This window comes from Triticum urartu, chromosome 1A, assembly GCF_056163025.1.
Source record: "Triticum urartu cultivar PI428250 chromosome 1A, HENAU_Tu73, whole genome shotgun sequence".
NCBI classification, from domain to species: Eukaryota; Viridiplantae; Streptophyta; class Magnoliopsida; order Poales; family Poaceae; genus Triticum; species Triticum urartu.
In genome coordinates, this window is record NC_141873.1 from 564,158,210 (window position 1) to 564,229,909 (window position 71,700).

The following is a 71,700-nucleotide window of genomic DNA, read 5'->3' on the forward strand; positions in this document are numbered from 1 at the left end:
ATAATGGGTATGATCAGCTCAGTTTCTTTCTCGGTTTCTTTTAATGGAGAGAAGTTGGAAGCTTTTACACCTTCATGTGGTATTCGACAGGGAGATCCGATTTCCCCTTATCTATTCTTGATTGCAGCAGAGGGCCTCTCGTGCCTCCTAGAACGCAGTTCTCAGTCGTCTTTGCTCAGTGGGATTAAGGTGGCTCCGACAGCTCTGGCTGTGAACCATCTCCTGTTTGCGGATGATAGCCTGCTGCTTTTCAAGGCTAGTAGTGAGGGGGCGACGGTGGTGTCAAACTTATTGAATACCTATTGTGATGCATCAGGCCAGAGAGTCAATCACAGTAAGTCATCTATTTTTTCAGCAAGGGGTGCCCACAACAGAGGAGAGATAGTATCAAGCACATCCTCAATGTTTAGAATGAGACCCTCAGTGATCGCTATTTGGGAGTGCCAACTAATGTTGGTAAATCAAAAATGGGAACCTTCCGCTATCTCCGAGATCGTGTTTGGGATAAGGTGAAGGGGTGGCTGCAAAAACTCTTGTCTTATGCGGGGAAGGAGATTTTAATTAAAGCAGTGGCACAAGCGCTCCCGGTCTTCTCCATGGCTTGTTTCAGACTACCCAGAGGACTATGTGACAATATCACATCGATCATCCGGCAATTTTGGTGGGGTAGTAAGGCGGGGAGGCGCAAGCCCAGTTGGGTGGCTTGGGATGACATGGTTAGACCGAAACACCTTGGGGGTTTGGGCTTCAGAGACATGGAAATTTTCAATCTAGCATTACTCGCCAGGCAAGCTTGGAGAATCTTAAGCGACCCATCTTCTCTTAGTGCGAGGATTTTGAAGGCAGCTTACTTCCCAGAGACTTCCTTGCTTGATGCAGAATTAGGGAGTAAGCCCTCGCAAATTTGGCGGGCAGTCTTGGATGGACGAGACATGTTGAAGCAGGGAATTATAAGGAGAATTGGCAATGGACAGACTACAGAAATATGGAGACACAACTGGCTACCGCGCCCGGGTATGTTGAGACCGATCGCGTCTTTGGTTAATAACCCACCAGAGCTTGTGGTTAATAACCCACCAGAGCTTGTGGCAGATCTGATAATCCCAGCTACAGCATCTTAGAATGAGCCGTTGGTACGCCAGGTATTTTTTCCTATCGATGTTGAAGCAATTTTGTCGATTCCCCGGTGTACCAGAACATCGATGACTTCTGGTCGTGGAGTGCTGACAATCGAGGCATGTTCACTGTCAAATCAGCCTACAAGATGATACTTCACACAAAAATCTCAAGGGAGAATTGGTTAGAGGAGGCCGAGGGCGCGTCGGGCGATAACAAAGAGACAAATGACTGGTCGAAGCTTTGGAATATTGATGTTCCATAGAAACTGAAAATGTTCTTGTGGCGGCTGGCTAGATCATCGATGCCAACTACGGATATTCTTCATCATCGGAACATGGCTACATCGGCGGCATGCGGGTTATGCGGCGCAAGAGATTCTTGGTGACATGCGTTGATAAACTGCTCGATGGCTCGGAGTGTGTGGGCGTTAGCTGATGAAGAAATTGTGGAGGTGATGTGTCAGAATGAAAGAGACAACGCGAAGGACTAGATCTTCCAAATGAACAGCAAATTATCGCATGACCAGCTAGTTCGCATGGTGATCACGTTATGGGCTATATGGGGAGCGAGAAGGAAAGCAGTTTATGAGGACATCTTTCAAAGCCCAATGTCAACACACTTATATATTCAGTCCTATTGGAGTGATCTCCAAGTTTTAAAGAAGCCACACATCCAGCATTCACAGGCCAGGCCGGCGAGGCCGTCCAACTGGATCCAACCGCCGGAAAATTTGATGAAGGTGAATGTAGATGCTGCGGTGAGGGGACGTCGAGGAGTCGGTTCAGTGGCAGCGATATGCAGGAACAGGCAAGGACTCTATCTAGGTGCTTCATCTATGGTATTCAGAGGTATAGTTGATCCCACGACTCTGGAAGCTCTAGCGGTGAGGGAGGCCATGGCATTGGCGGAGGATCTAAACCTACAAGCTATTCAGGTGGCTTCGGATTGCTCAATGGTGATAGATGACATCAAGAGGAGAAGTGGGGCTGGCTATGGGGCTATTATACATGAAATACTAGAGTACTCTACTAGTTTTACTTTGTGTAATTTTGTTCATGAATTTAGGAGCTCGAATGTCGAAGCTCACAATCTAGCAAAGCATGCACTAAAACTGGGGCTTGGTCGCCATGTTTGGTTGGGCCACCCTGGGGATCTTCATTTCGTCCATGTAAATTGTGTGGCGGATCAATAAAGCTTTGCTGATTGTCTCAAAAAAATTGTCCCAATGATGAGCCGACACGTGTTTCCTCTAGCCAATGATGATTTTACACGTGGAAAATCCCCATTGGTCGGGGCTGTTAACGGGTTATCGGATCCAAAACCCGACCCGATAGCTTAACGGTGTTCCGCTACGGTGGATGCCACGTGTCGGTCACCCTTGATGAAAGCACTTCTGTGACGCGCGATTTATCGTCATGGAAGTGGACACTTCCGTGATGATAATTTTGGTAATGTCATGGAACACTTCTACGACAGCACAGGTATGACTATCTTGATTCTGTCATAAATTTTTCATGGATGTACATGCATGACAAAAAAATGCGACCTACTGTGACAAACACGTATCATCACGGAAGTGTATTTTTTTATAGTGCAAAGATGACAATACCTAGATCTATTTTTGTTTTTATGCCTAGCTAGGGGCGTTAAACGATGGCGCTTGTTGGGAGGCAACCCAATTGTATTTTTGTTTCTTGCTTTTTGGTTCTGTTTAGTAATAAATAATTCATATAGATTCTGTTTAGATGTGGTTTTATGCTTTTAATTAGTGTTTGTGCCAAGTAGAACCTTTGGGAAGACTTGGGGGAAGTCTTTGTGATCTTGCTGTAAAAAACAGAAACTTTAGCGCTCCTGAGATTTGCTGCCATTTTTTACTGGAGAGTGCGATTAGGTTGATTCTTTTTGAAGATGATTAATAGAAAAATTCCTCACGTCCACCAATTTATTTCAGAATTTTTGAGGTTATAGAAGTATTCGAAACCTACAGATTACTACAGACTATTCTGTTTTTGACAGATTCTGTTTTTCATGTGTTGTTTGCTTATTTTGATGAATCTATGGCCAGTATCGGGGGGTGTGAACCATAGAGAAGTTGGAATACAGTAGGTTTAACCCCAATATAAATAAAGAATGAGTTCATTACAGTACCTTGAAGTGGTGGTTTGTTTTATTATACTAACGGAGCTCATGAGATTTTCTGTTGAGTTTTGTGTTGTGAAGTTCTCAAGTTTTGGGTAAAGATTTGGTGGATTTTGGAACAAGGAGTGGAAAGAGCCTAAGCTTGGGGATGCCCAAGGCACCCCAAGGTAAAATTCAAGGACAACCAAAAGCCTAAGATTGGGGATGCCCCGGAAGGCATCCCCTCTTTCGTCTTCGTCCATCGGTAACTTTACTCGAGACTATATTTTTATTCACCACATGATATGTGTTTTGCTTGGAGCGTCTTGTATGATTTGAGTCTTTGCTTTTTATTTTACCACAATCATCCTTTTTGTACACACCTTTTGGAGAGACACACATGAATCGGAATTTATTAGAATACTCTATGCGCTTCACTTATATCTTTTGAGCTAGATAATTTTGCTCTAGTGCTTCACTTATATCTTTTTAGAGCACGGTGGTGGTTTTATTTTATAGAAATTATTGATCTCTCATGCTTCACTTATATCATTTTGAGAGTCCTCTAGAACAGCATGGTAATTTGCTTTGGCAATAAAATTAGTCCTAATATAATAGGCATCCAAGATGGGTATAATAAAAACTATCATAAAAAGTGCATTGAATACTATGAGAAGTTTGATACTTGATGATTGTTTTGAGATATGAAGATGGTGATATTAGAGTCATGCTAGTTGAGTAGTTGTGAATTTGAGAAATACTTGTGTTAAAGTTTGTGATTCCCGTAGCATGCACGTATGGTGAACCATTATGTGATGAAGTCGGAGCATGATTTATTTATTGATTGTCTTCCTTATAAGTGGCAGTCGGGGACGAGCGATGGTCTTTTCCTACCAATCTACCCCCCTAGGAGCATGCGCATAGTACTTTATTTCGATAAATAATAGATTTTTGCAATAAGTATGTGAGTTCTTTATGACTAATGTTGAGTCCATGGGTTATACGCACTCTCACCCTTCCACCATTGCTAGCCTCTCTAGTACCGCGCAAATTTCGTCGGTACCATAAACCCACCATATACCTTCCTCAAAACAGCCACCATACCTACCTATTATGGCATTTCCATAGCCATTCTGAGATATATTGCCATGCAACTTACCACCGTTCCGTTTATTATGACACGCTTCATCATTGTCATATTGCTTTGCATGATCATGTAGTTGACATTGTATTTGTGGCAAAGCCACCGTTCATAATTCTTTCATACATGTCACTCATGAGTGATTGCACATCCTGGTACACCGCTGGAGGCATTCACATAGAGTCATATTTTGTTCTAAGTATCGAGTTGTAATTTTTTCGAGTTGTAAGTAAATAAAAGTGTGATGATCATCATTATTAGAGCATTGTCCCATGTGAGGAAAGGATGATGGAGACTATGATTCCCCCACAAGTCGGGATGAGACTCCGGACGAAAATAAAAAAGGGGAGAAAGGCCACAAAAAAGAAAAGGCCCAAAAAAAGAGAAAGAAAAAATGAGAGAAAAAGAGAGAAGGGACAATGCTACTATCCTTTTACCACACTTGTGCTTCAAAATAGCACCATGATCTTCATGATAAAGAGAGTCTGCTATGTTGTCACTTTTATATAGTAGTGGGAATTTTACATTATACAACTTGGCTTGTATATTCCAATGATGGGCTTCCTCAAAATGCCCTAGGTCTTCGTGAGCAAGCAAGTTGGATGCACACCCACTTAGTTTCTTTTGTTGAGCTTTCATACACTTATAGCTCTAGTGCATCCGTTGCATGGCAATCCCTACTCACTCACATTGACATCTATTGATGGGCATCTCCATAGCCCGTTGATACACCTAGTTGATGTGAGACTATCTTCTCCTTTTTGTCTTCTCCACAGCCACCATTCTATTCCACCTATAGTGTTATATCCATGGCTCACGCTCATGTATTGCGTGAAGATTGAAAAAGTTTGAGAACATCAAAAGTATGAAACAATTGCTTGGCTTGTCATCGGGGTTGTGCATGATTTAAATATTTTGTGTGGTGAAGATGGAGCATAGCCAGACTATATGATTTTGTAGGGATAACTCTCTTTGGCCATGTTATTTTAAGAAAACATGATTGCTTTGTTAGTATGCTTGAAGTATTATTATTTTTATGTCAATATTAAACTTTTATCTTGAATCTTTCGGATCTGAACATTCATGCCACAATAAATAAAATTACATTGAGAATTATGCTTGGTAGCATTCCACATCAAAAATTCTGTTTTTATCATTTACCTACTCGAGGACGAGCATGAATTAAGCTTGGGGATGCTTGATATGCCTCCAACGTATCTATAATTTTTTATTGTTCCATGCTATTATATTACCAGTTTTGGATGTTTAATGGGCTTTAATATACCTTTTTATACTATTTTTGGGACTAACCTACTTACCAAAGGCCTAGTGCAAATTTTTGTTTTTTTGCCTATTTCAGTGTTCCACAGAAAAGGAATATCAAACGGAATCCAAACAGAATGAAACCTTCGGGAGAGTTATTTTTGGAACAAAAATGATCCAGCAGACTTGGAGTCTAGTCAAGAAAGAAGCGAGGAGGCCACGAGGCAGGGAGGCGCGCCCCCCACCCTCGTGGGCCCCTCACAGCTCCACCGACGTACTTCTTCCTCCTATATATACCCATATACCCCGAAAACATCCAGGAGCACCATGAAACCCTATTTCCACCGCAACAACCTTCTGTACCCGTGAGATCCCATCTTGGGGCCTTTTCCGACGCTCCGCCGAAGGGGGAATCGATCACGGAGGGCTTCTACATCAACACCATAGCCTCTCCGATGATGTGTGAGTAGTTTACCGCAGACCTTCGGGTCCATAGTTATTAGCTAGATGGCTTCTTCTCTCTCTTTGGACCTCAATACAAAGTTCTCCTCGATTCTCTTGGAGATCTATTCGATGTAATTCTTTTTGTGGTGTGTTTGTCGAGATCCGATGAATTGTGGGTTTATGATCAAGATTATCTATGAACAATATTTGATTCTTCTCTAAAATCTCTTATGCATGATTTAAATATCTTTGCAAGTCTCTTCGAATTATCGGTTTGGTTTGGCCTACTAGATTGATCGTTCTTGCAATGGGAGAAGTGCTTAGCTTTGGGTTCAATCTTGCGGTGTCCTTTCCCAGTGACAGCAGGGGCAGCAAGGCATGTATTGTATTGTTGCCATCGAGGATAAAAAGATGGGGTTTATATCATATTGCTTGAGTTTATCCCTCTACATTATGTCATCTTGCCTAATGTGTTACTCTGTTCTTATGAACTTAATACTCTAGATGCATGCTGGATAGCGGTCGATGTGTGGAGTAATAGTAGTAGATGCAGAATTGTTTCGGTCTACTTGTCACGGGCATGATGCCTATATACATGATCATGCCTAGATATTCTCATAACTATGCGTTTTTCTATCAATTGCTTGACAGTAATTAGTTCACCCACCGTAGAATTTGCTATCTTGAGATAAGCCACTAGTGAAACCTATGGCCCTCGAGTCTATCTTCCATCATATTATTTTCTTATCAACTTGCTATTTCTATTACCGTTTATTTTACAAATCTTTATTTTCCAATCTATACAACAAAAATACCAAGAATATTTATCTTATTATCTCTATCAGATCTCACTTTCGTAAGTGACCGTGAAGGGATTGACAACCCCTTTATCGTGTTGGTTGCGAGGTTCTTGTTTGTTTGTGCAGGTACTATGGGACTTGTGTGTTACCTCCTACTGGATTGATACCTTGGTTCTCAAAACTGAGGGAAATACTTACGCTACTGTGCTGCATCACCCTTTCCTCTTCAAGGGAAAACCAATGCAAGCTCAAGAGGTAGCAGCTCACAAGGCTTATGCCGTCCTACCTGGCCAAGGTAGCGCCCGCGCATAACCTTCCCTCGTTGGAGGCACCGGCGAGAGGCACAACAGTAGATGCAGTTAGGACCCTCCCAAAAAGGCAAGTGTGGTTGCACTGGTCAGCTTGATATGGTGGCACCATGACTCAGCCAATAGTTGTTCAAGTTTAATTTAATCCGGTTAAACTTGAATGCAATATGCTGAGTCATGATAAAATAACATGATGCAATTACAATGCATGAACATGATATCAACATGAGCATGAGGGTACAACATAACTATCCACCATATCAACAATGAATCATATCCAACTGAGCATGGCATAATGACGAGCATGAATATCACAAGTACAACACTACTCATTGTATAACATGACCACTAACATCAACAATAAATACCATGCAATAACACATCAATAATATTACCGAGTAAACACTTAACCAATTAACAGCAAAGGAACAATGCATATCAACGGTACTCGGTAACCGACGTTAGTCATGCACCGAAGAACATGACCAACCCAACATGTACTACTATCAAGAATGGCAATATGAAAGTAATACTAGCAAGTAAAACATGATAACTGAGTGCAAGAAAACATAGCATGACGGTAATCACCGATCCATAAGCATCACTGAAATAATGATAGCAGTAGCAAAACAAACCTACAGTTATTAAAGATTCAAGTTGAAAACCAAAGCTACTGCATGGCTATCATGCAAATGGTGGTTGTGGCTTGCCTAGGGATGAAGAAGGCTCTGGGAAGATGTGCGGAAACATCGGAGAAAGATTCGTCGGAAACACTTCTATCTCGAAAAGGGGCTGGTTAACGGCAAGGGAAATAAGGTCATTTCCAGTATGTCAAACCATAGTGAAAATGATACCAACAGAACGGGCTCGACGAGACAAAGATGTGGTCGTTGGATTCACCTTAATCGGAGTCTCGAGCAAAAAGTTATAGCCCGACAAAGTTCAGGGACCAATCTGTAAAAATAATCTCTACAAACAGGTCCCTGACTGGAAAACAGAAAACGTATTCTCAGAAAATACGTCTTCAGGACGGATAAAGCAGACGCACAATACACTTACTTCACGCAAAAACGTACTTTCTGAAGTACGCTTCCACTTATCCACGTGGACAGTGGCGGGGCCGGGCTCCTGGGTCGCGTACAGGTGGGGCCTGCCGTTGACTCTTTCTCCTCCCTTCTCTTCTCTTCTTCCTCCCGACGACGCCCGCGGGGCAGAGAGAGGGTGCCGGCGCCGGCTCTCGCCTGGCCGACTGCGGTCATCCCCCGAGGTGCTCCGGCCACCGACGTGCTCAGGGGGAGTACGGCGTCTCCGTCCCACCTGAGCATGGACGGCGACGAGGCCCTGAATGGCGGCGGCGTGGGCTCCCGCGGAAGAGGCCTCCGGCCGATCTTGGCTCTGGATAAGGGGTTGCCCCGAGGAAGAAAGGAAGATGGGGGAGGCTTCGCCAGTATCCTGGGCTTCTACTAGTGAAGAAAGGAGGAGCGGAGGGGCTAGGCAGGGCTCCAATTTAGGAGGAGGCCGAGGATAGATACGGCGGCCAGGGGCGATGAGGAGGGGCTCTTGAGCTCGGGCTAGAGGTGGGGAGGGCCTAGATGAGTGCAGTGGAGGCGATGGTGTGCTCGGAGTGGCTCGGGGTGGCCTTTATATAGGCGTGGCCGAGGAGGGGAGGCCGTGGATGCGTGGCCGTGGCTCGGGTGCCGCCTCTCGTGTCCGGCCACGCTCTGGCGATGACCAGCGATCACGGGAGGGCACATGAAGGCGACAAGGGAGGGAACGGATGAGCTACGGAGGCGCATAGGGAAGGAGGGGCCGAGGGGCGCAGGGGAGAAGGATCCGAACGCCATTAATTCCTTGTCAGCTATAGCTCGCTCGTGGGCATGCGCCGATGAGCACCAACGGAGAAGCAGACGGAGGGGGAAATGGCTCCAAGAGGACGACGATGACGCGGGGAACACGGTAGACAGGCCCGTGCTCGCTGAGACGCCGAGCAGAGAAGGGGCCCGAGTAAGAAGACGCTCTGGACGCGGCCAGTGCGTGCCAAAACGGTGGTCACCGCGTGCACTGGTGCACACAGTGCCACACTATCTCCCAAATGGTGTCTAGGGTTTAGTCCTTCCTGGGTAGGTTCCAACTGCGGTGGTAGCTCGGTCAAAGACTCCGTGGTGAAATGGTAAGTGAACTCTGAAGTTTACTGCAGTAAACTTGATCATGAAACAGTGATCAACTGAGGTGAGATTAGAGGCAAATGAGTTGTCTGGTAGGTTTAGGATAGGAAGGACTATAGTCCTGGTAATTATGAGATGATTAGGACAAGCATTTAATATAGTTGCTTAACAACCACATAAATTTGTCTAGAAACAAAATCAGGAAGAACCACTCACATAGAGTGATGGATTGAGCTGAAAATGAACATGGCAGGGTTATTTGGTCATGTGAGAGTGCCACAAAAATTTCATACCATTTGGCCAAGCCAAAATGGTACTTCCTTCATACAGCACCTCTTTGGACAGAAACTTACGAAAAATCCTGAGGAAATATGGCTAGATGAAATATGCCAAAATTTGGTAGAGATAGGTTATATATGTAGGGTAAGGCCTAGGAAAAATTTCAGACACAATGGAGCAATATAGAATATACTTGCTTCACTAACTGAAAATTTGGACAGAAACAAAGAATTGATGCTCATCTCACAAGGATGTATTTAATGAGCTCAAATCTTGAGGAGGGCTTTGATTTGATAAAATGAAGGACCATGCAAAATTTCAACTCATTTGGGTTAACCTAGCTAGTACTTCCTTCACAACCAATTCCCTTAGACAGGAACTTTGAAAAATTGCTCAAGAATATTCACTAGGAAAATTAAGTTTAATTTTGGCATGAGGCAATTATTTGGACCATAAAAGATGTCCAAAAAGTTTGGGGTCAATTGGGAAAAGGTAAATTGCACTTGCTTCACAATCTGCCATTCAAGACAGAATAGGAAAAGAATTAATTGAGCATGATGAGGAACAAGGAAAATGAAATATTTTGCCATGTTTGAGGAAGATATGACCCAAACAATTTATGAGAATTATTTGGGAATTTTAGGACTGATGGAAATATAGGTTGCTTCACAACCTAGGGCAAATTGGGTTATTCCTTTAAAAGGAATATGCCCAATAAAAAGAATATTGGGATTGGTCCAAGATGGAAATGGCAAGGTCTAGGAATGGATATGGGTATGAGAAGCCACTCTGGAAAAAAAAGAAGAGGGCATCTTCTTCAGTTTCAGACCACACAACCACGGAAAAAGAAAACTCACGCAAAAACTCAGAAAAACAAAAGAAAAAGAAAGGGCCAAAAATCAGGCTGTGACATAAGAGCATAGCCAGAGAACTCTATAACAGCAAGATCAACCCTCTTGGCTTCAGAAAAACCATGGATGCGAAAGATTTGATCACACTTCTCCTCCCACTCAATATATGCATCCAGATCCTCTTTTCTCGTGAATGATGGCACATGTAGCTTCACTCTTGCTTGGTTGTCATGGTCATCTTGACCACGACGGTCATAATGATGACCATTGCGACCAAAAACAACATCATGACGAGGCGTGGAGTAGGGTTCATAGTCCCCCATGCCTTCATCTTCGTCACCATGCTCGGAGAGATCTTCAAGGGAGAGGTCATCACCATCATGTGCAGCTCATCGCCGGTGCTCAGCGACAAACCCACAGGGGTCATGGCCTCGCCCACGAGCTTCTCCTCCATGCATCCCACCCTCACGGGTGGCAACAAAGTTGCCATGCCTCCGTTCAGCACCAACAGCAGGGGCACCCTGGGCAGCAGCTCCTACAACTCTTCCATGCCCATCGTGATGGTCCTCGGTTCTGTGATGTCGCCGGTTGTCGACGGCCAGCGAGGTAGCGGGACTGTGTTGATGTTGATCCACATTGCCCGTGATAGGAAGACGGCCTCCGAACATCCTTCGCATAGCTGCAACTACACTCTCCTCAATCATATCACCAAGTGTTGCGCGAGTTTTTGGGAGATCATCTTCCACATGTTCATGTCCATGTACACTCGAGTTGGATCCTGTCATGTCAACTCTCGGAAACAAGTGGACAAAAGAAAAAAATATATGTGGAAAACACTCAGCTCACCTTCTTGCTTACCCAAATTCTAATGATTCCTTGGTGGTTGTGCGGTGGTAGAAAATCAGGAGTGGAAGGGAGAATGAAAGGAAGGAAGCTGACGGTTTCTAGGTGGATCTGGGTGGGGTAAAATGGGGAGGGCTAGTGCTAAGATCCAATCGATGCAAACCAAATAAACAAGAAAAATTTGCAGATCCTTGCACCACATTTGAGCTGCAACACTTGCCACTACAACTTCTGATATTTCTCACCCAACTGAATATGATTGCACACTTGCTCAACACTTTCTCTTCTCTTTTTTTCACTTTTTTTTGCTTTTTTCCTCTCTTTTTTGTAGTACAAAAGATCTAGCAACAAGACTAGAAGAAAACAACATCAACTTTGGATAGAACTTGGTGCAAACACAAAGAGGAAAGCAAACAACTACATCTCAGCAAACAAAGGCTTGGATTCTTTTTATGGCTTTTTGGCTTTGGACTCTAGGACGGGGAAAACCAAACTAAAAAGGATAGATCTAGCTACAAGGATACAGATCCTACCGTGTAAACCTTGCTCTGAATACGAGATGACGCGACATCGTCTTCAGAGAAGAGGGTGTTCAAGGGAAGGTCCGATCTTCACGGCGTAGGATCGATAAAAGGATGGGGATAACTAGCTGCAAGCAGCCAAAAAATGGAAAATAAGAGATTATGACCCGATGAGGAGGATGCTCACCGAAGCTTGCAATCCGAACATTCACCGATCCACAACTCGCAATACTACCCCACACAACCACGCTCAAGTCGTGGAGCACGGGATAGGTGTAATCCGCAAGGGAAACCACGAACTCTAACCCACACAACATGATCTAGTCGTGGAGCACGAATTAGGGGCAATTTCTCAAGGAATCACGAGAATAAGGGTAACAAGAGCTATCCAATCTTAGGAGGAGTCTATGTCTTTGCTCTTTGATAGAAATGGCAAAAGTCCCCAACGAAGGGAAGAGCTAGCCTATTTATAATCGGGACAACCCCCTGGATAGGTTTGAAAACAAACTAGCTTTGGAACCGGCTTAGGTGTGAAAGTGAACCAACTTTGGTTTGACTAATTGGCTTCGAGACTTAAAGAGGTAGCTTCTGGAAATCTCTCGTCGGAGGCGGTTGGTAGTTCCCAACCAAACATTGTTCACTGGGGTCGAACAATGTTTCCTTCAGCAGCAAACTCGAGTTATTGGAACCTTTCGCAAGTTGGGATATCCAAACTCGTGTAAAACAATGTTTCGTCAGAATCGAAACAATGTTTCTTCAGCGGACAATTCGTTTCTTCATGAACTCCTAACTTTGTTTCTTCACCATAAAACATTGTTTTACATGGACTGATATGTGTTTGTCCTTGTTCGACATTGCACCTGAGTTCAACCAACAACAAAGGAGGTGAAGGCACAACCATGTTTTCAAGGTCAAACGATAAACTTAAGTTAGCGTTCACCCGATCATGTATTTGCATTGCGTGACTTCTTGTGATTGGACCGTTGATGGTTGGGATGTCCTCATCACCTAGCTCTACCTGTAATCATGACATGCATCTGTTTGCTTGTATTTACTGTTTCTCCCCCCTCTTCTCTCTGGTAGACGCCGAGACCGCTGCTGATGCCCCTGTGATCGACTACATCGACGACAATCCTTCTTCCCTTTGAGCAGAGCTTCCAAGCAAGCAAACCCCCCTTCTTTTGTATTTCTTTTCTGGATTTGAAACTACTCATGGAAGCCTCATAAAAAGTTAATAAAATGTTTGAAACAAAATTTGAACCTCAAAACACTGAAACCATTTGTTTCTAGCCTTTTTTAAGGGAACTATGTTTCTAGTCAAGACAGGAAAATATAGAAAAGCCAAACCATAATGGGCCAAAGCCCATCTATTCTCCCCCATTTCCTTTTTAGGTCACTCTCCACCTTTTCCCCTTTTTTGAGGCATCCATTTTCCATTTCTTCATGTACCCTCCACCACCGAATGGGCCAAACACCATCTTTCCTTTTCATCATCCTTTATTTCTTTTTTTTTCAGTAAATGTGCATAGCCTAATAAACTAAACGAGGCTAGTATGAAACCTCCTCTTCTCTTTTTTTTAGCAAAACTCGCCTATCGCGAGACCTATCGTCGCCTCGCCTCAAGCGTTGGGGTGCCCTTGCATTAGTGGGTCGGCCCATCTAAATGGTTTTGGAAGGTACTTCAAATTGATTTGGATCGGGTTTAGAACACCGCATGCATATTTTGTAAACTTAGAAGAGGAGAAAAAATCACAGAAATGAAATTAAATCTTTATGTACCGACCCCTAAGAAAATTATTTGGGATTGTGAACTGCAATAAATCATTTTATCCACTAATAGTGGCCAAATTAGATTTTTATGTGTTCCTCTCATCATTTTCTAAATACATACCAAAATTTTCCAATACAGGTTATACAGTTTTCTTATATGAGTATAACATTTTTATGCATGTTGAACATTTCTCAATTGATGAGCATTTTTTCAAAGCATACTTGAACATTTTTTTCAAATAAATGTTACAAATTTTTAATACGCATGGAACATTTTTTTGAACGCTATGAAACAATTTTTAATACTACGTGAACGTTTTTCTACATTGTACAAACATTTTTATGAAATGTCACAAACATATTCTTGAAATGAGTGAAAAAAAATTAAGTTTCACAGACATTTTTTGAATGGTACAATTTTTAAAAAAAATCTAACATTATTATTTGTTGTATAAACAGTTTTTAAAATGTCACAAACATTTATTTAAATGCGTGAATTATTTTTCTGAATGACACAAACATTTTTTTCCAAATTACAATCTTTTTCTACATTGTGTAATGTTTTTTTTGAAAATTTTACGACATTTGTTTTGAAACACATGAACATTTTCAAATGTCACAAACATTTTTTTGAATGATATCTACATTTTTAAAAAAAATTGTGCACACATTAATTTTACACTCCATGATTTTTTTTAATGTGCAATGAATACTTTAAAAATTGTATGTAAATTAATTTGAAATATGTATATTCAATTTTTTTGAGAGTACAAACAAAAGTAAAAAAATGAAAAACTAAAAAGAACAAAACGAACGAACTAACTAACTTTGACTGTAACTAACGGATAGCCCACTACTGCGTCGTGCAGAGGCGAGATGGATGCTCCTCTTGGTGCAGGCGAGACATATGCCCTCCCTTAAAAACATCCCAGTCTTACAAAATTACAGGTAGCTAGATGAAACCCACATGTTACAGTTGGGATCGGTTGCAATATATTTCAATAAAATTTGATTGTATGAAATATAAATATTTAGATTGCTAACATATGAGCCAAAATTAAAAATACAAACATACTATTATATTTGATTATGTATCTCTATACGAGTGCAGCGATTCGGTGCCCAGGCTCATCTGCACCCGGTCAGAAAAAAATTCAAAACAAATACTAGAAAAAAAATCCACTTTTTCCTATGATAGAAAATTTATTGCGTGAGGTTCTCTCCAAATTTTAGCTCATTTGGACTTCTGAGTAGCTCTCAGCAAAACCGACAAATTGGGTCAAAACAGTACGTGAACAGTAAATTGTTTTACAAACCCTGAATTTTTCTTTTTTGCTGAGAGTTGCTCAGTTGTCCAAATAATTTGTAAATTAGGGCGGACCTCACGCATCAAATTGTCTACCATGGGACAAAAAATTGATTTTTTTTAATTTTCCTAGTATTTGTTTTCATTTTTTATTCAACACGGGTGCATATGAGCCCGAGCTCATAAAAGGATTTCTCTCTATATCTCTACTACTAAAAAGAACGTAAGGTTCCCATTTCACATCTCTTTCGTCTAACCTTCCATATATACGTCCCACTTTTTCCTTATCCTCTTTGATTTTTTCCTCCCATATTTGATTTTTTTCTCCCATCCATTCAATTGTCTCATATTTATCTCTACTACTAAAAAGAACGTAAGGTTCCCATTTCACATCTCTTTCGTCTAACCTTCCATATATACGTCCCACTTTTTCCTTATCCTCTTTGATTTTTTCCTCTCATATTTGATTTTTCTCCCATCCATTCAATTGTCTCATATTTATTATCTTACCAAAGTAAACACATATTTTGTTGGCAACTCATTAAATTCTTACCAAATAAGTGCTTAACAATAAAATCGCAGATAAATCATGGCGATTGCATACAAAGATTTGGTAAGATTTTAGCGTATCAATATAATAATATACATGGCTTCTCAAAAACATTAATACAATAATAGACGTGCAGTCAGGGGCTAATCTACTAGAATGTTTATACTCCCGTTGCAACGCACGGGCAATTTTCTAGTATACTACTTAAAAAGAATGTAAGGTTCCCATTTCACATTTCTTCCCCCCACCCTTTAGTCCAACCTTTCCATGTACATGATAATCTATCAATCGCCTTAATTTACTTACCTTCTAAACCAATTCCACTTTAATTTACTTACCAAATTTCCAATCAAAATATAAGGTAATTCATGGGCAAAATTACATTATTATTGACAGGTAACTCACAAGCATGGACATTATTCTAGTAGTTGTAAAAATTTATTGAATATAAGTACAATAATATAATGATTTCCCTCCATAGATGGTTTCATGTTGAGGTGGGCCTTATCCTATCCATAATGTATGGTGATCTGGCATGCTTGCATGTTGAGATAAATAAGTTAGTGAGACGACCCTCTTACGTATATAGGATTACTCTTACTATCTTTTCATTTCATGAAAATGCTTAGAATACTGCCATCTACCTTTTTATTTCATTTGGATGCATGTTGTAAGTAAGACTTAATCTATTTATTTAACAAACAAGTGTAATTAACTATTAATCTCTCATGGGAGTATATTCGATTTCCTATATCTTGAGCATTTTAAATCCAAGTAATCAATTCCACTTATATTGGTCTTAGTTTTAGTGTATGGTGTGAATTTCATATCATGATCATGTTGATACCTTGGTCATAGCTAGTTTTGAATGTCTTATTCCCTAAAGAAAATAGTTGTAAATGTCTTAGTGCAAACTGTGAGAACCCACACGAAGTTAGTGCTTTTGTTGTTTGAAGTAGGAAAATCAATAAATTGTTAAAATAGACACGGGGCCATAAAACATAGGCTCACCCATAGGTTGTTAGGAATGCCTGCACCATGCTGATATTTCCGCTAATTTTAGCAGAATTTGATCTAGACCAAATTTAGCCAGTTATAGATAATTTGATATATTTCTATTTTTATTATATTCTATTTAGGATCTTGAATCTATTAAAAATATATTATGTGCTCATTAATAAGGTGATCATTCTTTTTTTTTTATGTTGGTCATTTCTTCATTTAAGATTGTCTATAGGGTGCTCCTCCAATACTATCATTCCCACCCTCGATTGTTAACTTGCAAGCTTATTGAGTAGTTTTAACTTCTAGTCCCTCCGTTCCTAAATATTTATCTTTCTAAGGGAAATAAGTGAATCTACACTCTAAAATATGTCTATGTACATCCGTATGTGGTAGTCCATTTAAAATATGGGAAAACTTTGTTTTTGCCACTCTAGTTTTTGCCAACTTTGCTTATGCCACTCTAGAATTTGACATCTCACTTTTGCCACTCTTAGCTTTTGACAATACATCACAAATGCCATTCCGTGGCAAAAACGATAATTTTTCATTTCACTTTTGCCACTCTTAGCTTTTGACATGTATCACAATTGCCACTCTAAATTTTTTGTTTTTGCCACGGAATGGCAAAAGTGATATATTGTCAAAAGCTAAGAGTGGCAAAAGTGAAATGTCAAATTCTAGAGTGGCATAAGCAAAGTTGGCAAAAACTAAAGTGGCAAAAATAAAGTTTTTCCTTAATATCTAGAAAGATAAATATTTAGGAACGGAGGGAGTAGAACTCAGACCATTTCCTCCATGGTAATAGGAGCATCTTTCATGTTGGTGGTTTTCATGTTTTAAGATAACTACTCACCGAAGTAAGCAAAAGCTAGAAGTTCTTGCTTAACGTAACGATGAGATACGAGGCCTACAACCATAGTGTCGCGAACGATGATACACAGTGTGAAATACCATACCCGAAAGGTGTGGACATACGAAGCCGACCAAAGAGATTGCCAATGGAACCCTGGCCCACACTGACCGGTGCCAATGTTGTTACTCGTAGGCGTTAAGGAGCAATGCGTCATTTTCGGGACCTTACCGTCATCATAGAGATGTCCCGGATACAGCCAGGGTATCAAATCACATCGTATTGTGTCGTATGGTACCTAAGGGTGGGAGGAGTACATCTTGATAATACGGGGCAGAGGTAATATTTGCTTGGGATCATGTTTTGCTAGAGTTTTTTGTTTTTTGAATGTAGAATGCAGTTTGGGTAGCCATGTTCCATGAATTCGTGGAAGAAGTTGTCAACTGACGACCGGGGTCGCTGGTCCGTGAATAACAAACAATCTGAAACAGAAGAGAAGCGGTAGCCCCCGTTCCCCCGGATCACCAGGGGCATCGGCGACCGATGCGATGCGAGTCGCGGCGCCGGTTGACCATTTCGCTCCCCCCTCTCTCTCTCTCTCTCGCTGGGTCCGTCCGGCTGCATGGCATGGCATGCGACGCGACGCAATGCGAGGTCTCCTCTCCTCCCACACCCGCTCTCTGCGCTGGAGCTGTGGACTTCCCCCCTCTCTCCCCAGAGAGAGGAGAAGAAGAAATCGTGGATGCTCCTCCCTCTGGGTCTGGGTCTGGCTCTGGCTCTGACTGCTCAGGTCAATGGTCGCCAACACTGCCTAGAATGATGGACTCAGATCGACCCGCCACGCGTCCCCCTCCGCCACCTTCTTATACCCGAAGCCCCCCTCCATCCACCCATCCGCCCACGGTCTCCCCTTCCTCCTCCATCGATCGCCATCCGTTTCTTGATTCCTTGTTGCTGTCAATGGATCAGTCGTCCTTCGTCGCCGCCGGCCTCAAGCGCAAGAACGCCGCCCTCGGCTGCGGCAGGGAGCTGCCCTCGGAGGCGGTGGGGCTGGGCTACGGGGCGAACGACGGCGACGGGGAGCGCCGGGTGGTGGTCGGCGAGATGGACTTCTTCGAGACGGAGATGAGGAAGGAGAAGCGGGACAAGAAGGACCATGCCGCCGCCGGCGCGGCGGACGGCGATCTCGGCATGAAGCCCGACCTCACCATCGACGTACGTGTGATCCGCCGATGCGTCGTGTGGATCGAAACGTATTTCCCTAAATCTGATTGACCTAACGTCTGTTTCTGGATCCATGTGCGATGGATCGTGTTGTTCTTGATGGATCTGCAGATGGGGCTGCACGTCGGGGGCCGGAGGAGGAACAGCGGCAGCGAGGAGTCCACCGTCGACGACGGCGTCTCCTCCAACGACGAGGACCACAGGGAGGCCAAGGCCGAGGTAATTAATCTCCCCGGTGCGCTTGGTATACCTAATTAAGTCCCACATTTTCAAATCAACTAAGATCCTTTTTTTCTCCAACAGGAAATCAACTAAGATCCTACAAAACATGAAATGAAATTCAAATCCAGAAGATCGTCTATAACAGATGAAAACGAGCCAAAAACCCTACATTTTTCTCTTAAAATATATGAACTAGATCGCAATTATATTGTGACCCATAATAAGTTGACAAAAAATGCGTTAGCCACACAGAAAAATAGTCAGGTTGACTAAGCCGAAGCCGTTTAAGATTTTTTTTCTAATGCCTAAATGGACTTGCTTTTTCTTTAATTAAAAAAAGTATAGAGGCACTTAAATATAGAGGAAGCAAAAAAAACGTTGACCTGTTTGACTTTTATTTTTAGACGACTTTTTTGACTGTTTTCTGTGCCTATGGCTTTGACCAGTTAGCGGCCGCAAAATCGGAGCTGGCGCGGGTGAACGAGGAGAACAAGCGGCTCAAGACCATGCTCGCCAACGCCAACACCAAGTGCAGCTCCCTCCACATGCAGATCGCGCTCATGCAGCAGCAGCAGCAGCAGCACAGGAGCAGCCATGGCCACGGCCACGCCCACCAGTTCGAACCGGAGAAGAGGGAGCAGCAGCTCCTCCTCGACGCGGGGAACCACAGCCAGCTGGTGCCGAGGCAGTTCATGAGCCTCGGCTCCTCGTCGTCGCCCGACGAGCCCCGCCCCGCCCGCGGCACCGACGCGTCGCCGAGCAGCAACCCCCTCCTCGCCGTCGGCCCCGACGCGGCCATGGACTGCGCCGGATGCCATGACATCGTCGGCGCGGGCAAGGCGGAGCTCATGCCGCTGCCGTCGTTCGAGCACCACGGTCACCACGAGAGGGGCGGCAGCCCGGAGGCCATGCAGGGCTGGCTGCCTAGCAAGGTGCCCAAGTTCCTCCCTGCTGCCAAGGGACCCGAGCCTCCCCCGCCTGAGGCTGCCGCCGCCGCTGCCACCATGCGTAAGGCCCGCGTCTCCGTGCGCGCCCGCTCCGAAGCCGCCATGGTACGTGCGCTCCTCGTCCTCGTCGTCATCCATGAAGCATGACATGTTATGGCTTGTGTATAATTAAATGTTTCTGCCGACGGTGTTGCAGATCAGCGACGGATGCCAGTGGCGCAAGTACGGGCAGAAGATGGCCAAGGGCAACCCGTGCCCGCGCGCCTACTACCGGTGCACCATGGCCGCCGGCTGCCCGGTGCGGAAGCAGGTGCAGCGCTGCGCCGAGGACCGGACGGTGCTCATCACCACGTACGAGGGCAACCACAACCACCCGCTGCCGCCGGCGGCCATGGCGATGGCGTCCACCACGGCAGCCGCGGCCTCCATGCTGCTGTCCGGGTCCATGCCCAGCGCCGACGGGCTCATGGCGGGCGGGTCCAACTTCCTGGCGCGCGCCGTGCTGCCCTGCTCCTCCAGCGTGGCCACCATCTCGGCGTCGGCGCCGTTCCCGACCGTCACGCTCGACCTCACGCAGACGACGCCGGGGCAGGGCGCGTCGCCGCCGCGCGCGCCGGAGCCCGCGCAGCTCCAGGCGGCGCTGGCCGAGGCGGCGCGGCCGGTGTCGCTGCCGCAGCTGTTCGGGCAGAAGCTGTACGACCAGTCCAAGCTCTCCGCCGTGCAGGCCGTGGCCGGCACCAACGGGGACGGCGGCGCGCAGCTGGCCGACACGGTGAACGCGGCCACGGCCGTCATCGCGTCCGACCCCAACTTCACCGCCGTGCTCGCGGCCGCGCTCACCTCCTACATCGGCAGCAGCAGCGGCAGCGGCAGCGCAGGAGGTGGCGCCACGGCCGCCGGCGGGAGCAGCGGCACGGTGCAGCCGCTGGTGAGCAGCGGCGGCGATAGCTGCAGTAGAGACGACACGGCCGGCTAGCTTGATCAAGAAGACCTTGGTCGTTTGCTCCCTTCCAATTTTGCTTCTTTTTGCTTGGTTCAGTCAAATTTTGATCAGGGTTTAGTCTTGGCATTCTCTTTTGGTTAGTTTTGCACACCGCCGATCTCCCCTCCGGCGGCCACCCCGCCGGAATCGGAGGAGATGAGAATTTTTTGCTTGGGCATCTGCTCCTTTTATTAGTTCATTTTGTGTAGGTGTAGCAGCAGCGGCAGCAGCAGCTTTGGGGTAACAAAATTTTGTGGTAGATTGATGAGAATATATGAGGTGGCTTTAGTTCAGACCTTCAAATCAAGATGCTATTCAATCAAGATAAACTGTTTTTACTGATGATTATCTCGAAGATGAAATTAACCTCAGAACTCTGCTCCTGTGATCCCACAGACCTGGCCTGAATTTTGCAAAGCGTCCGTTCACATTTCGAAGCAGATGAACACGGGCAGACAAATTCATGGAACCAAACAGCCTGAAAAGGCGAGGCGGATACCTGGGGGTTTGGCTCCATGAAGTGTAAAGCAACTTCAGCAGACAAACAGAGGATTGAAGCAGCACTGCAGGCTATCTACAGGGACAGAGCTGAAATATGATTTGGATGTAGAAACAGCTATTCCATAGTACACCAGATGTCTACATCAAAATTTGGTAAGAGTTCCTGACTAATAACTGATCTAATTCAACCTGCATTTCAGCACCTAAATACCTCAACTCAACAGGGGAAGAAGAAAAGAAAAGTAAAAAACCCGGGCTATTTCCTACTCCCACGACCTGATAAGCAATGTGCCATGCTTGTATTTATAGCGCTTGAATCTCCCCACCATAGCCGTAACGTTTCAAAAGCCGTTCATCTTGCCGCCAGTTTTCCTTCACCTTCACATCTATCTGTTCAAGACAATAGTATGTAGTGATTAGAAACTGCTCTACAACTATAGCAGAGGGGGTGATCATGCGACAGAACAAGGAAGAAGTTATGACCTCAAGATAAACCTTCTTTTGAAGGAAATCTTCAATGTCAAGCCTTGATGCTGTTGCCAACGTCTTTATAGCTTTCCCATCCTGCGTTTGAGAAATATAGCGGATGATAGTTTTGCTCGTTAAAATATTCAAGCTAGGAACTGTTTGATTCCATATATATATCTTCTTATTTATGACCCAATTCCTTTTCCAACAATAAGATCAGCCTTACTTCTGTTTCATCTATTCAAAACTTTGTAGAACAACACATACATTTAGTAATTCACGAAATTCCCAGAAGGTAGTTTGTGCAAAATCCCTCAATTTGTTGTTATGCTTAACTGAATTTGTAATCCTGAAATATTCAAGACTGCACATGAATGATTTTTTTTGAACTGCTTTACCTTCCCAAGTATAATGCTTCTTTGTGATTCCCTCTCAACAAGTATCTCAACTTGAATAAAATCCTTGGCACTAGGCCTGCTTTTGTAACTTGTAACATTAACCTATCATAAACAGAAATTACATCACACAAACAGGCTAGCAAAACGGATAAGCTTATACACTAAACTGAGGAAATCACCAGAAGATATACCTGGCATGCGTATGGAATTTCCTGCCTATATTGAAGAAAAATCTTTTCCCTCACTATTTCCCCCACAAAAAATCTCTCGGGGTGTTCACTAGCTATGTCCTGGAACAAAGAACATGCACAACATATTTAGTGTTTTATAATCTCAGGACTTGCTCCCTGTAGCCAAACATCGAAATGAACACCTGGAATGCAGTAATAGACCATCTAATGAACAAACATGAAACTACCTTTAACAGATATGCCAAAAAACTGTAAAAACAATATCTAGCCAACAAAGGCTCCAGACTATGATTTTAGCATCATAATGACTTCAAGTAGAGAAGTTGTGTGATGGAATAAAGTTTAAAGCTGTGGGATGATTACTCTACAGTAACAGGTCAAAAAAAAAGTAGAGAAGTCATGAAAACCCATATCCTCTATTTGGAAGAATATTTCTGCACAACTGATTTATAATACTCCCTCCATCCCAAAATAAGTGTCTCAACCTTAGTACAACTTTGCACTACAGTTAGTACAAAGTTGAGACACTTATTTTGGGACGGAGGGAGTAGTAGTTAGTCAAACGTGCTGATTAAAATTATCATGCCTCCGAGTTCACAGAGTCAGCTTATATAAAGCTGTCTCGGGAATCAGAACTGTGTTACAATGATGGTAAGATTCTCAATACTAGGATCATCTTATAAGATAATGTGGTATTGGTTTGCAACTGATGGAAGCAATTGAACTCACAGAACAGTTAACCATAGCTTAACACATTATTCAGTGTGCAAAATAAAATATGAAGAAAAAAAAATGTAAAACTACCACATCGCCTACACGATAGATTGATTAGTACATCTCAGTAAAAGAAAGACTGATCAAAACAACAATTGCAGGATTCAAATTTGGCATGAGCACGTCAGCAATCAGGCAGACATTCTTAACCAAAGTGGCAGAACCGCTGATTATTTTGTACTATCAAAAGGTGTTGATTCTTGCAGATTAAGGCCAAGGAAAATAAATAAATAACTTGTGCATGTTACTAAATTGCATTGCACATTTCTACTTGATTTGCTAGATCTACATGATAAAGAAAATGGCTGTCCATCCATAGTACTAACTGCTTCAGAAAATTTTGCATCTTCCATAATGATACCTTGGGGTAGTAGGCAGGACCCAGTGGAAGCTTTGACAATATCCACTCCTTGATATCAACCACTCCATGACCAAATTTAGCACTTATAGGTATAACATCGTCAACATCAGTGAATTTTTGGTACCACTGTGAAAAGAGTTGTCAAGAAATAAATACCGTCGTATACAGAGGAAATCACAAAAACCATCACTTCTATATTGTTCAGTTTTATACCTCGAGTTTCTTTGCGATTTCTCCGGGTTTTATCATATCTTTCTTGTTGAGTACCAACACAACAGGGACCTTGGTATCTTTGTTTCCCACACCCGCTTCCAGCATATCATCTATCTAAAACCAGAGAGGGAATGTCAAGCAAGGTAGACTCAAGACATTGACCTGGTTCTTTATTTTTGCCGACAGTTACCTTTTCGGGCAGTTTGGAAGCATCAGCGACGACAATCACACAGTCCGCATTGCCAATAGCGCTCTGGACATTCTTCATCATCATCGAGTCTAGCTTGTGCATTTCCTTCTTAATGACGCCTGGCGTGTCATAAAGTATTATCTGCAAACTAAATGATAACTCGGATCAGCATTCAGAAATCGTCATGATATCCTCTGTGGACAGACACATTGGTTTATACCGCATTTGAACCGAACTCTACAGGTGCTTTGGAGACTAGAAGGTTGTACCTGGTATTCTGGTTCCGAACATATACCAAGAATGCGGTGACGTGTGGTCTGTGGCTTGTCCGTTACGATCGAAAGCTTCTGACCCACAATTTGGTTTATCAGGGTGCTCTTGCCGACATTCGGCTTCCCCAACACAGCAACATAACCTGTGGAGACACACAGCACAGACTCACAATATTATAACATGGCAATTGTCACTTAGAAATTACAAACCAAATAAGCTGTTTCCTCTGAATTCTCCCGGAATCTTGTAAAAAAATGTTTGGCAGGAAGCACTTTTCCCCCCCACTTAACTCATTTATTTATGCTGCACAATGACAAATTCCTGAATTTTACTGAAACCGAAAATGCTACCGGGCGCATTTGACGCATCATAAACACTGAACACTGAAATAATCTACTTGGTCAGGGAGTGCTGAATGAAATCCAGCTAAGTACAAAGGAAAGCGCAGAGAGAAGGAGAAGGCTCACCGCTGCGGTGGTTGGCGCAGAGCGCCGCCCCCAGCTCCTCCGACTCGTACTCGTCCAGCAGCGCCAGGCTCCGGTCCGGCTTCTCGATGAGCTCCAGCCGCGGCCTCGCCATCTCCTCCTCCTCCCCCTCCTCATCTTCAACCACCGCATAGCTCACACCCCCACTCGTCGACACAGCCCCCGCCCCCCTACTCTCGCGCCTCCCAGCGCAGATACCGCTCCGTCCTGGCGCGCACGGCGGTGTTGAATACCGGCGGCGGGGGAGGCGCGCCGGCGGCGCGGCTAGCCGGAGCGCGAGGCCTAGCTCCATTGCGCAGAGCAGAGGAAGTGAATTGGAAGTGACACCGGAGGACGAGGGGATAAGAGAGAGACGCAGAGCAGAGCGTTTTGATTTCCCCTCGCAGCCCAGGCCCAGATAAGCAAAGGCCCATTCCACGCCCACACCCAAAGAGGCCCATACACAGGCCCATCGGGCCGTCGCGGCTCAACCGTCGCCGTGAACCCGACAAAACGGCCGAGGCAGCGAGGCGGCCGAGCAGAACCCAACCCCCCGCAAAAACCCTAGCCCCATCCCCTCCCTCCCTCCCCCTCCTCCTCAGGCTCGTCGGCGGCGGCGGCGCGCGGCGGCGATGGGCAAGGCGAAGGGGAAGCAGAGGCAGGACAAGTACTACCACCTCGCCAAGGAGCAGGGGTACCGGAGCCGAGCGGCCTTCAAGCTATTACAGCTCGACGCGCGGTTCCGGTTCCTGCCGACGGCGCGGGCCGTGCTCGACCTCTGCGCGGCGCCCGGCGGGTGGGTGCAGGTGGCCGTCAACCACGCGCCCGTGGGCGCCTTCGTCGTCGGCGTCGACCTCGTGCCCATCCGCCCCATCCGCGGCGCCCACTCCCTCACCGAGGACATCACCACCTCCAAGTGCCGCTCCGCCGTGCGCAAGCTCATGGACTCCAAGGGCGTCGCCGCCTTCGACGTCGTCCTCCACGACGGCTCGCCCAACGTCGGCGGCGCCTGGGCGCAGGAGGCCACCACCCAGTCCGCCCTCGTCATCGACGCCGTCCGCCTCGCCACCATGTTCCTCGCCCCCAAGGGCGCCTTCATCACCAAGGTTTGACAGAGGACTTGCACCGCGATTGTCGGCCCGTTGATCCCCTATGTGAAGTGCGCATATCAAACTCACCTGTACTTTTCCTTCTTCAACAGGTCTTCAGGTCCCAGGATTACAATGCTATCATGTTCTGTCTTAAGCAGGTGTGTATTGAACGCAGGTTCTTCAAGTGCTTGTGTTGTTACTTATGTATTTCGTACTAGTGTGTTGACACATGAAACAAACCCATTTGCATTTCAGCTGTTTGAGAAGGTTGAGGTGACCAAACCTAGTGCGAGTCGTGGCACGTCCGCTGAAATTTACATTATCTGTCTCAAATATAAAGCGCCTGCAAAGATTGCTCCAGAACTTCTTGATATAAAGCACCTGTTCAACGTCGAACCTGAGAAGAAGATGGTAGGCTGAAACATTTGTCAGAGTTACTCAATCGATTTCTCTTTTTTATATGTGTTAGCATCCCTTTAATGTTACATTTTTGTTTCTGCAGCCTAGGGATGTACTTGGTACTAATAAAAAGGACAAAAGACAGCGTGAAGGGTAAGTATGCCTTCGTATGTCCGCAAATGAGTTTGCACGGTCATTTTTCTTCCAGTACTGCTTTTCTACCACTCAACAAATGCGTTGGTAATGAGGGTCATGCTACAATAGTTTATTTGTATTTCAGTGCCTCATAGAATGGCTGGTGTAACGATATAAGATTTAGAGAACATCATGCTTTGCTAGATCTATAATTTTACCACATATTGGTTAAAACCCATGAATTTATTACATCGTCTTCAATATGGAACTTTTCATACAGTGACTGGCTATATTGGTGCATTTGCTAGTGTAAACAAGACAACAGCACAGTGAACTTATGTTCAGATCTGGCATGCCTTCTCCCTTTCTCACACTAAGGGTAACAACATATTATGCAGTGGTGCATCACATGTGTGAAAACATTTCTTTGCATATCTTGGTAGCAGTCAGCCACAGTGTGATTTCTAGAAACTAATTGATGCCTGTTTTTTGCTAGTTCTGTTTGTAGGGTCAAATAAGCAGCTAGTCATTTGAAATTTGACCCTGATAACATTCCTCTTTTATGCTATTTTATTAAGTGGTTAATGGTAAAGAATTGAAATTATCTGAACATCTGGTCCTTTGTATTGTACTTTCAAACTTTGAATTATATAATCCACTCTGGTGGGAGATCCACATTTCTAATTTCTGTTGTATGTGATTCATTCAGGTACGATGATGGAGTCACAGTATTGAGGAAAGTTGGTCAGGCATCAGATTTTATATGGTCTGATGCTCAGACACCACTGGAATTTCTTGGTTCTGTTACAGAAATTTCATTTGATGATGAAGCATCTGTGCCTATCAAGAATCATGAGTTTACTACAGATGAGGTAATGGAGTAATGCCTTTGCTCTGCATTCCTGCTGCCTAACTTGTATTCAATCTTAGTTATAATGCTGACTGATTCTATGTTTTGTTGTGTGCCAGATAAAAAATCTTTGTGACGATTTACGTGTGCTGGATAAAAACAGCTTTAAGCATATCTTGAAGTAAGTATCTTTTCCTATTATATTGTCTCATCAAGTTTATTTCTAGATTATGATTATCCAAGCATGTCTATTACTATCAGTGTGTCATGTGGAGAGGTGCCTTTTAATCTCATGAAACTGATATATATTATGTTAGGTGGCGCATACGCATAAGGAAAGCATTGTCGTCATCTTCCCAAGTGACACCTAAGGCTGATGGTACTGTGGTGGAGACCAAGGTCAACGATGATGACCAACTTCTACAGGAAATGGAAGACCTGACGAGTTTCATTGATAGGAAAAAAAGAAGAGATAAGAAGCGTCAATCAAGACGTCGTGCAAAGGTATTTACATTATGAAATATGAAAAGCCTCGTTTGCTGCACGTGGCGTTGATTTGAATTGTGTGCTGATATATCAGTCTCTTCATTCCAGGATAAAGCACGCAAGGCAACAGGAATGCAAATTGATGCTACAGAAGAGGGATATGGTGATCCTGACTTGTTCTCTATTAAGGCTATCAAGGTATCCTGCTGTTTTTGTATTCCTGTCTGTCTTACTTTGCCTTGTACACCACAGAAAGTTCATCATTCTTTCTCTCAGAAGAGTTTTTCTTCTAAGTCATCTAGCCCTTATTATCATTCGGCGAGCACATGTGGAAAAGTGATTTTGGTTCTGATGTAATTTCTCTAAAGTTACTGTCCCAGATTGATGTCTTATTTTAGCTTTTACGTGTTCAAGTTGTCCGTGCTTGCGAACTCAGTGATATATACTTTGTCTATAGGGTGGGAAAGATCTTCAGGCTGTTGAGTCAGCAGAGTATAATGCGGAAGATGGCTCTGGAGACAGTGAGAATGAAGAGACTCAAACTCATGAAGACTCTGATGAGGAAATGGATTCTGATGAAGAACAGCAGAGGTAAATTTTCAGACATCCGCACCAAAAATAATACTCCCTATCATCCATATTACTTGTCGCTCAGTCGGATGATTTAGACGTATTTCAGTGCTAGATACATCCATTTGAGCGACAAGTACTATGAATCAGAGGGGGTAATATTATAGTTTGGTCATACTCCCTCCGTCCGGAAATACTTGTCATCAAAATGGAGAAAAGGGGATGTATCTAGATGTATTTTAGTTCTAGATACATCTCTTTTTATCCATTTTGATGACAAGTATTTTCGGACGGAGGGAGTATAAATTCATCACTTGCAAAATTTACTGTAAAAATTCCAGAGACTCATAACACAACATCTTTCTAATCAGGTATGATGCTCAACTTGAGGAGATGCTTGATGAAGCTTACGAACGTTTTGTGACAAAGAAAGGTGGAGAAGTAAAACAAGAACGCAAACGTGCCAAGAGAATCAATACTGATGCTGATACAGATCTGTTAGAGGTAATAAATGACATTAATCCACATGAATTTTGTCCTCGCCTTTGAAACCCGTTTTTTTATACAGTAGCCAATGGACTCAACTTGATGATAATATATGCTATTATGTTTCAACTTGATAGGGAGGTGAAGATGATGGTAGCGATGTTGACATGGACCAAGGTTCTGAGGAAGAGGAAGATCAAGAGGCAAACCCCCTTTTACTGTCTTTTGATTCAGCGAAGCCAACAAAAGAGCAGACTACAAAGCAGTGGTTCGGTCAGGATCTGTTTGCAGAATTAGGAGCTGACCTTGATGAGAAGAGTGACAGTGAGGATGAAAGAGAGAAGCCGCGTAAGAACTTGAAAAAGAAGGTGGATTCAGGAAAGAAGGAAACCCTGGCTAAAGCACAGCTGGACTCAGGAAAGAAGGAGAAACCGACTAAAGCTCAGCGCCTGCAGCAAGATGATATTGAGATGGTGGCAGCAGAGCCAGTCCGAGCTGCAGATGACTTGTCCTCATCCTCGGATGAGTCAGACGATCTAGATGAGGACATGGACGACGACACCAAGGCCGAAGTGCTGGCCTATGCGCATAAGATGCTGAGGAAGAAGCAGAGGGAGCAGATCCTGGATGACGCCTACAACAAGTACATGTTTGACGACGTGGGCCTGCCCAAGTGGTTTGCCGAGGATGAGAAGAGGCACACCGTGCCCATGAAGCCGATCACGAAGGAGGAGGTGGCGGCCATGAAGGCGCAGTTCAGGGAGATCGACGCGCGGCCATCAAAGAAGGTGGCGGAGGCCAAGGCGCGAAAGAAGCGGGTGGCGGCCAAGAAGCTGGAGAAGGCGCGGCAGAAGGCGGACATCGTGGCGGACCAGAGCGACATCAACGAGCAGTCCAAGGCCAAGATGATCGACAAGATCTACCGCAAGGCGGTGTCGACCCAGCGGCCCAAGAAGGAGTATGTGGTGGCCAAGAAGGGCGTGCAGGTCCGGACCGGCAAGGGCAAGGTGCTGGTGGACCCCCGGATGAAGAAGGACAAGCGGAGTGCCGGGTCGGGCAAGAAGGGCGGGAAAGGCAAAGGCGGTGGCAAGGGGAAGAAGGGCGCTGGCGGCAAAGGCGGCGGTCAGAAGAAAGGTGGGAAGGCTGGTGGCGGTGGGAGGAAGGCCGGCGGCGGCAAAGGGGGGCCGCGTTGAGGGCCGCGTTGAGTAGTTTGACGAGAGGCGTATGGATGAGCAGCTGGGCATGTCGCGCCTGCTGAAAGTTGGATAGCTCGCTCTCTGCTGCCGAAATTTTTGCCTGTCCGGGTAGCTAAGCTGGTTTTGCTATACTATAATACGTTGATGCTATGAGAGCTGTTTCAGTCCGTCAGAAAAGTTTTGTAAGTTACGCTTGTATCGGACGAATTTTCTGGATAATAATTTGTGATTGTGGTTAAAGCCTGACAGTAACATAATCATGACGAGCTTACCTTAAACTTGCTAGCCTTATGGCCTACTAGAAAACAGAGACCAAAAATGAAGCTAGGACACATGGAGCTCTACATATTTGTGTCATGAATGCAATTTTCTCAGTTAACTCGGAATGGAAGAGGTGGTGGCGTGTGCCGTGCGCACGTACGTACCCTGTGAAGAGGAGAAAGCCTTTGGGGGTCGCCGTTTCCTTGTCGGGTGAAAAGAAAGAAAGAAAAAGGAATGAAGCTTTGAATCCCCGGCATAGCGACCCTGGCCTGGATTCCGATTCCCGTCTCTCCTGGCAACTTGTTGAGAGAAGCGAATCCGGATCCCACAGCTTTCGGGCTCCAAGATTTGGAATCCGGCCAGCCAGCCGATGATGATGTAGTGACGGCAAGAGGGTAGGGCATGGCAGAATCCAGTCCGATGCAAGCATTTTGGCAACGATACCGACTAATGATGGCTCACACATAGCCTAAAAGCATTCCCACTTTGCTCTGCTTACCTTAGCTTATATACTCTATTCTTTTGTGAAGATGTTTGGAGTACTAGTCAAGGATCTAGTTATCAAGCCTCAACATCAGATGAACGGATGAATTTTTTAGCCAAAGAATCAGAAGCATACGTGCAGATAGAAAAGCAAGCTTTTCCTGTGCAAGATAACTTATTCTGCACAATATGAGATGCCCCCTCTCTTATCTACCTCCCTTTTCACTTGAAGGAGACAGGACTCCCTGGTCAAACTAAGGATCTGGTAGTATGATTTCGCCAAGCCCGGTGCTAAATTATGATACATCAACAAGTTTATAACAACCTTCGCCTCCTTTTCACTTGAAGGAGAGCAAGGCTCTGGTCAAACTAAGGATCTAGTAGTATGATTTTTGGGAAGCCCGGCGCTGAATTATGATATGTCAACAAGTTTATAACAATCTTGGCGATCCCTGGAACTAGAGGAGTCCAAGATCAAACTGCAGACAAAGAGAGAAAGATCCATGCCGCCTATTTCTCCTCGAATGCATCGTTTTTCGTGAAGAAGAAAGCGGTAAGATAGCGCGAGCGACCATTTCAAGATTGTGACGATTATACTATGTCGGATAAAGTTATGTTTCAGTAATATACATGAGCTGTGTTGCGATGACCCCTCGTAAAGAATACGTAAGTTAACCCATTACTGAACTGGCAAAAACTACAAGAGAAATGCCTCCTGTCCTGCAGGAGGCAGAGCAAACCTACAGAAAAATGGCTGCGAAATACATGAAACAAGTATTTATGCACTTCGCTAGCATCTTCCTGAGAGGCTTTTGCTCCGATTGTTCGAAATATGACGGGGAATCCTGCATCTTTTCTGTGGCTTTTACGCAGATATGATTCCGAGCAAGAGATCTCCGGTGGACGATGGTGGACTAGTCCACACACCCGCAAGAATCAAACCCGACGCAAGTTGCGCCCGCCGCCCCCTCCACAGTCCAGTGCATCCGATGCAAACCTCAAGACTGCCGTGAGCACGCAGCAAGCAATGAGCCAGGAGCAGGATTTTGTCAATTCCTTTTCCAAAACCATTGGAGATGGAAAGATAGATATATTCCTTCGGTCCCCGGCCACGTTCGGAGGGCGTTCCTCTCCCTCTTTGGAATCTGTTTGTCAACCGGGTGGCGGTGATCATTCGGGCGACATGTAAAGAATGGAGGCTCTTAGCCCACATCCCTGCCACCTTTTTATCTCTCACTCAAATGGATGAATCAATCATGCATGGTGCTCCCTAAACCAATGCATGGTCAAGCAAAAGCACTACCTCTGAATTCCAAGACGCCTTTCTGAACAATGCAAAAAATACTTAGAAGATTTTCTTAGAGGTAATAGCACCCCAAGTCCTTGAACTTGCACGGCATGTGATGTTTTAGTCCTTATACTTGCAAAAGTGGATTGGGCAGTCCCTGAACTTGCAACAGATGTGCAATTTTAGTCCAGAGCCAATCACGTGAAGCCAAGTGAACGCCAAGTGGACGAGCTGGTCAGCGCTGCACCTTTTGCAATTAGGTCCCTGCCTTTCCCCTCTATCTACCCGCAGTACACCACAATTAACGAGGATTGTAGATGTCAAGCTGTGTCTGCATCAATCTATTTGTTCTTTGTAGATGTCAAAACTTGTATCTATCTAAAGAGTGTTTATTTATTTTTTTCCCAGGTATCACGTCCAAATTAATCGCACTGTGTACGGGCTACTGCAGTTGTACATGCATATTGCAATAGTAAGGGGAAAGCCCTTTCCTGTACAAATCAAGTTCAGAGAAGTTTATATGTGCTAGTAGGCGAGTACACGCGCCATGCAAACCTTGCCTGCTAAGTACGTACTTTTGATCCAAGAACTTGTACCTATCTTGTAAAGATTGGACCCTGCTCATCTGCAACACAACTGTCAGACTCTGCCATCTATGTAGTTTCTTATCAAATTATGGTCGTGGCTTTATGGACTGAAATGGGTCTTCCAGTAATCAGTGCTATACTGTATGAAAGAATTCAGTGACTGGGACTTTCTATAGGTCTCAGTCAAGTCTGTGGTTCTTGCAGAAGAGAAGATGTGATTTTATAAATGCAACATTTGCCTGAGTAAATTGTCTTCTCCTCTGCTCTGCTCTACTGCTTACTGAAATATACGCTTACTTATGGCAGAGATGCATACATGTCTTGCATGGGTAGTGGTAGTACTTCGAGTAGCGGGGAGCCAAAGACTCAGGTCCGATGGTTCTTCTATAATCATTATGTGTATTGTACTGCTTGCTGAAATAGTACTTGAGGAATTTTGTGGGATGTTACTGTGTGAAAGATTTCAGAATTCAGTAACATGAATATGTTCAGTATATATCAGGGTAGAGTGTTCAGTATAAACACTCTAGGTACTCCAAATGTTGTAGTTCCTCGGACAGACACAGCTTCAGCCCAGTTTCCCCTGTCGTTCGAGGATTTGCTTCCTGCGTGGATATCATGCCTGTTAACACACTACTCCCTCCGTCCTTAAAAAAATGTACTTCCAACTTTATTAAAAAGTCAAACTTTTTTATGTTTGACCGTATGTATACAATAATGAACCAACATTTATGCTATCAAATTAGTAGCATTAGATTCATGATTAAATATATTTTCGTCATATACCTATTTGGTTTCACAAGCATTGACATATTTTTGCACAAACTCGGTCAAACTTTTAGATAGTTTGACCCTCTAACAAAGTTGAAAGTACACTTTTTCAAGGACGGAGGGAGTATATATTTTTGGTGCTCATTTCATTCAGTAGATAGATTATAACAAAATGTACAAGAACTGTATACACACTAGCATGATAAAGATCCGAGGAAGGATTACAAAATATTTCGGTCACCAGTAGCGATGTCTAGATGACGCTGAATTAACATAAATTACAAGCAGCAGCAAAAGCGGCATTATTCACAAACATTACAGTTTTTTGCCCGAAAAGGGCAAGATCACGTGCAAAAAAAATCATAATATGTATGGTACAATACAAATACAACGAAGAATCCAGGCCAAAGGATCCATGATTTACTAGATTGCCACAAACTCATAACTGCGGTACATGTAGATGCAAACGAGTTGAAGAAACAATACATGTCTGGTAAGTTTAATGGATAGATAGATACCCGAGGAACTCAATCGAGCAAAGAACATTCTCCAGCAAGTGAGCTTGCTTTTGACAGTAGAGTCCCATCGATGTACACCTCGGGAATATGGCTTAATTACAAAAGGGTAATCCTCTCCGGATTCGGCTGCGCATCTTATGCTCAGCTCAGGGCAGTTGTAAACCAAGGCTTTCTTCAGAGAACGGAAATCTTAGATGTAGCTTGGTAGCCCCTCCAGATTTTCGCAATCGACAATCTGAATATATTTAAGCGAGGAAGCAGCAGACTTAAAGCTGTGGAAGGCGTGCCAACTTTGGAAGACCACCAAGTTGCAGGTTCTGACTTCTGAAGGCTATGTGATCTCCCCGAGACATCCCCTGGTCAAATCTAGCTCTTCACAGCCACTAATACTCAATGCAACAGGCAGCGGCCTAATTGTGGTGTACTGCGGGTAGATAGAGGGGAAAGGCAGGGGCCTAATTGCAAAAGGTGCAGCGCTGACCAGCTCGTCCACTTGGCCTCACGTGATTGGCCCTGGACTAAACTTGCACATCCGTTCCAAGTTCAGGGACTGCCCAATTCACTTTTACAAGTATAAGGACTAAACCATCACATGTTGTGCAAGTTCAGGGAGTTGGGGTGCTATTACCTCATTTTCTTACAGGATGACATGCTTGGCAGCATCGGATCAGATGGGGTTCAGAAAACTTACGGAGAGGACCATCGAGATCAGAGATGGTGGGCACGCGCACCTGTGTGCAGCTCTGTTCTCCTCCTGTGGGCGGCTTGCAGCCCATTGGCCGGCGCGCACGCCTTACGAGGAGGTCTCTGCCGGTCCAGCTATGTCAGGATCATGCACGGCTGAGGCTGACACATCGCCATGCATCCAGAGATGGATGCTTCCGTTGATGATGTGAGCAGAGCTCCATCCATTCATCGATCCATGTTACTCTTGCTACCGTAGCTAATTAGGCCTCCTTTGGTTCATAGAAATTCTAGATGATATGATTTTTCTTTTTAGAGCCCTTTGGTTCGTAGGAATGGATTCCTATTTCTACATAGGATTGGTTCCTATCCTCCACATTTCATAAAAAAATAAAAAAGAGCCTAGACTTAATGGAAAAATTCCTTTGGTGTCAACAAAATGACATTTTGTTTCCTATTTCTACTTATAAGATGTGAGATTCATGTCATCTCATTTCCTGTAAGATTCCTATTCCCATGATAATTTTATCCTATGAACGAAAAGAAGCCTAAAGTTGTGAGGAAAGGCATGCAAGATGTGCAAAGCTCCAAATGCTTGACAGGTTTCTACTTGGAGCAAGGCCAGCTACAGAGCAGAGCTCGAACCGAAACCGATGGCCTGAGCTGAGAGGGCGCATGCATCCAGATTCCGGAGTGAAACTGAGCACTCGCCGGTGAGTAGTAGTAACTGTTGCCTGGTGATGAATAGTTGTCAAATCTCAAATGCATGCAAGCTATAGCTAGGACAGTACTAGGATACAATGGAGGTCGTGACACCACCATCGCCAGGATGGCCACGCTCACATGGGGTGCCGCCCACCCCAGGCCACCTCCATCTGGCTGGCAGAGCTACGACCATAATATGCACTCACACACAAAAAAAAGTTTGTTTCACATCCGAGGAACGAAATACATAGCAAAACATATAATCATTGTGTTTTTCATGAACACTTTGTATCATCAGGTTGCATCAGACCGAACAACATATATATTCGAGAAAAGTATACTCTTCGTCCCTTAATTTTTTTTTTTGAGAAGGATCATCCCTCAATTCTTGACAGAGTCTAGATTTGATCCCTCAACTTCAAAACCGGACAACTTGCACCCTTAACTACTGAAACCGAACAAGATTCATCCCTGGTCACGGTTTTGACTGGTTTGGATGCTGTCCCACCCGGTTTTGACCGTGCCAAGTCGAATTCGCGTACTTTTTCCAAGTCTACTTAGTGTTTTCAAATTCGGATACTTTTTTAAATATGTGAACCTTTTAACTTCGTGTTCTTTTTTCAAATCCGCATATTTTTTAAAGTTCACGTAATTTTTAAAATTGATGTACTTTTTCACATTCACGTGCATTCCTTGGAAAGAGTTCATGAATTTGAAAATTTTATGCAAACTTGAAAAAGTACGCGGATTTGGATTTCTTGTACGCAAATTAGAAAAAGTATGTGAATTTGAAAAAATTATGTCAACTTGAAACAATTACGTGGCTTTCAAACAAAGTTTATGGATAGGAAAAGGAACACTGATTTGAAAAATGAACAAACTTTAAAAAGTACGCGGATTTGAAAGAAGTATGCAATTTTTAAAAAAATCATGAATTTGAAAAGGTACACAAATAATAAAATAGTTTACAGATTTGAAAAATGTATGTTTATTTTTGAAAAAAATACGCGACCTTGAAAAAACTACGTGGATTTGAAAAGAGAATGTGAATTTCAAAAAGTTCATGGATATGAAACAATTACGCGAATGTGAGTCAGGACCAGTCAAAACCGGGGTTAATTAGTCAGCACCAAAACTGGTCAAAACCGAGACCCCGGACGAACCTTGTCTGGTTTCGGTAGTTGGGGGTGTAAGGGCATCTCCAGCCGCGCCCCCAGGCGTCTTTTCGTTCGTCGGCGCCAAAAAATCGGCCCAGTCACGCCCCCAAGAGTCCAGTTTTCGCCGGCTCGGGTCGAAATTGGCGTCGACGGACCCAACCCGAACCCGGCGCGCTGGGGGTCGCTCGGGGACGCCGGGCGAATCGTTTTTGGCGCGAAGAGCCGCGGGCCCGCCGCGTCAGTGACTCTACCCTCTTCTCGCCCCTTCGTCGTCCTCATTGCCTCGTTTCCCGCGGCGAATCAATGCCAAAGCTGCCGCGCGCTGCCGCGCCGGTCAGCCTCCATTGATGCCTCACGGGCGGCGCGTCCCTCGGCCGCCACGCAATGACGCCACGCGTAACGTGCCGGCCAAGCCTACCACGCGGCGTCTCCGCCTATAAAAGCCGACTGCAAGCGCGCCGGAGAGACTCACCCCGATCATCCACCAACGACGCGCTCATTTTTCCCCCTTTCCTCCTCTCGCCGTCACCAGTTGAGAAATCATGGCCGAGCGTTTCCCAGGCGACGGCGCGGCGGCGAACGGATTCGGGCGCCGTCATCTGCACGAGGACGAGGCTCGCCTCCTTTTCGAGGTCGAGTACCCGGTCCCGCCGGACATGCGGGTGCCCGGGGCTTGGAGGATCAGCGCCGGCGGCGTGCCGGTGCCACCACCACCCACCGGGGCGACGCGGCATGCGGAGATCGCACGCATCCGCGCGTCCCTATCGCGGGCGGCGAGGGAGGGGCCACGGTACGTCCCCGACAACCCGCTCTGGGAGCCCTACTTTCGCCGCCGTCACGCCGAGCAGCTCGAGGCCACCAACGGTGTCGTGCCCTCCGGCAGGCTCAACTCCGATGGCCGGCGCCGGTGGTGGGGTGTGCCCGGCCGCACGTTGGAGGCCGTCCTCGAGTACATCGAGGGCGGCAACACGCCGCGCCTCGAGTACCCCGCTCCCTCGTCCTTCTCACGCCGCCGGGGAAGCTCCTGGACGTCGAGGCGCATGGAGACCGGGGCGTCCTCCTCCTCGTCCGGCGGCTCTCCCTGCCTCCACCTCCGCCCCGTCAAGCCGGAGCCCCAGGACATGCCTGTCAGCGCGCGTACCCGTAGCTCCGGCGGCTCTCCCTACCTCCACCTCCGCCCCGTCAAGCCGGAGCCCCAGGACATGCCTGTCAGCGCGCGTACCCGCAGCTCCGGCGGCTCTCCCTGCCTCCACCTCCGCCCCGTCAAGCCGGAGCCCCAGGACACGCCTGTCCGCGCGCGTACCCGCAGCTCCGGCGCCCTCGTCGAGCCCAAGGTGGAGTCCAGCCTCCCGCCGGAGTACGAGGAGATAGCCCGGCGCGGCTTCTCCGACGAGGACGCCATGCGGTGGTCACGCGACGACTACGTGCGCGAGGAGATGGTCTGGCAGCGCCGGGCCCTGGAGGAGATCGCCGCCCGCAAACGTGGGCGCGAGGACAAGGACGGTGTCGTCGTCCTCGATAGCTCCGACGACGACGCCGCCGGACCGTCCAACCCGCCGCGCCAACCGGGGGAGGGATGCAGCAGGGACGGCGGAGGCGTAGGCGGGGGCGACGACGACGACGACGACGGCGGCGGTGACTACACGCGGTTCTACAGCCTCCTCGGCATGTAGAATCGCGTGGGCGGGCGGCGAGGGAGACGGCGGGGGTAGCCCGCGGTAGTTTTTTTTTCTTTTTTTTGTAAAATATGTTTAAATTTGAACGAACTCGCCCGTGTTTACGTTGTGTTTGCGCCGAATTTGAATATTTTAAAAACCCGTGGGGGGCCGCGACTGGGGGTATCACGCCCCCAGTGTGCGGTTTAGCGCCGGTGCGCCCTGAGGGGGCGATTTTTTGCCCCTCCTGGGGGGCCAACGGCTGGAGATGCCCTAAGTTGTCTGGTTTCAAAGTTAAAGGACCAAATCGACTTCACCAAGAGTTGAGGGAAGAAAAGTATACTTTTCTCCATATATTCGGATTCAGATATGACGAATCCGAGAGTTGATTTCTACATACATGTACATCTATAAAATATCTAGGCTAGATGATGTGTATAATAATGTTGGATATATACAACTTCAGAGTCCAGACGTTGATTTCTACAGCTATAATATCTAGACTAGATGATGTGTATAATGCTGGATACAACTCCAGACGACGTTGGGAATGCCTACCCTTATCCCACAATATACATGTTGTCCTCTCCTCAGCCACCTTTTAACCCACGGGGCCTATAAATAGCAGGCCCCGCAGCAAGAGACACCAAACCAAACCACCAGAGCTCTCTCAAGACATCAGAATATCAGATACAAGAAGCTAGCACTAGCTCAAGTAGAATCTCACTAGGGAAGCTTTACCTCCTTCGAAGGATGTCTTCCGGGTCATCGTCTCGGAGCACCTCACCGAGCTCCGACTCGGAGTGGAGCAAGAAGGAGAACAAGATGTTCGAGGAGGCTCTCGCTTACTATGGGGAGGCCGCCCCCAACCTCTGGGAGAAGGTGGCCAGCGCCATGGGGGGCACCAAGTCCGCCGAGGAGGTGCGCCGTCACTTCCAGATCCTCGTCGACGACGTCAACAACATCGAGTACGGCCGCATCCCCTTCCCCAAGTACAAGACCCAGGGCTTCTGGACCTAATTGGTATGTATATTCCTCAAGACCCAGGTCTACTCCTAAATCCTAATATAACAAGTTTTCAGTTGAGCATACGCACACCAGTCAGTGCTGTATTTATCTTTTCCTTAAGAGGTTGCCACCATGCATGCAGAACTGGTACCATGAATGAACTCTCTATGATCCAAACTGCTTAATTGCAGCCACCCTGGCCCAATTTATCGGTGGTTTAACCTTAGCACTAATAGACAATCTCCCTACTTCCAAAGCAAAAGCTTGGATGGATCTTGCAGTCTTTCTCCCCTCCTTACAAGGCTTTTTCATTCATATATTTTTGCTAGATTTTGTGCAGCTCCACACTGTTTACACACACACACACACATTCATCCAACCTCATGCCTACATAGAACAAATCAAAAGAAAGAAAGAACAATCCTTCACACTCTTTGAGTACCTGTATTTCTGTTCAAACTTTAGAGTTCAAATAAGCTTACAGTGCAAGTGCTTTCTCATGTTTTCAGGATGAAGCAGTGTAAACTCCAGCGGACAGTGAACAAAGTTGTACAAACTAGATCTCTTAGGAAGCAAGCAATCCAGCATTGGTTAGAATAACGAGAGGGAAAGGAGTATTGTCTATTGTGTGTACAAAGCATTGTTAGGTTATTTCCAAGTTAAGTTTGTCTCTATGTTGTTGTAGATTCTCGTCTACATTCATGAACTGCAAGATGGCTGTTAAGAGTACATTGACATATCTCTATATTTGCTAGAATAGGATTTGCAATCCACCTCCTAACTTATCTCTAGGAGGCTTCTTGCCCTCAAAGTCTTGTACATGTATATATACTGGCCTAGGAGAGGCTCAATACTGTTAGGGCTAAACAACAAATATGTGATGCATAAATTCATCGATACGGCAAATATTCACACTACCCCCCCCCCCCCCCCTTTGTTGTAGTGAACTTTGAGGACAGTTTCAATCAACAAGTGAAATAACACAAACAACATACACATGTGAGAAGGATTTAATGTGGAAGAACCTCTTCAACTAAGGGAGTAAAATACTATGGCTGACCAGTCCACACAACTTGACTACTAGAATGATGAGTACAAGTATTCTCTAGAACCTCCAGAGAGATTTACAACACACTCTCCATGTTGCCAACCGGCAACAACAACAACAACCATAACACTCAAGATTTTAGCGAAGTAGAGTTTACACAACATCTGTCCCCTTCAGTATTTTGCAAACTACTCTCAAATTGCTGAACCAAATACCACCAAAATTGGCATACAATAAGACACATGATTTACTGAGATCCCCTCAAAATTTCAGCTCAATCAGACACCGTTTTCCTACCCAATCTGTCCGTCTCCCAAAACTACTCTGTTATGAAACTACAACAGTCTGAACTAACAAAAGCAGTCAAATATGATGCTCCACTGACCCACCTCTAATTAGCTAACCAGATAGATCATAGAAGTAGTCGAAATAAGGAACAAGCTCACTAAGTTTGGTGCCAATCCATGCAGGTTTGAGCCTCCAATCACCAGCTTGAACACTATCCAGTCAGGTGCAACAGATTTGGACAAAATCTCCACTTCTTTTTCTTCCTCTCTTCTCACGGGTTAAGTTCCTCTTGTTGTGTGTTATCTCACTCTCACAATGGCAGCCACCACCAGCAAGGGTGCTCACTTCACTAGGAAGCACTCACAGCCGTTGGATACAAAACAAATCAATGGTTCACATGTGTTGGACTTATGTGGGCTGATGTTGGGCTACCAAGACACCTCCAAGTGAATGGACTTATCCCAACAAATATTATACTTGCCCACGAGACTCAAGTACAAGAGAGCAACTAGTTAACGAGCGCTCTTTCGGGAGCCTCGCAACGATCAGCGCCACTTGGTGCGCTCTCAGCCATTCGCCACGTGTCGCGCTCTGGGCGCTCCTCCGGATTTTGTTTTTTTAGTTTTTCGCACGCGTTTTCGGCTTTTTAAACGGTTTTTCCGAGGTTTTTTGACGTTTTGGTTTTCCATGGGTCTTCCTTAGCTTTTCAATCAAAAAATATTTTGCGCGAAAAACGTGTTTTTTTCCTTTCACGAGAGTCACGATTTTGCTTCCACGAGAGGCACGGTTTTACTTTCGCGGGAGTCACGGCCGTGCCTCTGGAAAACGAAAAAAAAACATGTTTTCTGTTTTTTTTCTTTTGCGAGAGTCACGGTTTTGCTTCCGCGAGAGGCAGGGCTGTGCTTTCGCTGAGTCACGGCCGTGCCTCTCGGAAACGAAAAAAACGCATTTTTTGTTTTTTTTTTCTTCCGCGAGAGTTAGGTTTTGCTTGCGCGAGAAGTATGGTTGTGCTTTCGCGAGAGTCATGGTCGTGCCTCTCGAAACGAAAAAACACGTTTTCTGTTTTTTTCCTTTCGCGAGAGTCACGGTTTTGCTTTTGCAAGAGTCACGGTTGTGCTTTCACGAGAGTCACGGCCGTGCCTCCTCGGGAACGAAAAGAAACACGTTTTCTTTTTTTTTTCTTCCGCGAGAGTCATGGTTTTGCTTCCACGAAAGGCATGGTTGTGATTTCGTGAGAGGCACGGGCATGCCTCTTTCGGAAAGGGGAAAAACCCGTGCTCCCGGTTCGGTTTTTCCGTCTAGTTTTTTCATAAAAAAATTCGTCAAAACTTATCAACATGGGATCTAGTTTTGAAGATCTCGACGCGAGGAATCCAACGGTGAAAACGGTTCGAGATTTGGACGCACGGTTTGAGAGATAAAACGTTTTGAATAAACAGATCTACGAAAAAAGGAAAAACTCCCTGGTTGCGACAAGTGGCGCGCTGCATGTGCGCCACTTGTCACTTGTCGCAACAAAGGGAATTGAAGTAATCTTTACAACAAGTACTCCTTAATTAGTGATTTCGCGAGTACAACACCTTGTCGAGCAGTTTAACGAGTGGAGCATCTGGGCATGTCGCCTGCTGGAATTTTTCGGCTGTTGGATCTCCATGCTGCTGAAATTTTTGGCTGTCCACCTTAGCCGACAAGTCAGATAACTAGTTGTTGCGACGTGCGGGATCTCAGCATGCAAAATGACTGCCTCCTACTCAAGATGCTCCACTGTCGCATGGAGCAGCTTGGCCGCGGGCTGAGCTCAATGGCCACTCCCCTCTTACCGCCGGCGCCTCTGCTCCTGATGACGGGAACTGGCACACTCTACAAAATCTCCTGCCATCCTGCCGCTCTCTCTCAAAAGTCACTTGGGAGGGGGGGAGGGGGTGTGGGCCTGTGGGGGTTGGCAAAAGACGTCGTTCTAGTATGATTGGTGGCTCCCCTGTGGGCCGCTTGGGGGTGTTTTCTCACTCCACCTGCCCCGAGGTGACGGTTTGCCAGGTTCAGCAGCGTGGCATGGGGGAGGTCATCGTCCCGCGCCTCTCTCAGGTCGCTCTCTCCAGGAGAAGGAGGTGCCGATCGGCCTTATGCATGGATGTTCGGGTGCTGCTCGTGAGGATCAGCAATGGGTCACCCTCTGCTCCATCCCAACTGTGTGTTTTCGTCTCGCTAGGCGTACACCCTCTATCGCCTGGGTGGGGAGAAGACGGCGAACGCCAGGTTTCTCTGGAGTTCCATGGCTCCCTCTCACGTGAAGTTCTTTGGTTGGCTCCTGTCTATGGCTAGGATCCACACTCACGGCATGCTCCTAAAGAAGACGATCATCACTTCTCCGGAAGCTGGTTGTCCGTGCTGCTCGGCGACGCTTGAGACGGCCGACCACCTCATCTTCGGGTGTGAGTTTGCTGTTAGGTTTTGGCGGTGCCTTGGGCTTGCTACGGGCGGCGCCACGGTCACCAATCTCCACCTCTTCGACTTGTTGTCGGCGATCGGCATCGCCTCGCCCGACGCCTTCCTTCTTCTTTGTTGTTGGCACCTCTAGAAACGACGAAATGCCATCATTTTCCGAGACGTTACGGCCTCCCTCGCCTCTACCATGAAGTGTTGCCGCGACGATGCGGTGCTCTAGATGTGTAGGTTCAAGGACGGCTGCCAAAGTCATGTTGATATGTGGCTTCGTGCTTTGGTGGTGTCGTTGTAGTTTCTGCAAGTTTGGTCTCGTCTCCCCCCGGAGCCGCCCCCGCGCTCTCTTCCTCTTTGTAAAAAGTGACACTTGGGCGTTTTGGCCCCTTTCAATGAAAGATTCAGGCGGGGGGAGCGTCTCCCCAACCCTCCTTGAAAATTCAAAAAAAAAAGATGGCTAGTTGTTTTTGTTATACTCCGTTGTTACTATGTGAGAGCTGTTTCACTCTGTCAGAAAAGTTTTGTAGGTTATTTTGTATAGGACAATTTGCGGACAACAATTTGTGATTGTGGTGAAGGCCGGAAAATATCATAATCATGGTAAGCATATTTTTTCACTTGCTGCCTCAAAAACACAGACCTAAAAGCGAGGTCACATACATAGGGCTATGGCCATATTTGTAGGAGCAATATGTATGAAGCAAATAGTATCATTTGAGAATGAACCAAGCGGGGTGGAATTCTGGGGTGGTGTGTGCCGTGCACGTACCCACCCTGTGAAGAGGAGGAAGCCTTTGGGGGTCGACGTTTCCTTTTCAGGTGAAAAGAAAGAAAGGATCCCTCAAAAAAAAAGGAAGAAAGGAGGGAAGCTTCCCAGGCATAGCGACCCTGGCCTGGATTCCGATTCCCGTCGCCTACCACTTGACCGGGGTAGCGAATCCGGATCCCAGAGCTTTTGGGCTCCAAGATTTTAGAATCTAGCCAGCCAGCCGATGATGATGCAGTGACGGAATCCAGTCCGATCCAAGGCTACTTGTAAGGCATCCATAGATAGGGATCTGTCATTCAAGCAGCTGGCAAACAAGATACCATATACCGACTAATGATGGCCTCAAAAGCATTCCCACTTCGCTTAATATACTGCGATAGATACATGATGTTCGTACTGGCCTCAACATCAGATGAATGAGTGAATTTCTTCCAAGAATCAAAAACTATACGTGTAGATAGAAAGCTAGTCCTATACAAGATAGAGTGATTCTGCACAATATGAGATGCCTCCCTCGTTTTATCTCCCTTTTCACTTGAAGGAGACAACACACTGTGGTGAAACTAAGGATCTCCGATTCCCGGACCCCGACGCTAAATTATATACTTCCTTCATTTTTATTTAGTCTGCATATTATCTTTGGTCAAAGTCAAGCTTTATAAACTTTGAAAAGTTCATAAATAAAAATATTAACATATACAATAACAAATCAATACCATTAGATTTATTATTGAATGTATTTTCACATCATAATGATTTGTTATGATAAATATTTATATTTTTTCTATAAACTTGGTCAAACTTTATGAAGTTTGACTTCAGTCAAACCTAATATGCAGAGTAAATAAAAACGGAGGGAGTACTAATAACCAGATATCAAACTGCTGACAGAAGGAGAAAGATCTGTGCCACGTGGGCACATGTCTGTCTGATTTTGTTTTCCTCAAACACGCCCATCGCTCGTCGTCCTTTTCGTTCAGAAGAACGGGCTAAGTGCATCTCCAACACTGACCCGCAAACCTGGACCGTGTGGTCCGGACCACGGAAACCATCCAACGGGGTCCTGTATCTGTCCGCGACGCGGTTCAGACACAATTTCTCCCGCAAACCGGAGACAAAAGTGGGGGAGGTTCACAGGAATCCAGACCGGTCCCAAGCCCTCAACTGACCGCGCTGGCCCGCCAAAAACCCCTCCCCCTTCCGCGTGTTTTCGGCCAACGCCGCTCTAGAGCGTCAGTGCCCACATTCATGCTCGGCCAGAGCGGACGTGACTGCTCACTGGCATCGGCATTGAAGCGGCGCCGGCCGAGAGAGCGTTGCCCGCGTCGCTTCCTGATGTAGGTGACTGTCGCGCATTCAAACGACACGATGGCTGCCCATCCGTCCGTCTGCAGCCCGCATTGATGGCACGCGGTTGCCGAGGCGTCTCGTCCGGTGCCACCCGTCTGTCCCTCTGCCGCCCGCCGATGCTATATAAACTGCTGCTCCGACCATAGCCACAGTCATCCCTCTCCGCACCACTTTCCGCCATGGATCCCTCCGCCGCCAAAACTCTCTGGGATGGGCTGACGTTAGAGTAGAAGAAGGAGATGGCCGCCATTGCCGCAGACAGGCAGTCGGAGGACGCCTCCGATGACAACGTGCAAACGGAGGACGCCTCCGACAATGAGCAAACGCCACCCTCTCCTCTTCCTCCACGACACCCTCCTCCTCCGCTCCACACTCGCCGGTGCATTGCACCATGACCATCGGCGAGGCCCATGACCATTATATGGACATGGTGCGGGAGGGGAGGGGGGAGGACCAGTTCCGGGAGGCGCATGACGACGACAACTACAACCACAACCTCCTCCAGGAGCATCTGCAGGCAGAGGAGCAGGTCGCCGCCGACAGGGTGGTCGTGCCGGACATGGACCTGGCGGAGCAGGAGACGCTGCTCAAGTCCTACCGCTCCGCCCACGAGATCCGCCTCGCCCGCTTGCAGTACCGGCAGCAGGTGGCTGAGGTGGCGTCCGCCGGCAAGGAGTGCGATGATGAGGCGGGTGAGGCGTTGTTCGATAAGACCGACGAGGAGGACATCGTCGAGGCCGCGTCCCGGCGCTACGACCACGAAGAAGCCGACACATCCGCAGGCGCCGCCGGCAGCGAGCAAGAGTAGTGCACGGTAGGTCACCGCCACTCGTGTACCAGGAAGGCCACCACTCCTCCCCTCCCGTCGCGACGCCAAGTTTGGTGGGCTGAGCATCTTCAACCGATTAGTCGCTTGGCGACAACATGGAGGCGTACAGGTTCAGTTCCCGGTGCTCCGGAGGCGGAGGTTACGAAGGTGGAGCTGGAGAGCGCCGAGGCGGAACTGGAGACGGTGAAACTTCAGTTCTCGGGGCTGATGGCCAAACACGGGGACTAGACGTTGGCGATCATTTAGATTAGGTATTAATTATACTCCAGAGACCGCCTAGCACCGCTTTGATGTATTTGTAATGAAATCCGGCCGTGTTTATATGAAATCCGGACTTGTTTGAACGAATTTAGTCCGGTTGGTTCAAATTGTTGTGAAAATGTATGCGGCTACGGTTGGATGGCTGCCTTCCGCATCTTTGTCCCCCACCCTCCACCCAGCGGTCCGCAGACGGATAGGGGAGGACTTTTGTGGGTTGCCGTTGGAGATGCCCTAAGATAGTGCAGATTGTATATCAGCTAAAATTATGTTTTTACTAATGTAGATGCACTGTATTGCGACGGCCTGCCTTAGAGAATATTGGCAAAATCTGCAAGAGAAAATGCCTTCTGTAGGAAGCAGAAAAAACCTACAGAAAGTTTTTTATTTTTTGAATGATTGTTTTCGATAAAAATAAATAAATAAACATGTAGGAAGCAGAATAAACCTACAGAAAGTTAGTTCTTGTGTACAAAATAAGTTCAAGGAAAAAATAGCACCACCCTCTTAAATTACGCTATAGTAACATGTTATTAACGAGACATTATACATTGATTTATTTAGGTAAACGATTTTCTACACGCTATAGCGTGCTATTAGGGGCGCTATATCCCGCTATTTTTTAGTGGTTAAGATACAAATTCCGTGCAATATGTGACGCCCCTCTCCTTTTATCTCCATGAGACATCACTGTGATCAGTCAAACTTTCCAGGAAGAAGCAACACGTTCGAACAAACTATCTTCCGTTTTCGATCTGCATGATTAATTATAAATCCAAAACAGATACTCCCTCCGTCCGAAAATACTTGTCATCAGAATGAATAAAAAATGATGTATCTAGAACTAATATACATATAGATATATCTCCTTTTATTTATTTTGATGACAAGTATTTCCAGACGGAGGAAATATTACTACAGCATATTCAATTTGTAACAATTGTATATCAGACCTGGTTTCATATAATTTTTTTTGATAACATGCTTTTTGGAAGTGAACCATGCATGACCGTGGAACTGTAAAAACTGATTGCATAAATACATGAAATAAGTACGCATTTTGCTAGCTTATACTATGAGCTAGCATCTTCCAGAAAAGCTTTGTGCTCCCATTGTCTGTAATATGACGGGGAGTCCTGAATCTTCCCCATGGCTTTTACGTAGACATGATATGAAGAGATCTCCGGCGAACGGATGGTGAACCAGTCCACACGCTGCAAGAATCAAACGCAAGTTGCGCCGGCCGCCCCGGTACAGTCCAGTGCATTAGAGCATCTCCAACCACGCCTCTAGAACAGCCTCCTCAGGTGATTTATTTGCGCCGACGCCGAAAAAACGGCTCAGTCACGTTCCCAGGACGCCGAATTCCGTCGGCTCGGCCCGTTTTGGCGCCCGACGCTCGCAAGCCGAACCCGGCGCACTAGGGGGCGCTCGGGGGCTCCGGCGCAAGGGAAAAGCGTTCCTGGGGCCATATTGACAGACGAAAAGCCAAGCCACCCGCCCAGATTCGCCTCCTGCCCCCCGCGCTCGGCCGCCACCTTGCGCCACCCTTCCGATCCCGGCGCCGACCACCGCCCGCCGCAGCTAGGTAGACCATCTCCCACCGGGAAAAAGAAGGGGTTTCGCCAAGGCATCCTCTCCGCCGCCGCTCCGGCACCTTTTCCGGCGCTCCGGCCGCGCAGGGCCTGTACACCGGCGGGCTTGCGCCCACCTCGCCCACAAGGTGTTCGGTGAATTGCCCGGCCCGACGATGGACTCCAAAGATGAGGAGGCGCTCGCGGCGTTGCTGGATGAGGAAGCCGAAGCCGACGCCCAGGAGCAGGAGCATCTCATGGTGCTCGCCGCCCTCGCCGGCCTGCTCGCGAGTAGTGAGAAGCCGCGGTGAGGTGGCTCGGCGCTTGTGCGGGTGAAAGCAAAGAACCGGCATCGTCTGGAAGGCTACTGCATGCTCTACTCGGACTACTTCGCCGACGCTCCATTGCACGGTGAGAAAACATTTCGGCGCCGTTATAGGATGAGCCGAAAGCTTTTCCTTCGGATTGTGAATTCCATCCGGGAGTTCGACAACTACTTAAAGTGCAAGGAGGATTGCACCGGCACACTTGGATTCACCTCCATCCAGAAGTGCACGACAGCTATAAGGATGCTTGCATACGGAGCTCCCGGTGATTCACTCGACGACTATGGGCGCATGGCCGAGTCAACCAGCTTAGAGTGTTTTTACAAGTTCTGTCGGGCAGTGGTGGCAGTGTTTGGATCGCAATACTTGAGAAAACCCAATGCGGAAGACACTGCTCGGATCCTAGCATAGAATGCAGCAAGAGGATTACCTGGGATGCTTGGAAGCATCGACTACATGCATTGAAAATGGAAGAATTGCCCATTTGCTTGGCAGTGGTTGTACAAAGGCGCCAAAGGCGGTTGCAGTGTGGTGCTTGAGGCAGTGGCCACACATGACCTCTGGATTTGACACTCTTTCTTTGGGATGCCAGGAACTTACAATGTCATCAACGTCCTGCAGTGCTCCCCAGTCTTTGCCAAGCTTGTTGAAGGTCATTCTCCTCCTATGAATTTCGAGGTCAATGGATGGCAGTACAACAAGGGGTACTATCTAGCTGATGGCATCTATCTGAGATGGTCGACATTTGTGAAGACCATCTCAAACACTGTGCCAGGAGGCAAGGACGCCTGGTTTGCGAAGATTCAGGAGGCCTGCAGGAAGGATGTCGAGCGGGCATTTGGTGTGCTCCAATCTCGATTTGCTGTTGTCCGGTACCCCGCTCAGACCTGGTCAAAAGATCAAATGTGGGAGATCATGACTTGCTGTGTCATCTTGCACAACATGATCATTGAGAGCGAGCACGAAGAGCCAGTGTTTGACACTGAACCATACTACAGGCAGGGCCCTCTAGCCGAAGTTGATCAGCAGCTACCGGCAACCTGGACTACCTACCTCAGTATGCGTCAGGAGATCCGAGACCCACAAGTGCATCATCAGCTGCAGCAGGATCTGGTGGAGCACCTATGAAGGCTCAAGGGCGAGGCCGGGAATGACGTGTGATGAAACTTGAGTTTTTATTCGTTAAACAATATAATTTGTAGTGAACTATTTGTTGAACACGCCGAACTATGTGATGAAACACGCCGAACTATGTGATGAACTAATTGATTTATATTTGTATGCAAAAATTCACGCCGAAACACGCCAAACCGCATCGAATATGGGCCGATTCACGTAGATATCGGGCCGTTTTTGGGCCGAAAGTGGGCTGAATTCGGCGTCTGGGGGCGACCCGGGGGGCGACGGCTGGGTGCCAAACTGTCCCCATCGCCAAGTTTATCGCTGGCGCTTCCCCAGACCGCTCTTTTTCGGTGCCTTTAGGGCCGAACGGCTGGAGATGCTCTTAACCAAGGAACCAGGAGCAAGATTGCATTCTGTCAATTACCTTTCCAAGACTATTGAACTGGAGATGGAAAAATAACACACATAGAGATAGATATATTTCTTTGGCCCACGGAGCTAAGAGGGTGTTCACAGGGCCGTCTCCAGGAATTCGGGGCCCCGGTGCGAAAAGCAAAATGGGGCCCCTAACATTAAAAACATATAATATAACTCAAGCATAATCACATAATTATATAATTTAAATTTATGTTATTTCATACAATGTTTAGGAAATTCTCAAGTATCAACGCAAAATACCAAAACCAAGAAACTGACCTCATGCTCTATTTAAGAGTGTCATCCGTCTCGCGTTCATTGATATGAAATCTTCAATTATATCTTCATAATCAATCTTCTCCAACACATCATTTTCAAGTGCTAGTTTCTCCAAACCATTAAGTATTTCTTGTGTCATAGTAGAATGTAAGTAGGACTTCAACAACTTGATTTTAGAAAAGCTCATTTCCGCAGATGCAACAATTACAGGAATTCTTAACCAAATACTTTCTTCTAGACCTAGGATGCATAATTGTTTCTGTTTATGAACCAAACACAAATCATATCAATGAATTTGAACTGATGAACTCCATGACTTATAGGCTTGTAACTTGGATAGATAGTTGGAATGGAAAAACATAGAACCTTGATTTTGGACTTGGAAGAGGAGCTATTGAAAATCTTGAATCCGTGACCGACAAAAAATGTTCCAAAACATATTAATATTACTGTAGTAACTAGTAAACTGTTATACAAATTTGCAGGTCAGTTTATCAAAATTAGTTAGAGAAAAGGGCCGCACCAGTTGGCCTTCTGTTTGGCGGCACTGTGGCAGTTTTGGCGGGCTTGGCGGCGGCCGGCGCTCGCAGCTACCGTGCAGTTCCGCATCGGGCTGTCCCGTGGCTGCAAGGAGGTCACCGCCGAGCCGCCGATTCATCAGTCGAAGCGAAAAAGATGGGAAGCGAAGGGATTAGGGAATGAAACGACGGAAGTCACGGAACATACATCACTGCGGCTGCCGCTTCGTCTATCAATCGGATGGATCCAAGTGATGAGATTTTGTTTTGGTTGATAATCCAAGTGACGAGATGGGCAGCGTAGCAGCGTTGCGGCTGCGTATGGCGGACCAAGCCCAAACGGGAGCGACAGAGGCAACATTGGACAAAACTGATTTATTTCAGACTAATACGTACACATATGTAGACCCTAATCGGGGGCCCTGTGCGAGCGCACAGCTCGCACAGGCCTCTGAACGGCCCTGAGTGTTCATCGCCTCTTTGGAATCCGTTGGTCGACCGGGTGGCGGAGAACGCGTGACATGTAAAAATAGAGGCTCTTAGCCCACATCGCTGCCGCCTTTTCCAAATAGCTGAATGATGCTCCCTAAATTTCATGGTCAAGCAAAACACTCGGTGTGACTTCCGAGACCACTTCTCAAACAATGGCTCAAATTAATGCTTCATTTTAAGAGATTTAATTATCTGTCACTCATAATATGGAATAAAAGATTCAGAGGCATTTACACTATAAGCTTTGTGCTTTCACAATCTTCTGTTACACAGTACTCCCTTTGAACTTATACCACAACACGTATTTTAGATCGAAGGGAGTAGTAGGCTGGTTGTATAATTTTTTTTTGAGGGTTGTATAATTAATATCATGCATGTTAATTAGGCAATTTTAATAAGGCGTTATAGAATTAAATGAAGAAATAGAGGATTAAGTATTATATCATGATACAATATCATAATAAATGCTATGCTACCATATGTGATGCATGACAATAAATAAAATAATATATGATACTAATATATGACACTACTATTATGCTTTAGGAAGTTAGTATCACATTACTATCATATAGTACATGATATTACCCATTACAATCAGCCATATATTATTAATTTATTATATGAATTGGTGATCAGCTGAGATAGGCTATGAGGGGTGCATCAGTGCATGCATGCATGGCAAGCTTGGCAGCATTTTATCAGAGGGGTTTCAGTAAACTAATGGAAATGAGCATCGCGAGATCCGAGGTTTTTGGGTATGCGCACCTGTGCAGCTCCGTTGATCAAGCACGCAGGTACGTCCTCCTCCTGTGGGCATCTTGCAGCCTCTGATGCGCACGCCATACGATGAGCTCTGCCGATCCATGTCAGGAGCACACGCGCTTGTCAGTTATCACCATGCATGCATGCAGAGAGATGGATACTTCCGTTGATGATGTGATCAGCAGAGCACGCAGGATCGTTCAATGCCTCCTGCGTAATTGCTATGAGCCCAACTCCACCGCACGATCTTATACGGACGTTCGTTTGTTTTGATTTTGTCCGTTTGAGATGATGCGAAAATGAATATATGTGTCCGGCTTTCGTTGGAAGCGCCCAACGCGGCAGACGCCCCAACTTATCCGTCTGCACTATGCTCGCCACGCCCTGGCTCCCGGCCATGCGCCTGCCCCCCCAGAGCCTGCGTCGCCTCGCCGGCAGCAGCAGCAGCCAACCCTGCCCGCCGGCCGCCCAAGCCATCCCTGCCCTGGCCGCGCCCCGCCTGCGCCATGCCCGCCTTCGCCCACGCTATCCCCGCACGCTCCACCCCGCGCGCCCGTGCCCTCCACCCCGCCCCACCCGCCGCGAGCTTGGCCGCGGCCGCACCCTGCTCCACGCGCTCGGCTGCCCGCGGCCGCACCCTGCTCCGCGCGCTCGGCTACCCGCGTGCGCTCCGCCCTGCCTGCCACGCCGCGAGTTCGGCACGCCCTACTCCGCGCCCGCCGCGCCCGCGCCATGCCGCCCCGCCCGCACCCCACGCCGCCGCGCTCCAGCCGCGCCCGAGCGCGCGCCCGCCGCGTCCTGTCAGCTGCCTCCTGCCGCCGCGCCGGCTCGCCGCTGCCTGCGCACCCCACGCCCCCCGCCTGCGCGCCGCGGGGCGAGGCCGGGCAGTGGGAGCGCCACCGCGCCGCGTGCTCCTCGGCGCCCGTGGCTGCCTTGTGGTGGTGTGTGCGCGTGGTGGGCCAGGGAGAGAAAAAGGAGGAGAGAGAGGGGGTGGGTGTGTGGGCCACTTTTATGGCAATGACAGGCGGGCCAGGGTCCATGCAAAAGGACACGATTAGACAAGGGCGACGCAGACTGTGTCCGCTCGTGTCCGTTTCAGATGCAAAGCCAGTCCAACTTTGCTTTCAGGATGTGGCGAAGCGGACAAAAAACAGACTTTTTTTAGGTTGGGGTCGCGCGCTGGGCTGTCTGGTATGTTCGTTTTGGCCCAAATGGACGCACCCGGACAGGATGTGGTCGCGCATTGGAGTCGGCGTGATGACAGATAGCACAGTGTGTCAAAATGTGTTTGGAACCACTGAGCAAGTGAGCATTTCGAAACTGAATATCGAAAAGGAAATATAGCGATCGACTCGAGGGATTTAGTTACGCGACAGAAAATCCGACGCGGAAAATTGTTCACAACAAAGCTGCCATGGTGCACAAGTGAAAAGCTGGTCACCTGAAGTATCCTGGTGAGAGTTAGGCATGTGATCAGTGTGAGTATGTGACCTGCTACTCCTACTTGAGTTGTGAGCAAGATGCACAAAGTACCAGAGGATTCACTGGTTTCTACTTGGAACAAGGCCAACTACAGCTAGCTAGCTGGTAGTTTTTACTCCTACAACTTAACCGGAACCGATGGCCTGACAGGGCGCATGCATCCAGAGCACTTACGTTTTTTCCCTTTGTGAAACTGAGCGCTCGCATTCCATTTAGCATTTACATGTATCATCGCGAGTGAGTGGTACTGCTGCCTAGCGATGAGCAGTTGTCAAATGCATGCAAAGCATTGGAGGAAGGAGAGGTCACTGGCCGTTGTGCCGCACGCATGGCCACGCTCCATCTACCCAGCGCAGCCCAGGCCATCTCCACCTCCATCTAGACGACGGGTGAAAACATTATGTTTTAGCAATGTTTTAAATAGCGGGCTATGAAAAATAGTGTCGGGCCTCCAAATCAGCTATAACGGGGTAAAGCGGGTTATTTATGAATGCGTAGCGGCACCCTGCTGAAAAGGCTATAGCGGGCTATAGCTATAGCCGGCTATTTAAAACTATGTGTTTTAGAGTCGAAAAACTCTAAAAAAATTATAGGATGTTGATGAGACGGTGGTTTTCTATAGGCATGTAAATTTTCAACTTCAAACACAGTGCAGATTCATTTGCAAGGTAATAGCAAGCTAGGGCCAGAATATGCATACAGAAAAAATGATTTCATTTCCCTTTGAGATGCAGCTTAGTCAGGAAACATATCAAACCGAGCCACTAATTCAGATTCAGATACGACCAATTCAAGCGTTAATTCAGATTCAGGTACAACTCCAGACGACTGTCGTCATGCGTCGGGATGCGTGCGCATATGGACGGACCCAAAAGGCTTAATTACTCAAACAGGCTGTCATTTGAAACTTTCATCACACACACCACACGCTTCCCATGTGCGAACCCTAGCTAGCTCAAAAAACCTGCGAGAACATTGTTCTCCTCTCCTGAGCCACCTTTTAGAGACATGACACACACAAGGTTTTGGATTCCGAATGGAACATTTTTCTCGTGGGGGGGGGGGGGGGGGGCGGTAAACTCGGTTACCGCGGTAACCACGAAATACCGACAAAAATTCGAGCGAAATTTCATATTCAAATTTGAATTCGAAATTTTAAAGAATAGAATAGATAAGTTTGGAGCACCAAATGTATGCAGCAGTAGTACTAGCGCAATGGTAACAGGTCTGATCCACTTCCACGCACCTGCAGGTCGCGAGTTCGACCTTCGCACGCACATATTTTTTAGAAATTACAGCATAGTGTGGCGTGCATTCTTCAAAAATCAAAAAGGAAAAAATGCGGCCGGCTGCAGGTCGCGAGTTCGACCTTCGCACGCACATATTTTTTAGAAATTACAGCATAGTGTGGCGTGCATTCTTCAAAAATCAAAAAGGAAAAAATGCGGCCGGCTGTCCTCGAACACATGATGCGCTCTTACTGGAGGAAGATCCTTACCACTAGGACACAAGTCGTCTGAGCTAGAGATATATCTTATTTAACTAGAAGTTAAGAGTTTAAATTCAAAAAGTTCGAATTTTTTTGCTCGAGATACCTAATTATCGCGGGGCAGCGAGAAACGCGGTTACCGGGCGGTAACCGAATTTACCGCCCGGTACCCAAAACCATGGACACACACCCCCAGGGCCTATAAATAGCCGCCCTCACAGCAAGAGAGACACCGAACTAAACACAAAGGACTTCCAGGAACCCCAGGGACACCAGGCACAAGAGAAAGCAGTGCTGTTAGTTCGAGTAGAGCATCAAAAATTTCATCTGAAGATGTCTTCTGGGTCGTCGTCGCAGAGCACTTCGCCGAACTCCGACTCGGAGTGGAGCAAGAAGGAGAACAAGATGTTCGAGGAGGCGCTCGCCTACTACGGCGTGAGCGCCCCCAACCTCTGGGAGAAGGTGGCCAGCGCCATGGGGGCACCAAGTCCGCCGAGGAGGTGCGCCGTCACTTCCAGCTCCTCATTGACGACGTCGACAAAATCGAGCACGGCTGCATCCCCTTCCCCAAGTACAAGACCCAAGGATTCTGGACCTAGTAAAAGGTATAATTCTCAACAGACATAGGATACTCTGATGTTAACAAAGTTTTCAGTTGAGCATAAGCGTACCAGTTACTGCTGTATTTGTCTGCTTCCTGGAAAAAGTATGCTACGCATGACTCTGCCGTTTGCACAAAGATGTCTTTTTAACTTTAAAGGCATAGCATGCAGGGGTATTTACGTATTTTTCTTTTTCTTTAGGCGTTACTTACCACCATGCATACATGACGACTGGCACCATCAACTCTATGAGCCAAACTGCTTAATTGCAGCCACCCTGGCCCAATTTATCGGTGGTTTAATCTTAGCACTATCAGACAATTTCCCTACTTACAAAACAAAAACTTGGATGGATCTTGAAGTCTTTCTCTCAATAGGCTTTCGACCCGGCCGCTTTATAAACTAGATGGTGCCCCGCACGTTCTTGCGGGAATGATTTGCAACATATTTTAATGAGATTTGCTAAGATAGAACATGCATATTTGGAGTAATATATGAGAACAAAAACTGACAATATGTATGATTTATGGCGTTTGATTATATATATAGTTGTGAAATATTTATTAACTATAAATAAAAAATGGAATGGAAATTCTCATGCATGTTCGCTTGTTGAGGTGGATTTTTTCCTATGCATGGTCAGGGCCGTTCAGAGGCCTGTGCAAGCTGTGCGCTCGCACAGGGCCCCCAAAATCCAGGGGCCCCCGATTAGGGTCTACATATGTGTACGTATTAGTCTGAAATAAATCAGGTTTGTCCAATGTTGCCTCTGTCGCTCCCGTTTGGGCTTGGTCCGCTCAAGCCATCCGCAGCCGCAACGCTGGTACGCTGCCCATCTCGTCACTTGGATTATCGACTAAAACAAAATCTCATCGCTTGGATCCATCCAATTGATAGACGAAGCGGCAGCCGCAATGATGTATGTTTCGTGACTTCCGTCGTTTCATTCCCTAATCCCTTCGCTTCCCATCTTTTTCGCTTCGACTGATGAATCGGCGGCTCGGCGGTGACCTCCTTGCAGCCACGGGACAGCCTGATGCGGAACTGCACGGTAGCTGCGAGCGCCGGCCGCCGCCAAGCCCGCCAAAACTGCCACAGTGCCGCCAAACAGAAGGCCAACTGGTGCGGCCCTTTTCTCTAACTAATTTTGATAAACTGACCTGCAAATTTGTATAACAGTTTACTAGTTACTACAGTAATATTAATATGTTTTGGAACATTTTTTGTCGGTCACAGATTCAAGATTTCCAATAGCTCCTCTTCCAAGTCCAAAATCAAGGTTCTATGTTTTTCCATTCCAACTATCTATCCAAGTTACAAGCCTATAAGTCATGGAGTTCATCAGTTCAAATTCATTGATATGATTTGTGTTTGGTTCATAAACAGAAACAATTATGCATCCTAGGTCTAGAAGAAAGTATTTGGTTAACAATTCCTGTAATTGTTGCATCTGCGGAAAGGAGCTTTTCTAAAATCAAGTTGTTGAAGTCCTACTTACATTCTACTATGACACAAGAAATACTTAATGGTTTGGAGAAACTAGCACTTGAAAATGATGTGTTGGAGAAGATTGATTATGAAGATATAATTGAAGATTTCATATCAATGAACGCGAGACGGATGACACTCTTAAATAGAGCATGAGGTCAGTTTCTTGGTTTTGGTATTTTGCGTTGATACTTGAGAATTTCCTAAACATTGTACGAAATAACATAAATTTAAATTATATAATTATGTGATTATGCTTGAGTTATATTATATGTTTTTAATGTTAGGGGCCCCATTTTGCTTTTCGCATCGGGGCCCCGAATTCCTGGAGACGGCCCTGTGCATGGTTGCATGTTGAGGTGGATCTTTTCCCATGCATCTTATATGATGAGGTGGCATGCCTATATGTTGAGAGAAATAGGTTAGTGGGGGCTAGCTTTTTAGATTTAGAAGATAAAGTAACCAACCAATCCCAAAAAAATAAAAGTCTGCTGGACTACAACACAAGCATGCCCAAAGAAAACACAAAAGAAAAGCGAAAAAAAAGACCACCAAGTGGCCACAACATCGTTGTGTCACCGGTGGAGCGAGGAGTTGAGCCGTGTCATGTAGCGCGTCCAACATCTGCCCCAGCTGGTTGTAGTCCTGCTGCCTAGCCAACGGGTGACAGTGCTGCAAGAACGCAATAAATTTAAAGAAGGCGCCAGAGGCCCATCGAATGAGTCTTTCTCCCTCGTGCTTTCAACTCACAATGCTATTTATTTTAATAGATATTTTCTAGATCTTGTGCTATCTAGATACACATTCTCCTAATCTCATGCCTACATAGAACAAAACAAAAGAAAGAAAGAAAGAACAAGCCCCTTTCATTTGAGTATCTGTATTTTTGTTCAGAGTTCAGATAAGCTTACAGTGGAAGTGTTTTCATGTTTCCAGGATGAAGCTGCGTAAACTCCAGTGGTGGACAGTGAACAAAGTTGTACAAACTTCATGTCTTAGGAAGCAACCAACCCAACATTGGTTAGAATAACAGGAGGAAAAGGAATATTGTCTATTGTGTGTACAAAGTATTATTAGTTTACTTCCAAGGTGAAGTCTATCCCTATGTTGTTGTAGGTTCTTGTCTACATTCATGAATTGTGTTGTCTGTTAGAGTATATTGGCATATCTCTCTATCTCCTAACTTATCTCTAGGATTTTTAATACATCTATGTCATGTTAAATAGTGTTCCTAGAAAGTTGTTTAAAGGCAGAAGGGGAGCAAGGCAGGGTGATCCACTCTCTCAATTACTATTTGTTTTGGCAGCTGATTTTTTTACAGGCCATATTGAATGATGCCATGGACATGAGCATTTTGCAGCCCCCTATCAGATTCTCTTCATGCACAAAGTTTACTATTCTCCAATATGCATATGATACACTAATAGTCTTACAAGCTAGTCCAACACAACTCAATAAGTTGAAAGGTCCAGTTGATCTTTTCTCTATAGCATCTGGATTGAAGGTGAATTATCACAAGTCTAATTGATACCCATTAATGTATCCGAATCTAAAGCCCAAAGTCTCTCGTGAATTTGAACTACCTGAAGGAAATATGCCCTAGAGGCAAATAAAGTTATTATTTATTTCCTTATATCATGATAAATGTTTATTATTCATGCTAGAATTGTATTAACCGGAAACATAATACATGTGTGAATACATAGACAAACAGAGTGTCACTAGTATGCCTCTACTTGACTAGCTCGTTAATTGAAGATGATTATGTTTGCTAACCATAAACAAAAGAGTTGTTATTTGATTAACGGGATCACATCATTAGGAGAATGATGTGATTGACATGACCCATTCCATTAGCTTAGCACCCGATCGTTTAGTATGTTGCTATTGCTTTCTTCATGACTTATACATGTTCCTATGACTATGAGATTATGCAACTCCCGTTTGCGGAGGAACACTTTGTGTGCTACCAAATGTCACAACGTAACTGGGTGATTATAAAGGAGCTCTACAGGTGTCTCCAAAGGTACATGTTGGGTTGGCGTATTTCGAGATTAGGATTTGTCACTTCGATTGTCGGAGAGGTATCTCTGGGCCCTCTCGGTAATGCACATTACATAAGCCTTGCAAGCATTGCAACTAATGAGTTAGTTGTGAGATGATGTATTACGGAACGAGTAAAGAGACTTTCCCGTAACGAGATTGAACTAGGTATTAAGATACCGACGATCGAATCTCGGGCAAGTAACATACCGATGACAAAGGGAACAACGTATGTTGTTATGCGGTCTGACCGATAAAGATCTTCGTAGAATATGTAGGAGCCAATATGAGCATCCAGGTTCCGCTATTGGTTATTGACCGGAGACGTTTCTCGGTCATGTCTACATTGTTCTCGAACCCGTAGGGTCCGCACGCTTAAGGTTTCGATGACAGTTATATTATGAGTTTATGAGTTTTGATGTACCGAAGTTAGTTCGGAGTCCCGGATGTGATCACGGACATGACGAGGAGTCTCGAAATGGTCGAGACATAAAGATTGATATATTGGACGGCTATATTCGGACACCGGAAGTGTTCTGGGTGATTTCGGAGAAAACCAGGGAGCCGGAAGGTTACCGGAACCCCCCGGGAGAAGTAATGGGCCATATGGGCCTTAGTGGAGAGAGAGAGGCACTGCAAGAGGTGGGCCGCGCGCCTCCTCCCCTTGGTCCGAATTGGACTAGGAGAGGGGGGGGGGCGGCGCCCCCCTTTCCCTCTCCCTCCCCACTTCTTTCCCCCTCTTAGTAGGAGTCCTACTAGGAGGAGGACTCCTCCTGGCACACCTATAGGGGCCATCCGGCCTCCTCCCCTTGCTCCTTTATATACGGGGGCAGGGGGGCACCCCTAGACACACAAGTTGATCTTCGTGATCGTTCCTTAGCCGTGTGCGGTGCCCCCCTCCACCATATTCCACCTCGGTCATATTGTAGCGGTGCTTAGGCGAAGCCCTGCGACAGTAGTACATCAAGATCGTCACCACGCTGTCGTGCTGACGGAACTCTTCCCCGACGCTTTGCTGGATCGGAGCCCGGGGATCGTCATCGAGCTGAACGTGTGCTAGAACTCGGAGGTGCCGTAGTTTTGATGCTTGATCGGTCGGGCCGTGGAGACGTACGACTACATCAACCAAACGCTTCCGTTGTCGATCTACAAGGGTACGTAGATCACACTCTCCCCTCTCGTTGCTATGCATCACCATGATCTTGCGTGTGCGTAGGAATTTTTTTGAAATTACTACGTTCCCCAACAGTGGTATCCGAGCCTAGGTTTTATGTGTTGATGTTATATGCACGAGTAGAACACAAGTGAGTTGTGGGCGATATAAGTCATACTGCTTACCAGCATGTCATACTTTGGTTCGGCGGTATTGTTGGACGAAGCGGCCCGGACCGACATTACGCGTACGCTTACGCGAGACCGGTTCTCCCGACGTGCTTTGCACAAAGGTGGCTAGCGGGTGACAGTTTCTCCAACTTTAGTTGAACCGAGTGTGGCTACGCCCGGTCCTTGCGAAGGTTAAAATAGCACCAACTTGACAAACTATCGTTGTGTTTTTGATGCGTAGGTAAGATTGGTTCTTGCTTAAGCCCGTAGCAGCCACGTAAAACTTGCAACAACAAAGTAGAGGACGTCTAACTTGTTTTTGCAGGGCATGTTGTGATGTGATATGGTCAAGACATGATGCTAAATTTTATTGTATGAGATGATCATGTTTTGTAACCGAGTTATCGGCAACTGGTAGGAGCCATATGGTTGTCGCTTTATTGTATGCAATGCAATCGCGCTGTAATGCTTTACTTTATCACTAAGCGGTAGCGATAGTCGTGGAAGCATAAGATTAGAGAGACGACAATGATGCTACGATGGAGATCAAGGTGTCGCGCCGGTGATGATGGTGATCATGACGGTGCTTCGAAGATGGAGATCACAAGCACAAGATGATGGTGGCCATATCATATCACTTATATTGATTGCATGTGATGTTTATCTTTTATGCATCTTATCTTGCTTTGATTGACGGTAGCATTATAAGATGATCTCTCACTAATTATCAAGAAGTGTTCTCCCTGAGTATGCACCGTTGCGAAAGTTCCTCGTGCTGAGACACCACGTGATGATCGGGTGTGATAGGCTCTACGTTCAAATACAACGGGTGCAAAACAGTTGCACACGCAGAATACTCAAGTTATACTTGACGAGCCAAGCATATACAGATATGGCCTCGAAACACGGAGACCGAAAGATCGAGCGTGAATCATATAGCAGATATGATCAACATAGCGATGTTCACCAATGAAACTACTCCATCTCACGTGATGATCGGACATGGTTTAGTTGATTTGGATCACGTAATCACTTAGAGGATTAGAGGGATGTCTATCTAAGTGGGAGTTCTTAAGTAATATGATTAATTGAACTTAAATTTATCATGAACTTAGTCCTGGTAGTATTTTGCAAATTATGTTGTAGATCAATAGCTCGCGTTGTTGCTTCCCTGTGTTTATTTTGATATGTTCCTAGAGAAAATTGTGTTGAAAGATGTTAGTAGCAATGATGCGGATTGGATCCGTGATCTGAGGTTTATCCTCATTGCTGCACAGAAGAATTATGTCCTTGATGCACCGCTAGGTGACGAAGCTATTGCAGGAGCAGATGCAGACGTTATGAACGTTTGGCTAGCTCAATATGATGACTACTTGATAGTTTAGTGCACCATGCTTAATGGCTTAGAATCGGGACTTCAAAGACGTTTTGAACGTCATGGAGCATATGAGATGTTCCAGGACTTGAAGTTAACATTTCAAGCAAATACCCGAGTTGAGAGATATGAAGTCTCCAACAAGTTCTATAGCTAAAAGATGGAGGAGAATCGCTCAACTAGTGAGCATGTGCTCATATTGTCTGAGTACTACAATCGCTTGAATCAAGTGGGAGTTAATCTTCCAGATAAGATAGTGATTGACAGAATTCTCTAGTCACCATCACCAAGTTAGTAGAACTTCGTGATGAACTATGATATGCAAGGGATAACGGAAACGATTCCCAAGCTCTTCGTAATGCGGAAATTGACGAAGGTAGAAATCGAGAAAAACATCAAGTGTTGATGGTAGACAAGACCACTAGTTTCAAGAAAAGGGCAGAGGGAAGAAGGGGAACTTCAAGAAGAACAACAAGCAAGTTGCTGCTCAAGTAAAGAAGCCCAAGTCTGGTCCTAAGCCTGAGACTAAGTGTTTCTACTGCAAAGGGACTGGTCACTGGAAGCGGAACTACCCCAAGTGATTGGCAGATAAGAAGGATGGCAAAGTGAACATAAGTATATTTGATATACATGTTATTGATGTGTACTTTACTAGTGTTTATAGCAACCCCTCAGTATTTGATACTAGTTCAGTTGCTAAGATTAGTAACTCGAAACGGGAGTTGCAGAATAAATAGAGACTAGTTAAGGGTGAAGTGACGATGTGTGTTGGAAGTGGTTCCAAGATTGATATGATCATCATCGCACACTCCCTATACTTTTGGGATTAGTGTTGAACCTGAATAAGTGTTATTTGGTGTTTGCGTTGAGCATGAATATGATTTGATCATGTTTATTGTAATACGGTTATTCATTTAAGTAAGAGAATAAATTATTGTTCTGTTTACATGAATAAAACCTTATATGGTTACACACCCAATGAAAATAGTTCGTTGGATCTCGATCGTAGTGATACACATAATCATAATATTGAAACCAAAAGATGCAAAGTTAATAATGATAGTGCAACTTATTTGTGGCACTGCCGTTTAGGTCATATTGGTGTAAAGCGCATGAAGAAACTCCATGCTAATGGGTTTTTGGAATCACTTGATTATGAATCAGTTGATGCTTGAGAACCATGCCTCATGGGCAAGATGACTAAAACGCCGTTCTCCGGAACTATGGAGCGAGCAACTGACTTATTGAAAATAATACATACTGATGTATGAGATCCGATGAGTGTTAAGGCTCGTGGCGGGTATCATTATTTTCTGACCTTCACAGATGATTTGAGCAGATATGGGTATATCTACTTAATGAAACACAAGTCTGAAATATTTGAAAAGTTCAAAGAATTTCAGAGTAAAGTGGAGAATCATCGTAACAAGAAAATAAAAGTTTCTACGATATGATCGCAGAGGTAAAATATTTGAGTTACGAGTCTGGCCTTCAGTTAAAACAATGTGAAATAGTTTCACTACTCACGCCACCTGGAACACCACAGCATAATGGTGTGTCCGAACGTCATAACCGTACTTTATTGGATATATTACAATCTATGATGTCTCTTACCGATCTACCACTATCGTTTTTGGGGTTATGCATTAAAGATAGCTGCATTCACGTTAAAAAAGGGCACCATCTAAGTCCGTTGAGACGACACAATCTGAACTGTGGTTTGGCAAGAAACCAAAGTTGTCGTTTCTTAAAGTTTGGGATTGTGATGCTTATATGAAAAAGTTTCATCCTGATAAGCTCAAACCCAAATCGGAGAAATATGTCTTCATAGGATACCCAAAGGAGACTATTGGGTACACCTTCTATCACAGATCCGAAGGCAAGACATTCGTTGCTAAGAATGGATCCTTTCTAGAGAAGGAGTTTCTCTTGAAAGAAGTGAATGGGAGGAAACTAGAACTTGATAAGGTAATTGTACCTTGTCCCTTATTGAAAAGTAGTTCATCACAAGAAATCTGTTCCTGTGACTACTACACCAATTAGTGAGGAAGACTAATGATGATGATCATGTAACTTCAGATCAAGTTAATACTGAATCTCATAGGTAAACCAGAGTGAGATCTGCACCAGAGTGGTACGGTAATCCTGTTCTAGAAGTCATGCTACTAGATCATGATGAACCTACGAACTATGAAGAAGCGATGGTGAGCCCAGATTCTGCAAAATGGCTTGAAGCCATGAAATCTGAGATGGGATCCATGTATGAGAACAAAGTATGGACTTTGGTTGACTTGCCCGATGATCGGCAAGCAATTGAGAATAAATGGATCTTTAAGAAGAAGACTGACGCTGACGGTAATATTACTGTCTACAAAGCTCGACTTGTCGCAAAAGGTTTTCGGCAAGTTCAAGGGATTGACTACGATGAGACCTTCTCACCCGTAGCGATGCTTAAGTCTGTTCGAATCATGTTAGCAATTGCCGCATTTTATGATTATGAAATTTGGCAAATGGATGTCAAAACTGCATTCCTGAATGGATTTCTGGAAGAAGAGTTGTATATGATGCAACCAGAAGGTTTTGTCGATCCAAAGGGAGCTAACAAAGTGTGCAAGCTCCAGCGATCCATTTATGGACTGGTGCAAGCCTCTCGGAGTTGGAATAAACGCTTTGATAGTGTGATCAAAGCATTTGGTTTTATACAGACTTTTGGAGAAGCCTGTATTTACAGAAAGTGAGTGGGGGCACTACGGCATTTCTGATAAGTATATGTGAATGACATATTGTTGATCGGAAATAATGTAGAATTATTCTGCAAAGCATAAGGGAGTGTTTTTAAAGAAGTTTTTCAAAGAAAGACCTCGGTGAAGCTGCTTACATATTAAGCACCAAAATCTATAGAGATAGATCAAGACGCTTGATAAGTTTTTTCAATGAGTACATACCTTGACAATATTTTGAAGTAGTTCAAAAATGGAACAGTCAAAGAAAGAGTTCTTGGCTGTGTTACAAGGTATGAAATTGAGTAAGACTCAAAGCCCGACCACGGCAGAAGATAGAAAGAGAATGAAAGTCATTCCCTATGCCTCATCCATAGGTTCTATAAAGTATGCCATGATGTGTACCAGATCTATTGTATACCCTACTCTGTGTTAAGCAAGGGAGTACAATAGTGATCTAAGAGTAGATCAGTGGACATTGGTCAAAATTATCCTTAGTGGAATAAGGAAATATTTCTCAATTATGGAGGTGACAAAAGGTTCGTCGTAAAAAGTTACGTCGATGCAAGTTTTGACACAGATCTGGATGACTCTAAGTCTCGATCTAGATACATATTGAAAGTGGGAGCAATTAGCTAGAGTAGCTCCGTGCAGAGCATTGTAGACATAGAATTAGCAAAATACTTACAGATCTGTATGTGACAGACCCATTGACTAAAATTATCTCACAAGCAAAACATGATCACACCTTAGTACTCTTTAGGTGTTAATCACATAAATGATGTGAACTAGATTATTGACTCTAGTAAACCCTTTGGGTATAGGTCACATGACGATGTGAACTATGGGTGTTAATCACATGGTGATCTGAACTCTTAGTGTTGAATCACATGGCGATGTGAACTAGATTATTGACTCTAGTGCAAGTGGGAGACTGAAGGAAATATGCCCTAGAGGCAATAATAAAGTTATTATTTATTTCCTTATATCATGATAAATGTTTATTATTCATGCTAGAATTGTATTAACCGGAAACATAATACATGTGTGAATACATAGACAAACAGAGTGTCACTAGTATGCCTCTACTTGACTAGCTCGTTAATCAAAGATGATTATGTTTGCTAACCATAAACAAAAGAGTTGTTATTTGATTAACGGGATCACATCATTAGGAGAATGATGTGATTGACATGACCCATTCCATTAGCTTAGCACCCGATCGTTTAGTATGTTGCTATTGCTTTCTTCATGACTTATACATGTTCCTATGACTATGAGATTATGCAACTCCCGTTTGCGGAGGAACACTTTGTGTGCTACCAAACGTCACAACGTAACTGGGTGATTATAAAGGAGCTCTACAGGTGTCTCCAAAGGTACATGTTGGGTTGGCGTATTTCGAGATTAGGATTTGTCACTCCGATTGTCGGAGAGGTATCTCTGGGCCCTCTCGGTAATGCACATCACATAAGCCTTGCAAGCATTGCAACTAATGAGTTAGTTGTGAGATGATGTATTACGGAACGAGTAAAGAGACTTGCCGGTAACGAGATTGAACTAGGTATTAAGATACCGACGATCGAATCTCGGGCAAGTAACATACCGATGACAAAGGGAACAACGTATGTTGTTATGCGGTCTGACCGATAAAGATCTTCGTAGAATATGTAGGAGCCAATATGAGCATCCAGGTTCCTCTTTTGGTTATTGACCGGAGACGTGTCTCGGTCATGTCTACATTGTTCTCGAACCCGTAGGGTCCGCACGCTTAAAGTTTCGATGAAAGTTATGTTATGAGTTTATGAGTTTTGATGTACCGAAGTTAGTTCGGATTCCCGGATGTGATCACGGACATGACGAGGAGCTCGAAATGGTCGAGACATAAAGATTGATATATCGGACGGCTATATTCGGACACCGGAAGTGTTCCGGGTGATTTCGGAGAAAACCAGAGAGCCGGAGGGTTATTGGAACCCCCCGGGAGAAGTAATGGGCCATATGGGCCTTAGTGGAGAGAGAGAGGCGCTGCCAGAGGTGGGCCGCGCGCCTCCTCCCCCTGGTCTAAATTGGACTAGGAGAGGGGGGCGGCGCCCCCCTTTCCCTCTCCCTCCCCACTTCTTCCCCCCTCCTAGTAGGAGTCCTACTCCTACTAGGAGGAGGACTCCTCCTGGCGCGCCTATAGGGGCCGGCTGGCCTCCTCCCCTTGCTCCTTTATATACGGGGGCAGGGGGGCACCCCTAGACACACAAGTTGATCTTCGTGATCGTTCCTTAGCCGTGTGCGGTGCCCCCCTCCACCATATTCCACCTCGGTCATATTGTAGCGGTGCTTAGGCGAAGGCCTGCGACGGTAGTACATCAAGATCGTCACCACGCTGTCGTGCTGACGGAACTCTTCCCCGACGCTTTGCTGGATCGGAGCCCGGGGATCGTCATCGAGCTGAACGTGTGCTAGAACTCGGAGGTGCCGTAGTTTCGGTGCTTGATCGGTCGGGCCGTGGAGACGTACGACTACATCAACAAAACGCTTCCGTTGTCAATCTACAAGGGTACGTAGATCACACTCTCCCCTCTCGTTGCTATGCATCACCATGATCTTGCGTGTGCGTAGGAATTTTTTTTGAAATTACTACGTTCCCCAACACTACCATACTGCAACTTCTCCATTTACATATTGGGCACTGCTCTCAGTTTTTGCAAACCAAGAATGGAGCACTTCACGTATATTGTTGATATCCAAAAAAGGTTGAGTGTTTGTTCTCAACACTTGAATTATGATGGTAGGCTCTTAATTAATGGTGAATGTTTTTTTGGCAACATAAACCCTCAAAGAGGGTTTTAGATTTTATTTATATGCAACCTCAACAGTGTACATCAATCAACTTTCCTAACGGAAAGGAGATTGATTCCAGAGCCTCCTTAGACTTACGGTTAGACAATAGTGTAGAAAAGCCTAGCTATGGTGTGGCAAAAATGGCCTTGCTGGCATGGACACCCGACACCAACAATTTGGCATCATTGTTAAAAAGTAGTGGTGGCGTTGCAGCCCATGTCAGCAGTATTCTCCGTGCTGTTGGCGTCTCACGTGTCCCCGCGAGCAGTAAGTTCATCTTAACACTGTCGTTTATTGTTGGCCAACGCCACCAAATGGATTTTTTGGTAACAACAAAATTTACTTCACAAACTAAATAGTGGTACGCAATTGATACTCATTAACACAAGATACTCATCAACACTAGCTACTTACTCAATAGATACTCATTAACACAAGATGCTCATGAACTTAACAATTTAATTAAACTTCACAAAAGTTACTCATCATCAACTAAGATGGACTAGCTAGTTAAAGAAACCACTCTTCATCAAGGATTACGCTCACCTGGCGAAGCTTCTTTCTATTGCCCTCTCCATCTTGAGCTCATTCCTCTCTACCCTGAGGAGTTTTCTCTCCCGCTTCAACTCATCCCTCTCCTCAATCATCTTATCCCTCTCGTCCCTCAGCTTATTAGTCTTCTTAATGAGCTGAACGGTCTCGTTGTGTAGCTCTTTAATCTCCGCCTTTAGTGAGCCATTCACCTGTTGCACGCTGTTGATGGTATAGTGATGAGCCTCTAGGAGATCTTTGCTGAGCATATCCACATCGTACACCTCCTCGTTGTTGCCTCCGAAATTGGCCATGACCTGATGCACTTTAATTTGTTAGACACATAAATAATTTGTTAGACAAATTAGTTCAACATATGCACTCCTAATTATCTAACACATGCCAGTTTCTACACATACAAACACATACAATTAAACTAGCATGCTACATTTTTTCAGTCACATATCCCACTTGTGGCACACAAGTGTGTGGAGACCAATTTGGCCACCACAAAAACAGTGGCACATAAGTGTGGATGGCAATCAAACATGCCATGTGTATCAAAATGTGATTTGGCACTACTTCAACATGTGTATCAAAATTCCTAGAGCAAACCAAATTATCTTGCACCACCAAACTCCTAATTTGGCCTACTCACTTCACATTGTAGTTTCTAACAAATTAACTCCTAATTTTGTTGGGGAACGCAGTAATTTCAAAAAAAATCTACGCACATGCAAGATCCATCTAGGTGATGCATAGCACTGAGAGGGGAGAGTGTTGTCCATTTACCCTCGTAGACCGTAAACGGAAGCGTTATGACAACGCGGTTGATGTAGTCGAACGTCTTCACGATCCGACCGATCCTAGCACCGAAGATACGACACCTCCGTGATCTGCACACGTTCACCTCGGTGACGTCCCGCGAACTCTAGATCCAGCTGAGTGTCGAGGGAGAGTTTCATCAGCACGACGGCGTGATGACGGTAGTGATGAAGCTACCGGCGCAGGGCTTCTCCTAAGCACTGCAACGATATGACCGAGGTGGATTATGGTGGAGGGGGGCACCGCACGCGGCTAAACAATGTCAACTTATGTGTCTATGGGGTGCCCCCTTCCCCCATATATAAAGGAGGGGAGGAGGAGGAGGGCCGGCCTCAAGGGGCACGCCCAAAGGGAGGATTCCTACTCCTAGTAGGAGTAGGTTTCCCCCTTTCCTAGTCCAAGTAGGAGAAGAAGGAAGGAGAGGGAGAGGGTGAAGGAAAGAGGGGGGCGCCGCCCCCTCCTAGTCCAATTCGGACCAGCCCATGGGGAGGGGGAGGCCACCCCTTGAGGCCCTTCTCTCCTTTCCTGTATGGCTCATTAAGGCCCACTACTCCCCCTAGCGAATTCCCATCACTCTCTGGTACTCCGAAAAATACCTAAATCACTCGGAACCTTTCCGATGTCCGAATATAGCCTTCCAATATATCGATCTTTACCTCTCGACCATTTCAAGACTCCTCGTCATGTACGTGATCTCATCCGGGACCCCGAACAGCTACATCAAATCACATAACTCATAATACAAATCATCATCGAACGTTAAGCGTGTGGACCCTACGGGTTCGAGAACTATGTAGACATGACCGAGGCACATCTCCGGTCAATAACTAATAGCGGAACCTAGATGCTCATATTGGCTCCTACATATTCTACGAAGATCTTTCTCGGTCAAACCGCATAACAACATACGTTGTTCTCTTTGTCATTGGTATGTTACTTGCCCGAGACTCGATCGTCTGTATCATCATACCTAGTTCAATCTCGTCACCGGCAAGTCTCTTTACTCGTTCCGTAATGCAACATCCCGCAACTAACTCATTAGTCACATTGCTTGCAAGGCTTATAGTGATGTGCATTACCGAGAGGGCCCAGAGATACCTCTCCGACAATCGGAGTGACAAATCCTAATATCGATTTATGCCAACTCAACAAACACCATCGGAGACACCTGTAGAGCATCTTTATAATCACCCAGTTACGTTGTGACGTTTGATCGCACACAAGGTGTTCCTCCGGTATTCGGGAGTTGCATAATCTCATAGTCAGAGGAACATGTATAAGTCATGATGAAAGCAATAGCAATAAAACTAAACGATCATTTATGCTAAGCTAACGGATGGGTCTTGTCCATCACATCATTCTCTAATGATGTGATCCTGTTCATCAAATAACAACACATGTCTATGGTCAGGAAACTTAACCATCTTTGATTAACGAGCTAGTCAAGTAGAGGCATACTAGGGACACTCTGTTTTGTCTATGTATTCACACATGTACTAAGTTTCCGGTTAATACAATTCTAGCATGAATAATAAACATTTATCATGATATAAGGAAATATAAATAACAACTTTATTATTGCCTCCAGGGCATATTTCCTTCAAAATTTCCCTACCTAGTCAAATTATCTTCCACCTACTCACTTCATAGTATAGTTTTTAGCAAACTGAAACCCTAGTCACCGAAGATTTGCAGTTAATGTCATGGAGGGGATGAACACACCGACAAATCATAGTCAATTGCATGGAGGGGATGAACCCTAGCAGTCCGTCACCAAAACCCAAGCGATGCAAATCCAATGGTTCTAGAGTAGGGCAGAGAGTGAGAGAGAGGGATGCACTAGTAGAAAAAGGCCCATTAGCCCCGGTTCCAGAGGCCCTTTAGCCCCGGTTCTGAAACCGGGACTAAAGGGTCGGGACTAAAGCCCAAAACCTTTACTCCCGGTTTGCTTACGAACCGGGACAGAAGGGGCTCCACGTGACCGCTGCGGGGCGCCCAGGCGGGAGGCCCTTTAGTCCCAGTTGGTAACACCAACTGGGACCAAAAGGCATCCACGCGTCAGCAGCTGGTAGGAGCAGGGGTTTTTGTTTTTTTTGAAAGGGGGTGGGGGTTAGTGGGTTTTGGAGGGTTAATTTAAGGGTTTCATATATTGTGTTAGCTAGCTAATAGAGAGAAGTGTCATCTCTTTCTCCATGCTTGGTCGACGCTAGCTACTATATACATATAGAGAGAACTTGACACGCTAGCTAGTAAGAAAATGAAGGAACAATTAATTACACAAGATCGTCATGAACATATACAAAGAGGAGTGACCTCTCTTTCTCCGAGAGATTGCTCGAACAACAAGTTTTCGTATATCTATCCGATGCTACTAGCTACATATATACAATATAATATCTCTTACAATCCCTAACATCTCATGTCTATATCAATTTCCACATGGTATATCAATTTCCTAATAAAACACTAACTATGCACTTTGCAAAATTGAACTTACTGCTAACAGGCTGACAAATATATTTTAAGCAATTTGAGAGCATGAAAAGAACAAACTATAGTAGACCAAAATTGAAAACAAAGGTATGGATGGATAGAGAATAACATGGTCTTCAAAACATGATTACTGGACATCTCCAAATATGCATAGATTTGATGGTAGCATCAAGTAAACATGGCATCATAATATAACAGATTCAGACTTAGCAGAAGTTACTAAGTCTCTAAAAACAACAAACAATGAGTAGACCACTTTGTAAGCTTGTTCTAGTCACCACAAGGCGTATCATAAGAAATGTATCACATCATTGCTAAGATGACATGATTATGCTCCTAAAACATGTAGGCATGTTGCTCAAAAGAAAATCACACAAAATGCTATGAAAAAGACAAAATGACATTTTACAATAGTTTTCTGCACTTAATGTCACTTAGCACATTTGCAACGATGATAATGGTATCAAGATGAACCCTAACATGAATGCAAATACAACCATCATGTAGAGCATGAAGAGCAGAACATTTGGACATATTACACACTCCAAGTTTTCATCATATCATCATCATCATTTTGCACACATAAAATTTTGCATATGAACATACATACATATATAGAGCATTACATAAAACATACATAAAATTTTGGAGATGCAAAAAAATCTCCAATATCAATGCATACATCCATGGATCATCATTGCTCATATATCCATGGTCATATATAAAAACTTTCTATGGACAAAAAAGTTCTATGAACGAAAAAAATTCTATGAACAAAAAACTTTCTATGAAACAAAAGACTTTCACAACATTGTGTGTTCAACCTTGCTGCATACAAGGAGGCGTTAAATGCTAAGAAAGGGCCATCCATTTGATTAACACATTTTGCTCTGCCTAGTTGTAATATTGTGGCACAACATTTCTGCTACTTTTGAGGCACAACTTCAGATTGTAAACAACACTGCTACATTTCTACTACTACAATTTTGTGGAATGCAATAGAGAGGAAAACATTTCTGCTTAAACATCTCACTGCATAACAACTTCACTGCCAGTACATAACAACTTGACATTGCTTAAACAGCTTCAGTACATAACAGGTTCAACATTGCTTAAACATAACTTAAACCGCACGAGGCAACCATCTGA

At 45.4% G+C, this 71,700-nt stretch overlaps 3 protein-coding genes and 2 pseudogenes across 4 annotated transcripts; 4 read left to right on the forward strand and 1 right to left on the reverse strand.

The window, feature by feature from the left end:
- Positions 1–17,931: 17,931 nt before the first annotated feature.
- Positions 17,932–21,150, forward strand: LOC125533135 (putative WRKY transcription factor 31). Its single transcript, XM_087531703.1, has 4 exons — positions 17,932–18,548; positions 18,669–18,776; positions 19,226–19,831; positions 19,923–21,150. Exons 1-4 carry the CDS (start codon positions 17,961–17,963, stop codon positions 20,700–20,702), a joined length of 2,082 nt encoding a protein of 693 aa, XP_087387829.1. The 5' UTR covers positions 17,932–17,960; the 3' UTR covers positions 20,703–21,150.
- A 147-nt stretch (positions 21,151–21,297) lies between these two features.
- Positions 21,298–24,900, reverse strand: LOC125529503 (GTP-binding protein Era-like protein). The gene is made up of 9 exons (XM_048693920.2): positions 24,545–24,900; positions 24,074–24,219; positions 23,805–23,945; positions 23,615–23,728; positions 23,402–23,527; positions 22,267–22,365; positions 22,076–22,177; positions 21,693–21,773; positions 21,298–21,599 (listed from the first exon to the last, which is right to left on the reverse strand). Exons 1-9 carry the CDS (start codon positions 24,852–24,854, stop codon positions 21,513–21,515), a joined length of 1,206 nt encoding a protein of 401 aa, XP_048549877.1. The 5' UTR covers positions 24,855–24,900; the 3' UTR covers positions 21,298–21,512.
- A 171-nt stretch (positions 24,901–25,071) lies between these two features.
- LOC125529510 (FtsJ-like methyltransferase family protein) lies at positions 25,072–29,994 on the forward strand. Its single transcript, XM_048693925.2, has 11 exons — positions 25,072–25,647; positions 25,743–25,790; positions 25,888–26,043; positions 26,135–26,184; positions 26,876–27,038; positions 27,136–27,197; positions 27,334–27,520; positions 27,611–27,700; positions 27,960–28,093; positions 28,444–28,576; positions 28,696–29,994. The coding sequence occupies exons 1-11, from the start codon at positions 25,174–25,176 to the stop codon at positions 29,749–29,751; spliced, it is 2,553 nt and encodes an 850-aa protein (XP_048549882.1). The 5' UTR covers positions 25,072–25,173; the 3' UTR covers positions 29,752–29,994.
- An 8,523-nt stretch (positions 29,995–38,517) lies between these two features.
- Positions 38,518–39,788, forward strand: LOC147992782 (protein RADIALIS-like 3 pseudogene; annotated as a pseudogene). The gene is made up of 2 exons (XR_015609686.1): positions 38,518–38,886; positions 39,381–39,788. The product of XR_015609686.1 is annotated as a protein RADIALIS-like 3 pseudogene (transcript).
- Positions 39,789–54,498: 14,710 nt separating this feature from the next.
- Positions 54,499–55,162, forward strand: LOC125539183 (protein RADIALIS-like 3 pseudogene; annotated as a pseudogene).
- Positions 55,163–71,700: the final 16,538 nt, after the last annotated feature.

Excerpts from the sequence above, each read along its gene's own strand:
- LOC125529503 (XM_048693920.2), bottom strand. The coding sequence starts at position 24,854 with ATGGAGCTAGGCCTCGCGCTCCGGCTAGCCGCGCCGCCGGCGCGCCTC. Across the intron at positions 22,178-22,266 it reads AAATTCCATACGCATGCCAG|GTTAATGTTACAAGTTACAA; the intron begins GTATATCTTCTG and ends TGTTTATGATAG. Across the intron at positions 21,774-22,075 it reads GAAGCATTATACTTGGGAAG|GATGGGAAAGCTATAAAGAC; the intron begins GTAAAGCAGTTC and ends TCTCAAACGCAG.
- LOC125533135 (XM_087531703.1), top strand. The coding sequence starts at position 17,961 with ATGGCATGCGACGCGACGCAATGCGAGGTCTCCTCTCCTCCCACACCC. Across the intron at positions 18,549-18,668 it reads AGCCCGACCTCACCATCGAC|ATGGGGCTGCACGTCGGGGG; the intron begins GTACGTGTGATC and ends ATGGATCTGCAG. Across the intron at positions 18,777-19,225 it reads ACAGGGAGGCCAAGGCCGAG|TTAGCGGCCGCAAAATCGGA; the intron begins GTAATTAATCTC and ends GGCTTTGACCAG.
- LOC125529510 (XM_048693925.2), top strand. The coding sequence starts at position 25,174 with ATGGGCAAGGCGAAGGGGAAGCAGAGGCAGGACAAGTACTACCACCTC. Across the intron at positions 25,791-25,887 it reads TCATGTTCTGTCTTAAGCAG|CTGTTTGAGAAGGTTGAGGT; the intron begins GTGTGTATTGAA and ends TTTGCATTTCAG. Across the intron at positions 28,577-28,695 it reads CTGATACAGATCTGTTAGAG|GGAGGTGAAGATGATGGTAG; the intron begins GTAATAAATGAC and ends TCAACTTGATAG.